Source organism: Perognathus longimembris, chromosome 15 (assembly GCF_023159225.1).
Source record: "Perognathus longimembris pacificus isolate PPM17 chromosome 15, ASM2315922v1, whole genome shotgun sequence".
Classification (NCBI taxonomy): Eukaryota; Metazoa; Chordata; class Mammalia; order Rodentia; family Heteromyidae; genus Perognathus; species Perognathus longimembris.
Genome location: NC_063175.1, coordinates 50,886,968 through 50,958,441, shown reverse-complemented (window position 1 = coordinate 50,958,441; position 71,474 = coordinate 50,886,968). Strand labels below are relative to the sequence as shown.

The following is a 71,474-nucleotide window of genomic DNA, read 5'->3' as shown; positions in this document are numbered from 1 at the left end:
ACCTCACCCAGAGAGCTACACTGCTCTTGCATTATCTCCACTTGGAGGTCAGCTGAGAGCCTTCTGGTTGCAGTGAACATGTGTGAGGTGACAAGAAGCAAGAGGTCACTCGTACTGCTAACCAATATCCATGGACACAGGGCATGAACAAGCATGGAATAGAAACCAAACTCTCCGGATTCACATCATGTAGAAACAGTAAAGGATGAGAGTGATGGTTGAAGAGACAGCCCACCGAAAGCCATGCCCCTGCAACAAGGGCGAATTGTGTCAAAAAGACATTGAGATGTGGAGTGTTTTATCACTGTTTACTTTTTATTAAAAAAAAAAACAATTACAAGCCTACCAACAGTTTAAAGAATAGATTCAGGGAGGGAGAGTCTAGAGTAGAAATTATGGACAGGGAGAAGAGCAGGTGCTCATGGACTTGTAGGCCAGGCCGATTTGATTACATGATTGCTCTAGGGACGTCAGAGAGATGGAAAAAAAAAAGATGCTTAGATATCTCATTGCTCTACATCAGCAGATGAAGATCTCCAAGACTAGACGGCAGCTCAAGAAGCTTCTCTTTGTGGCTGTTTCCAAATGCTGAAAATCTTTCTCCTGATGATGAGGAAAGAGGAGTGTTCAACGTCAACAACTCCTCAGTGCACACCTAACACCTGCCATTCTTGTTTCACACCCGTGACCCAGAACTCCCCCACACAAGATTAGTGCTCTGGGACACAACCTAAAATATTCAGGGCCTGTAAGGACAGGCTCTAAGAGGCAGAAAAGGTACACAAGCACTCTATCAGATGAGAACAGTGTTGGGATGGTTCCTACAATCCCTCTCTATCCAAATACTGAACCTCTGGTTTTCCATAAACCCCTTCCCAATGAATAGTCACTTGCTGCAGAAATAACAAGTGGCATATCCATTCTCCGTCTGATCACTATTGATATTCTTCACTGATGCCTACTCAAAGAAATCAACCCTCCTCCAGTCTCCCCTTGATACGAAGATTAGCAGATGTCTGGACTTTTATAAAAACAGACCCAATTTGAATTATAATATGCCAAACTGCTTTTGTATCATGCCCTGATTTTAAACTTGGGGGGAGAGGGGAGAAGATGAAGATTTCAACAGAGACGCCTAGAAAGCTGTGCGTATGCACCTTCTGGAAACCTTTGGGACCCAGTTAGTGAAGCGGTGACTCTACCAGGCAAAGAAGGCATTCATAGAATGGCCCAGATGTCAACCCCGCTGCTCAGGAAGGGGCGGCCAGGCCCCCTGGGCCCCACTGTCCGGCCTCAGGGTCCCCAGCCATGTCCTGAGGAGGAGGCCAACGCAGGGGACACTCCATTCTGTCACGCGGTGCGAGGCTCTCAACCCCGTGGCAGGCATTTGTACACCCCAGTCTGGATGCCGCCTCTATTTAAATGTCAGTCTCTTAATTAGGAGAAGTAGATTGCCTAGAGCCCTTGCTTAGCCCCTTGCCTCTCCCCCTTTCCCTGAAGAGCCATTAGGCAAAGCCATCATTGTGATGAGAGTGGCTTCAAAAGCCCCCAACGAGGAAAGAGGTGAGGCTGGAAAGCGTCCAAACGACAAACAGCAATATTCCCACTGACAAAAGATGAAGATGAAACAAATGTGAGGAGAGAAAACATGATTTTATTTTGTCATGCGCTCACTGGAAGCGATCATCAAAGTCCTCAAATGAAATGAAAAAGGCATCAGTATAACGGCACGCTGGAGCCCGCTCCGATTTCTAACAACAGAAGTCATCTTTGAAATCATAAAAGCTGACAAAAAGCAAAGCAAAGATATCAACGCAGAAAGCAAAGCACACGGCCCCAAATAGGCTTGTGCTGCGCACTTGTCAGAGAACGTCAGACCTGGGAGCCACTTAGGGATCATCTGAGAAAAACCTTTTCCTCTTTCAAAGCCTGAGAATCTGTACCCCAGGAACTTTACCCAACTTGCCCAAGGTCGTATAGCTAGTTAGTGACTTTGAGTTGTGTTGGCAACTGCCTTCCCCGCCTCCGCGGAGCTGAGCCCTGAGGTTTTCTGTCTGCAACACCACTCCTGCCTGGGAAGCGAGGCAGCCCCGGCAGAGGATGAAGTTCAAGTTCACCAGACGCTGGGTTTAGCCATCGTCCTTCTGGCTCTGACCCACACCGTCCTCGTTGCACGTGCTCGGGGTCTCCTCCTTGCCCCTGTGCAGGCAATGCCCTCTGCGGCTAAGTCTGCCCGACACCGCAGCAAGGAGAGGAGCGCAGACTATGAACTCCAGAAATGTGACAGGCAAAGAGGACGGAAGGCTGATGAAGGCCCAGCAGCACATCCTCAGGACTGGAAACCACTGATGTTAAACATTATAAGAAAGGAGACAGGGAGGACAGAATGGCTCTGAAGGTAAAATACATTTATTTTTCCAATTCTCCATAGTATGAGAGTGTTGGGGATGAGTCAATAGATACGACAGGCTGACCACTTGTGTTTTAGAAAATGGCAAAAGGATTCGGAACTGGGTGGCTTAATCTATCTTCTAGATACAATGACCTTACACCTTTCCAAAGAGTAGCTTGGTGAACTTTAATCAAGAAGTATAATATGAATGGCTCATGTAACTGAACTGCAAATCAAAAAGAAAGAAAGTCAGGAGAAAAAAGCGATTTAGTCCAACGCATAAAATAATAACGCAGGAGGCAGTTGTGAAGTCTAAATTGATACAACTCTTTCAAGATCAATTGGAAAGGCTCACAATGTACTTGAATTTTACCTCAACGCTAATATTTTTAGTAATATTTCTTCAAAAAATAAGCATGTCAGGAAATACTGAGGATATTACTAATTATATATATATATATATATACAAATTTACTCAAAATATCTGAGTAGATACAGTTAATAAGAAATATGTTCAGCCTGGTGCTAGTGTTTCACTCCTGTGTTCCTAGCTATTCAGATCTAGAGAATAGTGGTTCAAAGCCAGCAGAAATCTCAAAGGGACTACATGTCCAAGAAAACCTAAAGCTTAGCTGGAGGTTTGGCTCAAGTGGTAAACTGTACTTTAATTGGTAGAGTGCCAACCAAGAAAGCAAGTAAGTCCAGACATGTGTCGCCTGAGTTCAAAGCACAGCATCACCAAAAAAGAGAACTACAGCTATATCTGCATGCAATGAACCGTGATCACACTGTCACTGATCAATACACCCCAACCATTACTTTTCCTCTCCCCAGACTAATTCATTGCACTTTATTCCTTCATTTCCACACATATACATGAAGTATTTGGGATATCTTCATTCTCTTCCACAATTAATGATGCTAATTAAAAAATGTAGGAAAAAATATACCTGTGTAGCAGAATATGATTCAAAAACAATTGATGAAAGGTAACTGTCTCAAGAAAGGCTTATAGTACGGGTTAAAAGAAATTAAAAGACATTATGATAAATGGCACTGAAATGGTGCTTCTAATTTTCTATTTAAAACAACAGAGTAAGGAACAATGTGTGTCACTATTAGCCGTGATCACTGGCTGGTAGAATTACAGATGACCTAAGTCTTTGTGTAGACACCTTTTATAATTCCTAAATTACTGCCACTGAATCCTTTTTCTGCCTTTCCAAAGGGACATTTATCTTTTTCTTAATTTTTAAAAATTTTTATTTTTTTAAAATTTTAAATTTTTTTGTACAGAGAAGTTGCCACCGTAAATTTTCTCATCAGAAAATGTAATGAGAGAAGTCATTTTGTCAGCCAAGAAAGAGTACGTTTGATCCTTATCTGAACATAAACAATTCACCAGAGGGAACATGGTTCTCAAAAACTATAAAGTGTAGCCAGACTCGGGTAGCTCACGCCTGTAATCCTAGCTACTCGGGAAGCTGAGATCTGAGGATCATGGTTTCAAAGCCAGCCCTTTTATCTTCAACTAACCATCAGAAAACTGGGAGTGGCACTGTGGCTCAAAGGGGTAGAGAGCTAGCCTTGAGCAAGAAGAGTTCACAGACAGGGCCCCGGCCCTGGGTTTAAGCCCCACAATCAAAAAGGAAAACAAAAATGTAGGGTATGAAGGTGTCCTTGCAGCTCTGAGTGCATTTGGGGGGTTGGGGAGGGTAATGGGGTGGCTTATTCTGGAGCTTTGCCTCCCATCTCAGTCATGAAAGTCACTGCTGAGCCCCTGAACGTAGTAAATCAGACACTCAAACAAGGATGCTCTGAAAAATTGTTGCCATGAGAAACTCTGAGTCAGGGGGAGGAAACTCGGGGCCACTGTGCAATGCTTCTGAATGAAGGGACACGGTCTGTCTGTTCTCTTTCTGTACGGTTCCCTCTGGTTTTTGTGTGCACAGGGACCCTGGAACCCGAGTGGTTGAGCTGAGATTTCACAGAGCTGAGACCACCTGAGAATAGAAGAGCAGTGGAGGGCTGGCCGGGAACCACTGGCAAGCCTCCCAACAAGAGACACGGGGGCTTCCGTGAGGGCAAAGGCCATGTGACCTGCACCCCAACCCTCCACAAGCTCACTCTCCTCAGCCCCCATCTTCCCACGTCGGAAGATGAGATGATTTCCCCACGCCACTGGAACCTTCCACAAAGACATCCAACAAGCCACCCCATGGGCGTGAACTTTATTTTGCCATTCAAGACACCTGGAGCCTCTGGCCACGTGGAACGCGAGGAAGGCAAAGAGTAGGCGGAAGGGAACGCCGCGCCCAGGTCTTCAGGGAGAACAGAACCGGCCGCAGAACAAGATGCTGCTGGCTGGGTGACTCCAGATGAAGAAAAGGAACGGGTGGTCGGCACGAAACGTGGGTTCGATTCTGGCGCTGCGGGTGTTCCTGACCACGGCCGTGGCCCCCGCGGCCTCTGTGCCTTCCTCGTTGACCTCCACGAAGCACTTGTGGGCCACCTTGGACAAAGGCACATTCTTCCTGGACGACATCCCAGAAAAGTCAGCCTTGATTTCGTCAAACGCGTCGGTTATCCCTAAACGCTGAAGGAACGACTTCAACTCATAGTTCTCCTCCATCTTTAATCTGGGAAGGAAAACTTGGACTTTACTTTTCGTCAGGTTGTCTGGACTGATCCAGGCCTTGAGCTTTGCGTACGTGAGCGCCTCCTCCACCTGGAACGACGAAGGGTCAGGTGTGAAAATCCAGGATACGGCATGCGCGCCCACCCATGGCTTATCCCTGCTCTTCCACGACAGGGGAGCAGGCGGGGAGTTCTCATCCAGAGCAACCCACAGAGTCTGCTTGTTGGAAGCACACCAAGATCCCCCTCCTCTCCCCCCACCCCCTGCCCAACCCCACTTCTCCTTATCGGATAGATACAAGAATGAAAGAGCCAGCCAATACCCAAGACAAGCAACATGGTGAAATAAACACCGTCTATGCCAAGTTCATTTCATGAGAAACCAATTTTAACAGTTTAAAATGTAGACGGCTCTCCTATCAATATTCATGCCATCCACCTATGAGTTGCAGAGAATGTCTGACAAGGAAAGGTGGCGAGCTCGGATTCCACCAGGGAGGAGGGACAAGCGGGGGGGGGGGGGGGGCTAGGGGGAGGTAGCGCCTGGGCGTGAAGGGAAGAGGCGTAGCTTCGGGAGAGGAGAGCAGAGATGGGAAATTCAATAAGACTACTGCTCCTGGCATCCGAGAGTCAGCTTTAAATCCTTCAAGACGTTCCAGGGCATTCTATTTAGCCACAAGGAAGAAAGAAGGAGGACACAGGCAGGGGCTAGCATTTCTATCTTGCCTTCCTCGCCCTTCACATCAACTGCTGCCCGGCTGAATGCTCCAAGTGAGCAGTTCTGCTTCTAGACTTGCCTGAAGCTCTTCTGAGATAACTATGACAGATCTCATTCTTGACATATGCCAGGTGGTTTCTGACTCTGGAGAGAAGGCTAGGAAATGAGGCAGCCCCACCCTCGAGACGCTGGGCACTGGTGAGCTGGAGTTAGTTCAGATCAACCACTACCCTGGAAGTCTGAAGTCAGCCAAGGTGAGAGTGTGCACAGAGATTGGGAACCCTGAAACTGAGGCCTTCCTCCCCTTCCTGGTTCACAGGCCCACTGCTGATCCTGCAACCTCTCTACCTTACAAGTCTCTTCCTCCTTTCCTTGGGCTTAGTTCTCTTTTCTTTCCTCCACCAGGTAATCCATCCACCAGGATCTTAGACTCTTGCTCTCACGCAAAGCACGCAGCAGCCTGCGCAGGATCTTATTAGAAATGAAAACTCTCATGCCACACTCTGCTGAACCTGCTTAATGTAACAGTATTTGAGAAGCACTGGCCAGATCAGCCTCCAGTCTTCTTCCAGGACTCTTCTGTTCAAGGTGTGTGTGTGTTGTGGGGGAGAGGGGGTATTGTCGTCCCTGATCTTTCTCTTTCCAGTTTGTTGCTCTACCAACTAAGCTACACACCCACATCTGGATATTCAATGGTTAATTAGAGATAAGAGTCTCGTTGACTTTCCTGCCTGGGCTGGCTTCAAACCTCGATTCTCCCATCTCAGCCACTTGAGCAGCTATGAATATAGATGTGACCCACTAGACACATGGTCTGTTCAAGAACTGTTGAACCACAAATTAGCCTCTCCCTTCTACATTAAAAACATGATAAAAAGAAGAATACTCTAATATTTTTTCTAGTTTCATCTCTTCTAGTTTCATCATCAATCCACTTCTATCTATTCACTCAACAAAAATGTTACACGTAGCCACCAAAAGCCAGGCATTGGTGTATACCCAGCACCACGTGCAATCACTTAGAATGGGAACTCCTCTAATTCCATCTCACAGATGACTTGAAGACATGAACTCAGCTGGAATGCACAGACCGCAGACCCAGGACCCAGCACGCACCACAGAGAGGTCAGTGTTTTCATCCGGTAGCAGAATGATCATGCTCAATTCCTCTCCCATGTAGGGAAGCTCCAGGACCTGGGTGTGTAGCTCAGGTATGTCCCCTATTTTAAATTTAGCTTTCTTGAACATCATCTTCACTGTTTTCCTTTCCTAGGATCAAAACGAAATTGAAATAAAATGACTGGAAAAAATGAGCACAATTTACTTAGAATCTAGCTGGTTCCCAGAACTCCTAGATATGTGTAAGATAACTCCTATTTCCATAGATTTATGCTGCCAGATGTAAAACTCTTTGTGAGTACATATTCATGTTATCTAGAACATGTTACTGTTCCTACAGGTCAAGGTGAGATAGAACAGATGATTAAGGCAGATTGACATAAAGCTCTGCTTTCTTTTGGAAGAGGTTTCATTTGCTCTTTGAGAGAGATTCCTAAAGAAGCATTCCCATGAACCTTACAGTTTAAAAAATATTCCTTCAAGTTACAAGGAGCTTTAACTAATAGCCTATGGGCTGAAAGATTTGGTTAGAAGAGACACAGCAACCAAAAGGAATTGTATTTTTACTCTTAAAAATATGCCCAATTGCAGAACTCGTTTTATGCCTTTAGTTTCTTGAGGGGAAGAAACCATGAGAAGATGCAACATATAACTCAATTTCAAAGCTTCCATCAGACATATTTAACTTCCATATCCTTGTGCAATATGCAATTATAACGTTGGTGAAATGAAGATGCACACTAATGACTACTGACCCAGCCATTATCGTGCATAAAGATAACGAGATAAAGAGAATGCATAAAACGGTAAAGTTGTTCTCTACATCTGATGACGCCTTCTTTTTCTTTTTTCAAAATCATTATCACCTTGAATGTTAAGGCACCAAGTGGACATAGCTACCATAGCAAAAACAGTTGTCTAAGTAAATACAGCTGCTTCTATGATTGATACCAACATCCTTCCCAAGGATAGGGAGCCATTTCCACCAACCCAAATCATAGGAACAGAGAAGGAAGATGGCCTATCATCAAGGCAGAAGACCAAAACTACTTTCTCTCATCCTATCTCTAATTAAGAATGTAGAAGAGAAGGCAGCTATATTAATCACTCTGCCACCCATATCTCCGTGGGCTCTGATGCTATAATCCGAGTTCGTGGTCAAGGGAATTGCTGCTCAAAGCCAGCCTGGGCAGAAAAGTTTGTGTCTCTGAAATCAACAACGAAAAGCAGGACTGAAGACTTGACTCAACTGGTAGTGTCCGCTTTGCATGAGCAAAGCCCTGAATTGAAACCCCAGTATTAAAACAAAAATACTAGATGTAGAAGAGACACCAAGAATCAGGACAGTGTGACATAAATAACTCATTTTTTCTGACCACCCTCATCCTCAGCTTATTTAAGATAGTACCTCTTTGGTTTTGAAGAGCATTTCCCTCGTGTGTTTTCTGTCAAACTGCTCATTCCATTTTCCTTTGAAATACACAGCGTTCACAAGGACCATCTTCGTCTGGGAACTGACTGACCCAGGACCCAGCACCTCTGAGATCTTACCTGGGAAGAATATATGAGGAGGATGTGGAGATTTAGGAAATGGAGAGAAAAAACCATTCTTCTATAATCTTCACACACGTAGCTCACATTTGGTTGAGAACCAGGATAGTGTACTCTTATTTTTCAAGAGCAATCTTGTTTCGTTTTTGTTTTGTTTTAAGAAAGGGTCTCAGACACACGTCAGTGGCGTACGCCTGTCACCCCAGCTACTCAGAAGGCTGAGATCTGAGGATCACAGTTCAAAACCAGCCCGGGTGGGAAAGTCTGTGAGACTCTCATCTCCAATTAACCACCAGAAACCAGAAAGGGAGCTGTGGCTGAAAGTGGTAGAGCACTATCCTCGAGTGAAAGAGCTCAGGGACAGCGCCCAGGCCCAGAGTTCAAGCCTCACAGCTAACAAAAAGGGATGGGGGGGGAGGGAGAGGTTCACTCGCCCAATCTGGCTTCAAACTCAAGATCCTCTAGCCTCTGCTTTTCAAGTGCTGAGATTACGACTCGGTGTTGCTCATCAACCAGGGGCAAAGCTGCCCCAGTGCAGAGGAGATGTCCACAAACATCTCCTCTTCCCCCACTAATGACTTTTCTGCCTGGGGAGGTGGTTATCATGGTCAGTGGGGCATCCAGACAGACTGAACAGATGAAATATGAACTGCCATGTTGGCCCATGTTACACTGTGCAAACAGTCAAAGTACTAAGTACTGTGAGGTATGGAATCTCTTCCAATGCACCCAGGCAGCCCAGCCCCGGCCCCATCCCCACACTCAAGGCCAAGAAGCAGCAACAGGAGGGGGTGTATGGAGGAGGTCACACTCAGCAAACCATCCACAGCCAGGGTGGGCGGGAGGAGGAGAGGAGGGCGGGAGCTTCGTGCATTTCCACAGAGAGGGAGGACACTACCATTGGATGCCCCGTCCAAGCTGCGGCTTGGCTGAACGTCTTCTCCTGGGCGTGTGGCCAGAGTCGCCTCCCCACCCCAAAGGAGATCCATCCAGAGGACACTGTACCCCAGACTCTGGGGAGCAGCCTTGTTGGCCAGAAAACCCAGCAAACATATGAGCAGGCCTCTGGCAATAACTGGGTCCCGGTAGTAAAATCACCCAAGTCAAGATCCAGCCCCTCTTGGCATTTCTGTCTACCCTGCTTCCTCATCCTCCCAAAGCAGAAGCTCTTACCTTCCGTCTTTTCTGAAACCCAGGCATTGATGCGCTTCCTGCAGTCTTCACTCTCTTTGACAAAGGACAGCTCTTCCAGCCCGGCCTGGTAGAACTTCTGACAGGATTCCTTAAAGGACTACAATCAAACAAACAAAAAAAAGGGGGTTAGCCTATGCAATTCAGTAAATCTTCCTACAGCTGTGAAATATGTATGCGCCTATGTTTGTGAATGTGTGTGATATACGTGTGTATGTGTGTGTGTGTGTGTGTGTGTGTGTACATTTCATGTGTGTGTATGTTTCAGGGAAGTTACAAGGTAATGGGATCAAATCAAGAAAAGACTGACCCCAACATATTAGAACTCAAATGACTCATCCCACAAAAGCTTATCTTCAGATATAATTTGTCTGGCAATTAGCTCCCCTCTTCTGCCTGTGTCTCACTGTCAAGTACTTTAGGAACCGAGCCACCAAAAGAAGTGGGTGCAAGTTCCTTGTGTCTCCCATATTGGAAGATCACATGGTTTCACCAGAAGATTCCTGGGATCCAGAACCATGGCCAGCAGTCAGAAGCCCAGAGCAGACAACTTCCTGCAGGCAGACCCAACAGCCACCAGAAGAGGGATGTGTCTGAGCCTTGCGAAAGAACCCCAGGAATTCATCTCCAGCAAAATGGCCACGCCTGCTGCCTCCATGACACTAACCTCAACAAACAGCGTCCTCCATTTTATGTGACATAATTGTTTGGACCCACATTTCAGAGTTACGGCAGGCTTTGAATAACTTTAGAAATATATACTGAAGCGTGTACAGACTTCCATTTCAGCTACAAAGAATTCTATCAGTAATGCCGATTTGTGAGAAGTCAAAAGAGCCAGGCGGGAGGATGAAAGACCGCTCCTAGGAGCAATTAACACTCATATAAAGAGACAGTGAGTCAGAACCCAAGCAACACCAGAGATGCTTCAGAAGACAGAGCAAAAGTAAGAGACCTGAAGAGGCCATGTCTGCAGGAACCAGCCCAGTCAGCAGAGGTAGGAAGGGGAGACACACTGTAGAGGTGAGAAGTCTAGGTGAAAGAGAACAGAAAAATTGACATTGCTTTTTTTGGAAGGGGGGGAGGGGGGATCTGTATCAGATGCAATTTCAAAGAGATACGATTCAGACACAATTATAAAATTCAAAATTAGAACTTCAAAAGTGTCTTTCTATGCAGATTTTAGGGGTGAGACTTCACTCTCTTCTTTCACAGACACCTGCTTCAACGCCTCTCCATCGTTACGTGAATACAACTTACAGAAAGGAAATCACATGTTTCTTCTCCAAAGAGTTTGTTGGCCGTTCTCAGCAAGTTCTGATGGTCAGTCTTGTTAACGTCATTGAGCAGTAACTGGAAATTTCCATGAACATCTCCACCCCTGTCAAGGCAAAGTGCCTGGAAATAGAAATGATGTCTGCTTTTATTAACATCCAGCCCCAAAAGAGCTATTGACAAAAAACTGTTTAGACTAGAAAACCACCTGGTGATTTTAAGTCTACTATCAAAGGATTTGTGTTTTATTCATTCATTCATCCTTTCATTCATGTATTTAATACCTCGTGGTTCAGTCTTGACACTGCTAATTGGCCTGAACGTCCTACGAGAATTTGCAGCACTTCCAGATCCTGCCACTAGATGTCAGTAGCACCTGAACCCACTAATAGAGCCGACTACTTCCAGTGCCAGGAGAGGCAGCACAGGAAAAAAAAAAAAAAGTAATTGTGGGTAAATCTATGACCCAGAGGATGAAAGACAACAAAACAAAAACCCCAGAAATAAAACTAAAGTTTTCATCCATCATCTTATAGCTCTCCAAACCAGAATATGACTTACATGCCCACCCAAAGTAAGAACTTGGGTTTTTCCTCTTGCTTCCAATGCCCCTCAAGCAATGCCTCTCTCTTCCAATGTGTCTGATGACCACCCACAGAGGGATTTCAGCATGGATTCTGGACACGAGACAGGCATAGCCCCACACACTCCCAATGCTAGTGGACTCAGGATGTCTGTGTTACTGCCAGGCATTTTCACCACATGGTTGACAAAAAGCCCCGAGGTATTAACCAGAACATGTAGATCGTTGTATATGCATGACCATTTGGGATCAGTCAGGTTGTTCAGTCCTTCTAAATAACTCAGGAGACCTAAATCCATATTTATGTTTTATTTTTCTTCTACTTACATATAACCATACACTAAAAAACAACCCATTTTTACAAAACATCCATTCACACAGCTGCACTGGTATTTAAAACATAATGCAAGCACACTTTTAAAGTATAACAAGATTGAATGATTTTTTTTTGCTTTTGTGTGGCAGAATGATACTTCATATTATTTTTCAAAAAATTTGATTTCCCCAGGAAATTTGATGACTTTATCTAGACTAAGACTGTGTCGCCACTAAACAGAAGTGAAAGCTCATCTTTCACAACTGGCCTTTCTTTTGTTCATGCCCATTCATCCACCAGCCCTGCCGGCTTCCTCGGCACAGAGGGAACAAGTAGCCTTACCTGGGACATCTGGGCTGCTGTGTTTCCTCTTGTCCCCAGGTAGACCATAGACATGGAGGAGAAGATGCTGATGGGGCTGAAGAATATATTTTGTGACTCGTCTTCTTCACCCAACACTTTGAAGAGTTTGATGGCAAAAGAGCCATTTGCTTCACGGATATCATCCATCTGGGAAAATCTGCTCCAAAGATACAACACAAAAGTACATCAACTCACCCCAGCCCTGGCCTCATGGTCAATAGCCCTACTGGCAGACGTGAGGTGTGCTAGGGGAAGAAACTGTCACCTCAGAGTCATCCACACCTCTCCCCTGTGAATATATTTTCTTATATGAAAACAGCAAACGTGACTCCTGGAGGATTTCAGGAGTCCTGCAGGACCCAGGTACTTGCCACGGAATCTCAGGGTTCTTATTTACACTGAGGCAAGAGAGTCAGGATCAGAGAAGGGGAATGGAAGTCAAAGGGATGTGTGGCCACTGACCAAGGCCTGCAGGCAGCTCAAAAACCTGAAAAAGGCAATAGACTGTCCAGAGAGCGGTGCTCTATCATTGTGGATTTATGACTTTCAGAACTGTAAGATAAGAGATGTTATTGTATCCACTAAATTTGTGTGGAGGGAGAACAGCATCAACGGGAAACCAAAGCACACACACACACACACACACACACACACACACACACACACATTGTAAGACATTATACTCCTCTTTGGGTGGTGCTGGGTTTGATTCCAAGCTCTGCTGGCTGGGCTGGTGTCCCGCCATTTAAATCACATCCCAGCCTTGGTCCTCCAAGACTTACTCATTCCTCCCCAGGGCGACGAGGGCCCACGCGGCTACCCAGCCCTACTCCCTGTGCCTCACGTTTGTCATCTTCTTTAGCTCCAACAACAATGTATCTAGGACAGGTAGCCATGACCTTCTCGGGTTAAGGACACTGAGCCAGCAATGGAGCTGGTTCTACATCTCTCATCGAGTCATTGATGACTAGAGCCCACTGTTGAATTTCACAGACCCATTTCTCCAGCGCAATAAATCGTCTGTTGTTGCTAGTTTTCTTCATGTCTCAGACATAATTTTTCAAGACTATTCCAAGAATCATCAACAGCCACAAATGGCAGCCACCTTTCTGCCATCATGTCATTTGAAATGGCTGGATGGGGCGCACAAATTTGGAGGGTGTACTTGAGCTTGTCTAACCTAAATATGGAAGACAGGGAGAATTCCAAAACGATGCAATGCTTTCTGCAAGTGTGGCTGATAACCGGTAGAGAGAGGTGCAGAGTCTACATGAACTATATATAAAATAGAAAATCTGAAACCCAAATCTGAAGTCTCTATATAAACTTATATGTAGAAGGTAAAATATATAAAATATTTTATTAAGTATTCAGCTAAATAAATTTTTATCTACTGCAAATTAATGTATAAATGATTTATTACAAATTATTTTATGAATTAAATATTTAAATAATGATTGAGTAAATATATTAATTAAAATATATAAGAACTACATATAAAAATCTGAAGCCTAAATGTCAATTCATAGATCAGTGTGAATTAAATATACTGGTTTTGACCAGGATGGGGTCAAAGATCCCCACAGTTTACTCAAGTAGATTTTGGTTAAATAAACAAGCTAAACAATCATCCCCCCCCCCTTCTAGGCTCTAACTCCCTCTTTCTTAGAGCAGTTACTTTAGATAACTAGCTCATTTGGTTAAATGTTCCTTTGAAATGTAAATCTTGTTTAAAAAGTTTCCAGCCAGCTTTCTGTTTCTAAAATCCTTCTGGCCATCCCTTTGCAATTTAGCCCTCAAAGTAGGTAGAACCCCAGTGAAGCGGGAAATGAAACTTAAGATACCATTCTCCAAGAAACAGAAACTTAGTATGGGTTATCATGCAGCCATTTTGGTAAATCACTATCTTCCACTAATGACATTTCTTTTTTGTCTTTTTAAATTTGTAGTTTTTAATAAAGCAGTGCAAAGGAGTTTCAATTCCACACAGTAATATGTCACCCCATTCCATTGGTCTACCCCGGCCCTACCTATCTCCCCAAGATATTTGGTTCTAATGAGGTATTTCTATTCAACTGTTTAGACCTGGCACTCCTGTTCATAAAACATTAAAGTTCATCAATTCACTTCATTTTCCCTGCGCCTCTTAGCCCTCACAATGAAGACATTTTGGATAACGGACAAATCGCGGCCTTAAGTTTGTGACCACACAAATTATACATTCTGTTATGCAAGCCTCTTTTTTCTATGAAAATGTATTTTGAACTCAAAATATTAAAAACCCAAAAGTTTAGGGCCAAACAAAAATAGGTCTCAATTTGGAAGATTAACAGAAATTCTAGCTCAGGTGAGAAGCGTCAGGTGTGTGTTCATTTCTAAACACATAGGACCACCTCCTGGCTTCCCACTGAGCAGTAACATGCCTGTGACTGGCTTTGAAATCGGATCTCCTTTTCTTTCTTTTCTTTTTTTTCTTTGTTGGTGTTGGTCCCTCTGAGGCACACAAGAAAAGGGAAGGAATGTAAGTGGAACTGGGCAAAAAGGAAAGATGGATGAGCATCTCTCCACTATTAATAAATATAGAGTTGAGACATCTGAACATGAGTTGGGTAGACTTTAAACAAGTGTTAAGTAGGTTGGAGATTTAGAAGGCTGGGGACTATTTGATGTGGGGATTTGGTAGTCGAGCTCCACCCTGGCTCAGAGATGCGTGGGAAAATACCTGCCCTGGAGAACTGGAAGATGAAGTTGGTAGGCAGAATGCCTGCTCTACGTGGGACTGGAAGGACCATTCTCCAGTTCCCAGCTAAATTCCCACTCCGGGTGTGTCCTGAACTGTGGGAAGGTCCTGTGAGGAGCCCACGGAGGAATGGGGAAGGCAACACATTCCAGTAGAGATGCGTGGAGCACCTCATACAACTGAGCCTGTATAGCAAAGGCAGCCAGAGGAGGTTTGGGGAATGTGGGAGGGCCTGAAAGATGGGCCTGTTTTAGAGAACAGGCTGGGATTCATCGGCATCTTGATCCAGGAGATGCTACAGGAATTGGTGGTAGTACCTTGGATGGATGGATGGATGGGTGGATGGATGGATAAATGGGTGGATGAATCGGTGGATGGATGGATGGATGCATGGGTGGATGGATGCATGGGTGGATGGATGAATCGGTGGATGGATGGATGGATGGATGGATGGATGAGTGGGGATGGGTGAGTGGGTGGATGGGTGGGTGGATGGATGGATGGGTGGTTGGATGGATGCTTGGGTGGATGAATCGGTGGATGGATGGATGGGTGGGTGGATGGATCAGTGGATGGATGGATGGCTTGTTGAATGGACAGTGGATGAAGTTACTGGGAATAGTGAGGCAATGAAAGGAAAAGGGAAAGATCCACCCACTTGTGGGGATTTTACAACGAAGAAACTGCAACCTAGCCATCAGGGATGTGCGGCCCAAAGTGCACAGCTCACAGCAGGAGAGCCGGATGCGGACCGGGAGGAAAGCAGCCCCCGCCCCCCCACCAGCCCCAGGGAGGCCGGCATGGGCGCCCTCTGCCCAGGAGCCCCGCAGGAGTGAGGAGGGGGCCGAGGAGCCAAAGGAACCCCCATGGCTACCACGAGAGCAGCATTTTAGGAAGAGGAGAAGAAGGGGTGCGGGCCAGCAGCAGCACCACCTGCCCCTCCCGGGAACTTGCTTCCGGGGTTCCGGGGAATTCCGGCTAAGCGTCCAGCCCCGCGCCCCGGGTTTCCTTCCGAGCCCGCGGCGCCGCCTCCTCCTCCGCAGTCTCCCAGCGTTGTCGCCCACTGGCCGGCACCAGAGCCCCGGGCGGGCCGTGGCGCCGCTCCGCCCCGCCGGGCGCCTGGCCGTGGACCAGCCGTGGGCCGGGAGGGGAGGTCCGCGATGCGCCCACCGGAGCCCCGCAGCGCGCCCGGGGGTGGGGCGGGCCTCCCGGAGGTGGGGGACGCTGCGGGCCCGGGTCGGTGCGGACCTCCGGGGGGGGCGGGGCGGGCCCGGGGGCGGGGCGGGCCTCCCCGGGGGGCTGCGGGCCCGGGGTCAGGGCGGGCCACCCGGCCCTGGATGCGCCCGGGGCGCGTGGCACAGCGGGGTCGCCGCGCCCTGCCCTGGTTCCCCACCTCCCTCCTCTTCTCGGGCGCCGGATCGCAGCCTCGGCCTTCCCACCCCTTCCTCGCCTGCCTCCCGCGGTCCGCGGGAAGCCACGGAAGCCTCCGTGCCGGGCCCTCCGTGTCCGGATCGCCAGGTCTCCGGGGCCCCCCAGCCTCCCCCGTACCTGGGAAGGGGCCGGCGCGGCCGCGGCGGTGGCTCCAGGTGCGGCTGCTGCAGGTGCCGCCGGTGCTTGACGGATGCGTCCTTCCTTTCCGCCGGGATCCGGGGCCAGGCTTCCGGCGGGGGTGGTGACTCAAAACACCCGGCAGAGGTCGGCGTGCACCGCGTGACTCCACTGGCCCAGAACGAGATGGGGAGGAGCCGCCGCCGGGCCGGGCACCCGCGCGTGCCTTCCAGAGGCCCGTGACCTCGGGGGGTGGGGCTGGGGGTGGGGGGCTTAGTGCAGGTGCCCCTGGCTCCCCAGCTCCCACGCCAGGGGTCGGGTGGGGGAGGAGCCCCCCTTCCCACCCCCCCACCCCCAAATGCAGGTAGAGCAAGCAATGCGATGGAGTATATGTGTGCTTTTGATCTGGAAATACCAGTCATCCGAAGACCGGAGTTTTAAGTTCTGTTGACTTCTAAATTGGCGTAGGTAACCATCCTGTCTCAGGAGATCAGTTCATTAAAATTCAAGAACGATAGATGTGCTTACCACACCACGTGCTCGCTTTACCATTGATGTACCAATTAACCGAAAGGCTTAGGGCTAAACCTAGGTTAAAATACATACATATATATATATATATATATATATATATATATTCCTGAAAACTACTTCTCTTGACAAACCTCTGTTTTTAGTTGAGATCTCTTAAAATTAAGTTTGAAACTTCCCGTTGAGAGAACAGGAAGTACCTCGCCTCTTCGTGGAGGCTAGAAATTTACTTTTGCAAAATTCTAAACGCCTGCGGCTGGAGATTTAACATCTTCCTTAGCAGTGGTTATATAAGCACTGAAAAAGCTCCACGTATTATTCAAAGTGATCGTTCCAGACTTTCATAAAGCCTTGAGATTCTCAATCCTGAGAACGATGCACCTGCAATTGCAAAGCAATCCAGTATATGTTTTCCAAAGGTTTTGTTGGGTGTGCTAACTGAGCAGCACGTATCATCACAGAAAAGGTCAGCACATTTGGAAGATAGCTTAAAAAATAAATAAATAAGAACAGAAAAATCTGCACATGCATAATTAATTCCCTTTATAAAACATTCTTGTTTGTCTCCATGGTTCCCCGCCCCCAAGATATCAATGGGTGTGATGCTGCTTATTACAAAGCAGCATAAGGATTCTGTTACTTAAAAGTGTCTGATTTGTTTGCAAAGCCACAGTGATACCATCCAATAGCGTGCTTCCTGGCTGATACCATCCAATAGCGTGCATCCTGGCTGATACCATCCAATAGCCCGCATCCTGGCTGATGCCGGCCAATAGCGTGCATCCTGGCTGAGGCCGGCCAATAGCGTGCATTCTTCGCAATACCTGGCTGAACGCAAACACGAAACTGCTGCTCTCAACCAGTTTGTTCATTGTGAAAAGGGCTTCTCCAGACTTGAGCAGAGTTGAGAGTGCAAACAACCGTTCACAATCATAGTTACCCCAGATTCCAGAGCCCCGTGAGACTCTTTCCCCCTCCCCCTCCCCCATTAGATACTCAAGCTTATACATCATGAAAACCATTTTGTCAGGGAGAGTTCTACCGGACCCTCCCATGTCGGGGGCTCTTGCCCTGGAGATTCCTAAAAGGATCTCAGCCCTGCATGTGAGTGGGACAGAAGCTTGCAGAGATGAATTCTCGTGGTCTCAGTGCAGGCGGGAAGGCTTTCTTATGAGACCCACACCTCTAAATCTTTACTTCTCTAGGGAAGCATGCCCAGCCATCCCCTCTTCTAGATTTGGCGTATCTTTTTTTTTTTCCTGGCAGAAAACATAACTTTATTCAGCCAGCCTGCTGGCACGGGTGGCAGGCCCTCAATATCTATTTTGAAAGGGGGAAAAAAAAAGCAAACCATTTTCCTTCCAAGACTGACCCCACTAGCTACCTCACTTCTGCATCTTCTTTTCACTTGTTTGGAGACTGCTCTCAAATATGCTCAATATTTAAAATAAATAACCACCCTTCCTTTGTTTTCCATACCTTGGACTACTTGCTCTACTTTTGCATCCTCATCTTCACAATCAAGTTTCTTCAACAGAAAAAAAAAAAAAAACACCCCTGTGGATGTCTACCATTGTCTTTTTTCCACCTCTAGCTCCCTCTTCTCTGACTTCGCCCCAAGTTTGGTGAAAGTCCAGATATAGGTAATCAAACACTCCCTAATGGCCATGGTGAAGTGCTATGGCCCAGGTTGTATTCCACTCTGTTTCTCAGAAAGCTCCTTGTTTGGGCCTTTCCAAGATCTCCAGACCACCATTCTGTCCCACTTTCTTTGCTTTCTCTCTAGATTCCTTCTCTTTCTTCCTAACTCCTCCACCCTTGTTGTGATCAAATTCTCTTCCTTTACAACCTCTGCTACATCCATCAGGTGTGTGTGTGTGTGTGTGTGTGTTTGTATGTTTGTGTGGGCCTGGGAAGGACAAGTCTCTAGCTGAAGGGAACTGGCATTGTCCCCTGCCCTTGCAACTAGGGTCCCTTTAGATATTAGGCAGAGAAAGTACTTTCAATTCAAGTCATTTTCAATCATCCTAAGGTCTTGGGTTTTTTGGGGGGTGGGGGGCTGTTATATGTAGTTCTCTAGTATGTATTTGAGGGGTGTAGGGTATGCTAACTTGTCTTTTACAATTCATCCTGAATAATATCTCTGCCCTTCCTAAATTTTGCTTAATGCTTCTGCTTTTAAAGCCCCCCCCCCACCAGTCCGCTCCCCAAGCCAGTGAAATCAGGATCGCTTGGGGCAGTGGGGGGTGGGGGGGGCGGCGGCCCAGGCTGCAGTGTTTTCTAAAGCTCACCAGGCCATGACATTGCGGCCCTCTGCAGGTCAGGAAGCAGCCTGCAATAGAAACCAAGCGTGAACCTTGAACTTGACCTTCCCAGGCTCCACAAGGGCTGTAAAGGACCATGGACACCCCGAGTGAATCATCACAGGACAGAGTCTTTATTAGGAAGTGTGCCTTTCTTCTGCCAGTACCTTGGGGTGCCTCTCTCGCTCCCCCTGCTGGCAAAGGCTAACACTGCAGCAGCTGTTCAACCATTTGCAGGCTCCAGATGAGGCCCCCAGAGGACAGTGTGTGTGTGTTTGTTTCCCTGTTCCATATCCCTTCCATAAGGACAATGGGGAAGGAACTCCATGGTAGAACCAAAGTAGTTGGTCACAAGCAGGTCGAGAAGGCCACTTTATTTTAGGCTCGACTCCAGCATCCACGGAAGGGCATTACATGCTCTTTTCCTTGACAGTCTCGTGGTATAGCCAAAGGTTGTGCATGGTCCAGGCTGTCGGGCTGGAATGTAGCTCAGTGGCACAAACAGAAAACACCAAAAAAATAGTTTAAAAAAAATCCCAGAGTCAGTTTATATGTTAATCCCTGAAGACCAGAAGTTCCCACCTCTTCCCAATTTCCCACCACTTCTGTTCTGCAGAACTGAGTAGGAGAGGGGAAAACAAAACAAACAAACAAACAAAAAAAACCCATGTGCCAGTTTGGCTTAACACAAATAAAACGTGGGAATGGTTTACTATGCCCTTCATTTCCTTTTATCCTAAGGATTGAGAAGTGTTGGGATCCTTTTGTCTGCAGTGATTTTAATGAAAGGAAAATGATCACAAGATCTGTAAAGTCCTTCCTGGTTGTCTTGGAAGGAACACCAGCGTGTTGAGAAATCTGCCCACTCGGGGGCAGGTTCGAACCCCTTTTTGGGGGAAAGGCCGTGGAGAAACGTCGATTCCCCTGCAAGACGTCTGCTGTGCTGCTCCTTACAGGCCCATCTGCAGAGTTGCAGGTCTTACATTGCCTCCCTCCACTTCAGCCCAGGCACCAAGGAACCACCATGCCTGTGTCCTAGAGGCCTTGACCTTCGGCCCCTTGCCCCCCCCCTCCAGGAATACTTAGGGATGAGAGTGCAAACGCGTCCTTGCTCTGAGCCCAGTGGGATGCCCATGCCACTCCACCCTAACTCCAGCTGTGCACCCAGAATCCCAGCTAGACGCTCCAGGGGTTCACCATACCCTTTTCCATACCACAGTCTTCAAGGGTGAAGACAGGGGGCCCCCAGGAGGTGGAGTCGCAGGAAGCACTTCCTCTCATCCCAAGGAACCTGAGTTGATGACCCATACCCAAAGTGGAGGTTCTAAAGCCAGGTGCACACCGCGAGTTCTAGCTCCGGGCTGCAGAGATGGGGCCTCTGAGGGAGCAGCTGACGTCCGTGGACAGTGAAGGCAGAATCCCAGGAGCAGGGTGGTGGGGGTCCTGAAAGCAGAGCTGTTCCATGCCAGCACCCTGTTTTCCTGCTGTGTTAAGGATGTTCCTTCCAGCAGGAGAGACGGCCCTCATCTGGGGCAGTTCTCACCTGGCAAAGGAGTCCCTTCTCGATCACCCCCACCTCTACCATCTCCAGCTGTGGGGCTTGCCTGTGGATCAGGGCCGCCCGTGGCTATGTTGGGAAGAGTAGATTCGGTTGGCAGATTCTTGTCCTCGAGTAAATCCACTCTCTCTAGCCTTCCCATTGAGAAGCCTGGCACCAGGCATATTGGGAGAGCTTCAGGTGTTATGCACTCCTCTGCTTCTAGAATTTTCTCCTCTTCCTTCGCCTTTGGAAGGTTGACTGCACTTGGTTGGGGAGGAGTGGTTTGGGGGTGAAGTCTGTGTGGTGATTTGTGATCATCTCACATGCTGTCCATTGGACCTGAAGTGTCTGCGTAGGCCCTCGTCCCAATTTGGCCCCGTGGAGAATTGGTAGAAACTTCCAGAATCAGGGCCTTGGAAGAGGTTAGTGGACTTTTAATCATTTTTCTTCCGAGCCAGGAGGAGAGTGGTTTTCTCCCTGTGTTCAGCCGTGGTTTCTCGCCACAGGCCTGAAACAACCGATCGTAGAATAAAAATACCTAAAACTGTGAGCCGAAATAAACTTTTTCACTGCATAAGTTTATCATCTCAGGTATTGGTTATAGCAATGGGAAGCTGGTACGTGTATTTTCTTGAAGTTTGGAAAGTTTCTGTTGTCATTTCACTGAATAGACTTTCTATCTTTTTCCTTTTCAACTTTTTTTGTCATTTTGAAGTCCTTCATATACTTCAATTATTTTTGCTGTTATAGTGCCACAACTGTGCCTCATGTTTTCTTCACTGTATCCTCCTTTCTCTTCGTTGGGTATTTTTAGTTCACCTGCCTTCCAATTTACTCAGTCTCTGATCAGTCTGCTGTCATCTTCTCTGCCACCTTCTGTGCTCCTCACTTTACTTGCTCAAGTTTAGGTTTGGCATTTTACATGGTTTAAACCTCTGTTCTTTTTCTCGGATCAATTCTGGCATGGCTTCCCTGTGTTCTCTTTTCCTGTGCTGTTTCTCTCTATCTTATGGGCATCCATCAGAGGCCTCTTGCTTGTACCCTGTGGTGAAGTCAGAGTTTCCTTTTTGCTCTTGTTTATTTTATTTTATTTTATTGGAGATTTTTTTCCCCTTGTAGTGCTGGAGCTGGAACCCAAGGACTTATCCTGAATCTTCACTGAGTTCACCTGTCAAGTGCTCTCCACTGAACTACATTGAGAGCCCCAGCTGTTAGTTCTTAGAGATGTGTGCCTATGACTTTGTCTTGAGGAGTTTGGTATTTATCCAAGCCTTCAAAGGCTAGCTTGGTCTCTGTCTGTGTGTGTGTCTCTCTCTATCTCTCTCTGTCTCTCTGTGTCTGTGTCTCTGTCTGCGTCTCTGTTTCTGTATCTATGTGTCTGTCTGTCTCTGTCTTTGTCTCTGTCTGTCTCTGTCTGTCTCTGTCTCTCTCTGTCTCTCTGTCTGTCTCTGTCCCTCTCTCTGTCTCTCTCTCTTTCTCTCTTTCTCTCTGTATGTGTGTGTAGTACTAGAGCATGAACTCAGACCTGGGCACTGTCTCTGAGCTTTTTCACTCAAGGCTGGTACTTTACCACTTGTGCCACAACTCCACTTCCAGCTTTTAGGTGGTTACTTAGAAATAAGAGTCTCTGGACTTTCTTACCCAGGCTGGCTTTGAACAGTGCTCCTCAGGTCTCAGCCTCCTGAGTAGCTAGGATGAAGACAGGTGTGAACTACTTTCTAAGGTGTCTGGTCCCCTAACTCAGAGTCAGTACCCCCTTTTGGGCACAAGATGGAGCTCTAAGTCTAGGTTTGCAGTCTCACAGATTTTTTTTTTTTTTAAATTTTTATTTTTTGTATTTGGCCAACTAGTTCTGATAAATGGGCCTGAAGGGGACCCCCAACAGGTGCACCCCACTGCATGGAATGCAGGTTCCCTTCTGGGGACCCAGCGGGGTTGCTTCTTGCAGCACCGTTGGTGTGAGGGTGCGCTCGTATTTGTTCCGTCCGAGTTGGACAGAGAGCGCGTGGTCACTAGGACTATCTCATGTTTGTGTTCAGGAGTTTCAGCTCTGTAATCAGGCTCCGCCCTGGCCACACTTCCCCATAAGGTGAGGCGGGAGCCCAGGGCGGCGGTGGGGAGCATACCCCCTTGCCCTCCTCACAGCCCTGCTTCCAGTCTAGCCAGGCCTCCGTCAGGAGGGGTTCAGGCTCACTATCAGAGGGGTACGTCCCATCTGCCCTCAGCCCCAGGCCTTCCGCTCGTGACCCTCGGAATGCTTCGGCCATTGCTGTGGTTCTGGGATGGCCTGGTGTAATGCTGTCAGTCCGTGGTTGCAATTGTTATACTGTGGCAAAGAGTAAGACACGGTTTTTCTCACCCCACCCTCCTGGTGGCATCCTCCTTACTCTCTGCCATGCTGTTTGTATCTCCACAAACATATGGTTCCCAATAGGTAAGACTGTTCTAGATATGTCAGGGTATGGAAGTCAAACAAGGCAGAGTGATAGAACACAAGGAGTGAGAGTTCTCTGCCAAACTCCTGTATAGCCATTAAGCTAGGTTTTGTGTATTGATTGAAAAGGACAATGCACACAAGCACCTGCGAACACACATGAATGACTCCCAAAACAGTGCAATTTGTCGGCAGTCATTCTGTGCACTGACCCCCATTTCAAGTCTGTTTCTCAACCTATGTGTGAGTACCAGCTCTGCGACGCTGGAAAGCAGGAAGCAGGACCTGTGTTTCTTCTAAAAGGGCTCAGTCAACACTTTTTAAGTTACCGACTGCCTGGATGGATTTACTAATCTGAATTTTTTTTTTTCCTTTATGCCAGTCCTGGGCCTTGGACTCGGGGCCTGAGCACTGTCCCTGGCTTCTTTTTTGCTCAAGGCTAGCACTCTGCCGCTTGAGCCACAGTGCCACTTCTGGCCATTTTCTGTATATGTGGTGCTGGGGAATCGAACCCAGGGCTTCATGTATACGAGGCAAGCAGTCTTGCCACGAGGCCATGTTCCCAGTCCCTAATCTGAATTTTCTGGGATCCTTTTCCTGTTTTATTTTTTTTAAGATAGTGTGCTTCTTATTTTCTGATTGTCAGTCCCTCAGATAGTGTTATGATAGCCTCAATTGTACACACTCAAGATTACTTCTTAATTTTGAATTCACAATGCTGAAGAACTTTTACTTCGCATAAACTATCATTTCTTAAGACTTCAAATTTATTCCTTTATCCTGTAGTACAGAACTACAATTTTATCTAGAAAAGATTTTTCTCATTTTAATCTATATGCTATTTATGTCATATCTAACATTTCATTTTATTAGATGAGTACCTATAGCCTAGAATAGAAAAAAACTTGGACTGAAATTAGAATGACAGCTAGTGAAACTACCAGAAGTCAGTTTAAAGACATCATAGGTTTCAAAAAAAATTATAAAAGCACAATCAGTTTCCTGGAGATTTTGGTATTATTAAAATAAGATCTTACAACTAATAGAATAATACGTATTTATACAAGTGAGAAATTTATTCTTTAGCTCACAGCAATTTTCAAAGTAGGGATGTGAATGCTAAAAATGTTACACATAATAACTATTTTTAAATGAAACTTATTTGGTGATCATCTTAGACTCACAGAATAATTACAAATATAAAACACAATTCTCATGTATACCTAACATAGGTTTTCCTAGTGCTAAGGCCCAAGATTTAGGTGCTGATGTTTAAAAGCAAAAAGGGATCTCGATATTGAACATAATTGTGTGCCCGCTCTGCTTTTCCATGTGCTAGCGTGCTTCTCCTCCCGTGAGATGGTCTGCTTCGCTGAGAGACACAGGGGTTGAGGGGTCTAGGGGGAGGAGAACCTTCCATAGAAGATGAAGCTCTTGCTTTTGTTGTGCCTGATGAGGAAGATGAACGGGTGATCCGCATTGTACTCAATAGAGGGGAGTTTCATTCGGAATTTCACCTCGCTCCCAGTGCCAGCCGCAGCCTCTGTGCCTTCTTCGTTGATTTCTACAAAAGCTTTGTGGAACACATTGGACAGACAAAGGTTTCTCTCTGAAGACATCCCTGAGAAATCCGCTTTCCCCTGGCTGAAGACGTCACTCATCCCCAGGCTGCTCAGGGCAGACTTGAGGTCGTAGCTCTGCTCTAGCCTGAACTTGGGCAGGTGCAGCTGCACTTCATACAGCTCCATCATGTCTTCGCTGGTCCACTCATTCAGCTTCTCATAGGTGATGGCCTCTTCCAGCTGTGGAGTCAGAACCAGGGAAGTCAGTCATTCCAAAGTGGAGAGAGACACAGGTGGAGACAGACCCCAAGCGATCCTACTCCCTTCACCCCCACTTACAACACACACACACATGCTGGAAATTCCTTTGGTTGTATCCTGAAAACCTTCCTGCTGGTGACCTGAAGAAATCTTTGCTGTGCAGTTTTGTGGCTTCCAGGTTGGAAAAGAAATAGACTTTGTCTCAAATGGGAAGTACTTCTGCCATGGTAGGCAAGACATCAACTAGTTACTCAAATACACCAAATAGACACAAACTTCTAGATGTGCACACTCTAGTAGAGATTGCACATCACAGCATGTAATGCTTCATCTTGAGAAGTGCCTAGAAAAACAAGCACACCTCTGGGTATCTCTGAAGATATTTCAAGTACCATTAGACTTCATGGATGGTTCAATTTACTTATGTCTGATTAGGAGATGGTGACTGTGGGCATAGGACCTAGTTGAAGGATGTGGGCCAATGGGGGACACAACCCCGAGGCGTATGTCTTGCCCTGGACCTTCCCAGTTACTGATCCACTCCCTCCTTGTCCGTCATGAAGTGATCAGCTCTACTCTGCCCCTCCCATCTGCCGTGATGGACTGAAACCTCTGAAACCATGAACAAGTAAATCTTTCTTCCCTATGTCATTTCTGTCAGGTATTTATCACCATGATGGCAAGGAAAACATAGGACACAACTGTTAGTCTTCTCGACATAGGAGACAATTAATTGAAAAAATAGTTTTAGGCAATTTTCTTAAATTGCATAATTTTTTCACTCTGTAGTCATAATACTATAAATCATGACACTCCCCCACCCACCCAAAAGGAAACAGAAAGAAAGCCTTCAAACCTTAGGAGTAAGGTTTTGTAAAATGTATAAGTATGCTTGTACTCCTCTTAATGTTTTTATGTCATAATAAATACATAACTATATATATACACATAGGCATATACATGCATTTATATACCTATATACATATAGGTATGTATTGTGACATATAGATGAGTGCATACTTATATGGGTATATGAATTATACTTTTTAAAAAATTATACCTTTGTTTCCAAGCAGAGAGTTTGGCCACTTTGAAAACATTTTCGTTTTTAGATGACTTGTACTTCTGTAGATGACACATTTCTTTCTTTTTTTTCCCAGTGCTGGGGCTTGAACTCTGGGTCCGGGCACTGTCCCTGAGCATTTTTGCTCAAGGCGAGTGCTCTACCACTTGAGCTACAGTGCCGCTTCCAGCTTTTTTGAATAGGTTATTGGAGATATGTATCTCATGGACTTTTTTGCCCAGGTTGGCTTTGAATCACAATCCTCAGATCTCAGCCTCCTGAGTAGCTAGGATTGAAGGCATGAGCCACTGGCGCCTGGCTTGATGATACACTTTCAAACGTCCTACATTAACACTGTGCCATGATCTCTAGCTCAGGACTCCAAACTCCTAGGAAGGAGCCTTCACTCAAGTTATGACTATAACGGCACGTTGTCCATGGGTGTCTTAATATTTCATGCAACCACTAAGCAGTCTTTTCAGCCTACCTATCAATAGGCTCATGGAAACTTGAAAAGGTGTTAATGGTCTGGCATACATGAAGATTTGGGCACTGAGAAAAGTGAGAGGTTACCCTCTACATAGAAGACTAATGTTCCTCTGATCCTTGCATTGCTCAGAACCATGATCTGACGGAGTATTAGACTTTAAAGTCTGGCTGCTAAGCAGCTCAAACAATTTAGAAAGTTGCTATTGGTACAGGCTCTTTCTCTTGAAGTTTGTTTACTTGATAAAAACGTGGAAAAGAGTTACAGAACATGCAATATATAAACTTAAGTGAGTATATAAATCAATACAGGATAGGATAGGGTACATAGCTCAGTGGTAGAGCATCTGTTTGGCATATGCAAGTCCTTAGGTTTGATGCCCATTACCACCGAAAATTTAACTTCAAATTGCATAGATTCTACTGGCATGAGGAGACTTGGGCCTACTGAAAGCTTCTAGTAATCAGTCTACAGAGCAGTGTAATTGACCAAAAGAACAGCTGTCTGTGTTGTACATGCAACTGTGTATATGACCACCCCCTACTAGAAATGTCTATAGATCACTTCATATTCTGAAGAATAATAGCACCAATTTAACAGAACCAGGGTATGTTAGCCAACTGTCTCCTCTACGGGAGTTAAGAAGCAGGAGGAACCTATCCTTATGTTGGTCCTTTAAAACACAGTGGCGAACACAAGATCCACAGCCACAGAGTTACCTGTCCCAGTCCCTCAACATCTTCAGGCAGGAGTACGAGCAGGCTTAGGTCACGGCTGGCATAGTGGAGTTGAAGGCCTGTGGCTCGCGGCTGCTCAATGTGAAAGACTGGAAGTTTCTCCTTCAGAAACATCATTTGCACTGGTTTGCTTGTAGTCTATTAGAAAAAAATTTAACAAAGATATTGGAAAGATATTCCAAAAAAACTCTTACCTGTGACCCTTTCTATTTGTTTATTTTCATAGCAATGTTGAATTTAAGCTTTTATGCTTACTAGGCAGGCACTTTCTTGAGCAACATCCTCAGCCCTTTTTTTTTGCTTTCATTATTTTTATTTATTGATTTATTTATTTTTGGTCAGCCATTGGGCTTGAACTCAGGGCCGCAGCACTATCCCTGAGCTCTTTTGTTCAAGACTTGTGCTCTACCACTTTCAGCCACAGCTCCATTCCAGTTTTCTGGTTGTTAATTGCAGATAAAAGGCTCAGAGACTTTTCTGCCCAGGCTGGCTTTGAGTCGTGATCTTCAGATCTCAGCCTGGAGACTCTGCTCACCTCTAGGCCCCCCAGTTCCTCCCAGTTACCTAGTGCTAGCTCCTGTTATGGTTGTGCTAGTCCAGAATTCTTTCCCATCACTTGAAAGAGGAAATTCCTGGTGAATAAATTCACTTTAGTCCTTATCCAGCAACTTTTTCACTGGCCTGTGTTTGGTCCCTTCCCCGTCTGTGTCCCACGGCTAATAGATGCCTATTGCGCATGTCCACACAGGTATACGAGAAGATTCTCAGCACCAATGCTGGTGTTTCTCTTCCTAGGAATTTAGAATAGGATAGGAGCATGGTCTCTAGAAGATAGGAAGGGTTGTGAGTAGCCATTTTTGGCCACTCTGTGTATTAGAAGCACAGGAAAGTTAGGATTTAGCCTGAGAGAATGATTTGAGAAACATACTTGAAAAGACTGAGAAGAACATGATTATCCCAGCACTTGAGAGGCTAAGTCAGGAAGACCTTGAGTTCAAAGCCAGGCAGGGATGCAGACGGAGAACCTGTTTCAAATAAGCAATTTCTTTGAAAAGACTGACTTTTAAAGAATCCCTGACAACATCCAAGCCCTTATATATAATTAGAACCCAAGACCTAGTCATATTCTAGCCTGTTATACTTTGGAAGTTGTATATCACCTTGTAAGCTGTGTATTGAAAGCTCAATTGCCTATCTGATAGTGCTTTGGGGAAATGGTGGAATCTGTATTAGGCGGAACTTAGAGGGAGGAAGTTAGGACATTAGAACTATGTCCTTGAAGGGAATATGGAATTCTGGTCCGCCCTTCCCTCTCTCCCTGCCTCTCCTTCTCCTCATCCTTTTCCCCTTCTCTCTTTTCCTCCCGTGTCTCCTCTCTACCTCCTCCTCTTCTTTTCTTTCTCTTCTCTGTCTCTGTCTGTCTCTTCCCCCCCTTCTCCCCTCCTTCCTGGATACCGTGTTCTGTTCCACAAACATGCTGCCACCAAAATAAACCACCTGTTCCACCTCGAAATGGGTGCAAATAGACAGGGCCAAGCAACCACGGGCTGACCTCCTGTACCATGAACCAAAAGAAATCTTCCCATATTTAAAGATTCTTATTTCGTGAGGCTGACACGCAGCCTTTGGAATCCATGAAATAAATCTTTAATTTATATTAGTCTCCTTTCTTCCCACTCTATTACTTATTTTAGGGACAAGTGTGCTATGTCCTAACACAGACAGAAACCTTAACAAATGAGGTGAGAATAAACATTTATACTGTCTTTTCCTTAAGGAAAGGTAAGGATTGGGGTAGACCGTAGAATTGGTTTAGAAGATTAAGAACAGAATTTGTAGTGTGGAGCTTGTGGCTGTGGATCTCTTCCAACAAATCCGCCTCCCACTCACTGGGCTGCTGTGTGTTCCTCAACTGGGAAAGGCGTACGACACCGGTCCTCCCAGCTCACATGATCATCGACGAAGCAGACAATATGTGAGCAGGCAGAAAGCAGAGACAAACAGTGAACGGGGAAATTCCAGGGGGAGCTGATTTCGGAGCTCAATCACTGTTTCCCTGTGAACAGCCATAGTTTACAGGAATATAAAACCAGAAAGCAGGGTGACTACGAAATGGTGTCGTGGGAAACTGCAAAATGATCTTTAACTAGGTCCTACCTTGTTTACCCTGAAAGGCTTTGCTGTGGTGTTCTGTGCTGAGAACGGCTGTTCCCAGGTTCCTTTGAAGTACAGGGCGTTCACCAGGACCATCCGGGTCAGGGCATCCACAGAGCCATCAGGCAGAAGATCCAGAATTTTACCTATGGGGGCACCAAGGCAGGTTTCAAAGGGCTAGCGAGAAGACGTGCATTTTAATTATATACAAATAGAATGTATCATTTCTGTATGCTGAATTTTTTTTCTACAAAGTTTCCAGTTTTCAAGTCTAAGGGGTTGAATTGATGGCAGACACTTGACTATCATAGCTATGGTGCTAGGTTTGGTCCTCACACAGCAAAGAAAGAAAGAGAAGGGAGTGAGGGAGGTAGAGAGGGAATGAGGGAGGATAAAATGAAATATATATATACACATACAAACATGTGCTTGTGCATGTGTGTGCACACACACTTGCACACACACATCTACACATGCATTACCTATATGTGGATAAGCACAGAATATACATTTAAGAGACTACTAAGGATGAGATGGAGGAAGGGGAAGGAAAAAGAATAATGGAGAGTGAACTACTTCGAAATTTATTACAACTGTATCCATCATCTCTCAAAATGTATTTCAAACTGACTGTTTGCAACTATAAAAATGTAACAAGGAAATATGTTGAAATTGTTTTAAGAAGGAGGTAGGGGGTGGAGATTGATTAGAACATTGTAAACATTTGTGGCAATGCAAAACTTAAATCCTCCTCTGCATAACAAATGTAAGCTGCTTTTAACAAATCACATCAGCATGAAAGCTTTGTTGTGAAGCCAACATGTTTGATAATGAATGTAGGAAGAAAGAGGTTGAGCGACAACTTCCAGAAAACTCCATTTCTTTCTAACAGAGACTCCACAAAAAATGATAGGTTAGTATTTCAAACTGTCAAAAGAAAGCTATGCACAAGATTTAAAAATAGAAGATAGCATGTAACACTTGGATTTAAAAGCTGATATGTATGAATCTCCAAGGACATATTAATAGAAACGCGACACTACGTAGGAAACTGAGGGAGAGAAACCCTAACTTCAAAACGTTCAAGTCATTAACTACGTCCCAAAACCAGATACCGCTCAGCCATCGAGACAAGTGAATCCTAATGTTTCAAGGCATAAAATACAAAGTCCTCTCATTACTTATTATCAAGCAAGCATATTCCCCAAAGTAAAACATTACAAAAGACACCCCAAGTTACCACCTATCAGCCAATGCCACAAATCCAAATTAGATTTAGCAAATAAATCTCATTCATATTATGTAAAGAATGAAAGAAACATAAGTCGGGCAATCTATTAATAGAATGTATTGCGGGTAAGATCTAAATATTTGTGCACCTTCAAAACTTTAGTCTGATAGTGTTAAGAGGTTGTGCTGTGTGCAGGTGGCTCACGCCTGCAATTCTCATCAGGCTGAGATTTGAGGACCCGGGTTCGAAGCCAGATGAGGCAGATCATAGTCTCTTGTCAAGATGCATTATATACATAAACAGCTTTGTTAAATAGCAAAAGGGTCAACTCATATCCTAAAAAATTAAGAGAAGTGAGGGAAGGAAAGAGTAAGGATGCTGAAAAAGACAACATTGATCAGGACACACTATTCATACACTTTGTTGAACGGCAACTCCTTTGTACGACGACTCTAATATGATAAAAATGTAATAAATAAATAAATGGAGCCACTGCTTTACCTATATTTGCATTTGTACTTTTCTTCTTCTTACTCCTAAATTTCTTGAGAAGATTAGATTATGAACTATGATCACTTCCTCTTGGGGTGAAGTGGTAGCTTCATTTCAATATTTTAGACAAGACTTATCAGAAAAGTGGAGGATCTAAACCTTCTTGGTGTGAATAGACCTAACAGTTCAGATTATGTAGAATGTATCTGCAACTCATAGTCACACAGCACAGATCCGGATAAACAGACGGAGCTTGGAGAACACATCTCACCCTCGGTTTGATTCTCAACCCAAGAGTTGATCTCCTTTATGATTTGGCCAGGAGCTTCCATGAAATTAACAGACTGTGGCTCTGCACCAAAATACGTTTTCATGTCTTCAAAGTATTTCTGAAAGACACAGGTTAAAAAAAATCTCTTTTTATGCACAGTGGAGAAATCAAACCTATTGAGACTGTTTTGTAAAAATCTAGGAAGATGGAAAAAGCACCAACTCCCAACTCCTCCTTCTCCTCACTCTTTGTTCGCCCATGGTTTTGACCTAAGTCTAAACAACGCCCTCTTCGACTAGTTATCCAGAATGGCAGATGTGGAAGGAACATATTCTGGGTCCCATCTCCTCTTATCTATTTTGTTCATATGTAGAAATGAGAGTAGAATGGAAAGGAATGGCAAGAAAGCACAGAAACCATGCCAATGGTCAAAGGGTCTCGGGAGTTTATTGAGCTTTCACGGGCAGGGGTGGAAGCAGGAGACCTGGGGGGCTATCGACTGCCTTCTGTGGACCCCTAAGGCAAGAACGAGTCCATGAGCTCATCATCAGTGATAACTAGCTACAAGGTTCCATTGGCCTGCTTTTCTTTTGTAGAGGACCAGAGCCCTTCTCTCCTTACTTCCTGCCAAAGGATGCCACGTGAGAGTCTCAAAGAAGCCAAGGGCTGACTGTGCTGCCCTGGTGGGGGTTGAACCAGAACAGAAGGCCGAGGTGGGCTTCACACATGAGGGAAGGAGAGCGTTGGGATCATTCTCGGTCCCATGTTCCAGACTCCTGACAGGAACACTGCGCCCTAATTTGTTCCCAAGGCCAGACGGCCACACAATTCCTCAGCACCGCCACGCACTCTCCCTTCCCACTTACCCCTCTTAAGCTCATCTATTTAGTTTTGTGCTTTGTTGGGTTTGGGCGCGTGTGTGAGAGAGACAAGGGTTGAGCCAGGGACACATTTCTATCTGTGTACATGGGTCAGACCTGAAGTTTCCTTTATTCTTTATATATAAAGTTCTAATAACTTCATCTGGTTTGAAAACCCTTCTCCCCCTTGTTTTTCTGGTTTCCTTCACAGCTGGTCTAAATCAGGAAGTACTGACCACACTGAGATTTACCCCTGGGACCCCTGTTCTCCCTTTTTAAAGCATGACAAGATTCTCCCCCCCTCCAGCCCCCCATGAACTTAAGGATTTGCACTCACACTGAGAAATGGGTATGTCTTCTCTCCATAGACCCTATTGGCTGTTTTAAGTATGTAGGAGTTGCCAGGCTTGAGGATTTCTGCAATAAGCGACTGGAAGTCAGAGTGTATGCCGTCCACCTTGCCTGAGTTGAATTCCTTGAAAAGAAAAGAGACTGACTTGCTCCCCCCGAGTAACAGTGAGTAAACCCACATGTATGTGATCAACTTCTAGCTAAATAAAATGATTTGATGACATACAAATGAAACCTGAAAACAACTCTAAGACAGATGAAATATTTGCCTTAATGGCATTAATGAAAGGAGGCAGACATTGTTTTCTCTAATGCCAGTCAAGAACATAGCTAAAAATACTGACGTTTTGAGAGGTATCAAGAAGGTAAAAATCAGGGAAAATAGGACTCTTTTTAAAAGATAGTAGATACCTCACACTTTGTACAGCATTGCCATCATTTTATATGTCTCTAAGAAGGGCTACTCAGGATGGGTTATTATAGGTTGAATGAATTTTGGGGTTTTTTTTTTGTTTTCTTTCTTTCTTTTTTTTTTTTTTTTGGCCAGTCCTAGGCCTTGGACTCAGGGCCTGAGCACTGTCCCTGGCTTCTTTTTGCTCAAGGCTAGCACTCTGCCACTTGAGCCACAGTCCCACTTCTGGTCGTTTTCTGTATATGTGGTGCTGGGGAATTGAACCCAGGGTTTCATGTATGCGAGGCAAGCACTCTTGCCACTAGGCCATACCCCCAGCCCCTAGGTTGAATGATTTAACCACTAAAATCAATAATGGTTAAAACTGTTTCCTGAATTATCAAATGGCAACCCAAAGGTAATAAATACCATTTTCCTTTTCTTCTCACTTTCAGGACCAGATTTGAGATCTCTGCCTCTGTTAAACTGAAGCACCTATAAGTTTAAAAAAGACACATGAGTACACCTAGAGAAGTATTCACAGGGAGTAAGTAACACATCTGAAAGTACAAGTCAGACATCCTTACCTTCAGAACAGAGAAATGAACAATGAAACCCTTGGTTTGACTTAAATGATGTGGCAAAGTAGTAGAATAAGCCAATAGCTGCTTTGAAAGTACACATTTAAGAAGTCTAATTTAAGTAACTAGTGTCTTCATTTGAATACTTTTGCTAGGGAATTTAGGATGAGCTGGAGAATAGCGTGAGGTAAAAACTCTCCTGGTTCCCATAATTCACTTTTATCTGCAGTTGTTTTGAAAATACACCCAGGTTGAGATGTCTGGGGACCAGCTGAGGTGTAAACTGCCACTAGAGGAAAGGCCTTCACCGACTTTACATCCAATCACCTCACACCTGTACAATAAGGTCTCCATAAAACAATAGCAAGACTCCCCCCCCCCCCCCGCCCAATAGAGTGCAGAGAACTTCGAACCACTGAACACGAGGAGGGTCCTGGAGGTGGCACACTGGAAAGGACAAGGAATCTGCGGCACATCCCTCCCTTATACCTCACCTACACACCCGGATGGACAACCAAGATAGGGTCCCCGTAGACAGTAGACTATTATTTAGCAATGAAAAAGAAGAGAGTCCTGCTGTTTTCAGTAACGTGGATAGAGCTGGAGGTCACTATGCTAAGTGAAGTAAAGCCAGGCCCTCACATTCATAATGAAAGTATTTAGGGAACTGAGTTCATGGCAAGAAGGAGGCAGTAGAGGTGACTGTGCCCCGAAATGGTCTTTGATGCCATCTATTCTCCTGGAGTCGCTATGGAATGGAATCACAGAACACTCAGCAGGTATTGGTTGATTGGTGAGTGAGTAAGGACCCGCACACCTCTGGTACAGAAGTGTTAGGAGAACAGGGTCGAGCAGATTGGTTAGAGTTTGCTTTGTCTCTGAATCCTCAGTACAACAATGGCTAACACAGTGGGGGGTTGAAGAGGGTTTGGATTGGACATCTGTCACCAAATACAGTCCAATAAGAAAAGTAAGTACTGGTTCACAACAATTTAAGACACAGTTAACACAGAACTAGAAAACAAAAAATCAAAGAAATGGTGTTTAAGGAGAGAAACAAATAAATTGCCTTGCTTTGATCATTGCACATTGCACACATGCATTATGACACTAACATAAATGTGTGCAATGATTATGTAGCCACTGAAACACTCATAGGAGAAAAATAGGAAAAGGGTTCATTTGAAGTCATTGTTTAGACCACTTCAACAAGACAATCATCCACCTTAACTCTGGTGAAAAGTTTAGGGATGTTAGTTAATTTGTTTTTCGAGTTAAGTCCTTTGGTTCTCGCTGCTTAGCACAAATTGACACCCACAGACATAGTGCTGGTGTTCACACGCAAACTTAATTTGGATGTTCTGGGAAGGATGTGACTTTCCTGTTTCCGGCAGCAGAAGAGCAGGTGGCGATAGGTACTTCAGGATATGCCCTCATCCGGGACCCTACTTGCACTCAGGACTGCAACACACACACACACACACACACACACACACACACACACACACACACACACACACAGAGACACATACACACACGGTAACCGATGAAGGACTGCTGGTTGCAGGAAATGAGGTGCGTGGCCATCTCAGCGCATCCTTTTGGCAAGCAAAGCTACGAAAATTTAACACAGGTGGGCACCCACAAAACAGACCTACTTCAGGCGAATGATTAAGCCTTTCTAACTAATCAACCCATCATCACACAGCTGGAAACTGGGAATATTCTGTTCCTGTTGTGGATTCTGATGCTTTCAGTCCTCACCTAATAATATTTTGTGAACTACTGGAGTTAGGATGATATCTTAGGGTCAAGTTCACAGCACATATAACAACCTCCTTTACCCACCATAACTGGTTTTGCCTGTTTCTAAACTTGCCACAGAGGGTCACCATCATGGGTATAAATTCTGACATCTTGTTGCAAGAGTTGGGAGTTAAATTTGTTCTTCATTTTTACTTCTATTTTAAAAAACATGAAGTTTTTATGAGGGTAGGTATACATGTATACATGTTCACAGATATGCATGACTACGTACTATATGTTTGTGTGTGTTTTATTATTTACATATTTGGACACACAATGCTTTGAGGATGCTTATGATAGCAACATTTTCTAACAATGGCATGGTTCCTACATTATAATTCTCTTACTGTTCTCTTTAGGTTCAGCCAGACAACCAAAGATTCAATGAACAGCCAAGTAAGGCACAATTATTTCATGTTCACATATATGTGCCCATCTGTCTTCAAGAAAATCCTTCTGGGAAATCATATTCTTTAACAGTTGACTTACTATTTCTCGAGGCATGTTAATATCAAAATAAGTTTGATTTAGAGTTAGATAAAGGATGTCAGCCTTTATCCATTCCCTGATTATTATGTTATGGTGTGTGTTAAGGATTTTCCAAGTTGATTTCTACTATTTTTTAACCTATCTTTTGATTTGGAAGACATTGTTATAAAATGTCTGGGTTTCTGGGTTTTCAGGAGCAAGCTGCAATGAAAATCAAGGAGCACATTGCTCTGGAAGACTTCTCCTTACCTGTGCCATCTGGGCTGAGGTGGCTCCTTTGGTACCTGAATATACCATCGCCAAGGAAGTCGAGATGCCCCAAGGAGAAAAGAAAATGTTTTTCCCTTCAGCAGATTCAGCTAACTTTTTGCTAAACTCCAGGGCAAATCGGTTTATTGATGTTGCTAGGGAGTCCATTGGGAAAAACCTAAGAGCAGTAAAACAAAAGATGCAGCATATGTTAACAAAATACTTTCCATTTATTTTATTTTTGGAAAAGTATACATCATACATAGCTACCTGCCTCTATGCACATAAATAGATAGGTGCTCAGAGGACTTTCGTGGCATTCGAGCCCAACATTATTGTTTTGCATATTACCACCCGGAATTATGGAGAATGTAAGATTATGAATGCATCCATGTTGAACAGCAATGAACATCAAAGAGGGGTCTGTTAACAATAGAGTTCATCCCGAGCAAGTCTTATCCACACCACTCCTCTTCATGTTTACAACAAGTCTTTGCAAACTCATCAGACATAAAATTTTCTTCATGTACTGCTTTGTACCAACAGCACTAGTTTTTAGACTTAGTATAAAGAAATATTGCTCATCCTTGTTTATTCCATGTTTACAGTGTTCATTGGTTGATCTCCAGCCTACCATTTTTAATTTATTTGAACTTGAAAGCATGCCCACTGTATAGGAAATACCTACAGAAAAGTTGAGAGTGAGTTCTCTTTTTGCTTATTCACTAGTCTCCAACAAGAGGATCCAAGCTTTCTCCCTGTTTGGGTATCACATTGGACTTGCAAATTTCACTTCCAATTACCCTGAGAATTTAATTGGACTGTCACTTAAAACCAAGTCCCTATGAAACACATAGTTAGTTCAAACTACTGTCATTCTATGGTCAAATAATTTTCAACTCGATTAAGCAACTGACACAAATCAAATTTCCGTATTTAGGACCTCCATCAGTGACTGAGTTGTGTGGTTTGGACTTGAACTGATAGTATCTGCCCTCTGGAAAGCTAGAGCTAGGGCGTTGGAGAAGTCAGTTCTCTGTGACCAATATGAGAATCGGGGAGAGGCATGTGTAGAGTGCTTTGGTTTCAGCCTGGTTTGGAGTTAGCACAATACTATTGAAATTCCTCCTACCAATACCCTCACACTTACCCAAACAGCTTCTGACCTTCAGCTCACACCCGGGGTGTGGCTTCTGCCAGCTACAAAAGCTCATAGCAGTCCCAGGCTAATGTTATTGTTATTTGGCATGAAAAGAAACAGAAACCTTTCCGGTTCTGTAAGATTCTATACCCTTAGTAACGTATTGGCAACCTGACTGCATTTTTCTTAACAAATAAAAAGTCCTATGTCAGAAACAACTTCTCTGATCCGTTAAGATCATAAGGGAGGAAGTGGCTCTGGTCCAGAAGCCCTGGACACCAGGGGAGTTGAAATGATAAGCCCTGGTACATCAATGTGCAGGATTTTGTGTTAGCATATTCATCCATTCAAATGACATTTTGATCACTGCCTTCTTGTGAAGCTTTATCTTCATGATATATAAACTCATATATATATATATATATATATATATATAAACTCATGATATATACTCATTTGGAAAATATTTTTCTTCCTGATCAAACCACTTTCAGCATGAAGAAGGTGGAAAGCAACATCTTAAGATCATGGAATTTCATCCTTCTACCTAAAATGTATGTTATTTCAGAACCTGTCCCTTTGTAATAAATTCCTGAATAAAAGAACTATAACAGAACTACTTGTGAAAAGTTGATATCAAATTATCTTCAGCCTCATTAAAATTCGCATTAATATTATTGTTAATGTATGAGATGCCACCTATAAGACTTTTTAAAATCCTCAACTTTTCCCCCTTGTGGGTATAGAGGTTTGAACTCAAGTCCCTGTGCTTGCTCAACTGGTGCTCTACCACTTGAGCCATGCCTCCAGTCCAGAATTTTGATGATTCTTTTTTTTTTTGTCAGTCATAGGGCTTGAACCCTGGGCCTGGGCACTGTCCCAGAGCTCTTTAGCTCAAGGCTAGCGCTCTGCCACTTGAGCCACAGCCCTACTTCTGGTTTTCTGGTGGTTAATTGGAGATAAGAGTCGTATGGACTCTCCTGCCCTGGCTGGCTTTGAACTGTGATCCTCAGATCTCAGCCTTCTGAGTAGCTGGGATTACAGGCTTGAGACACTGGCACTCGGCTTTGCTGATTGTTTCGGAGATAGAGTCTCATGGCCTTTTCTGCACAGACTGACTTCAAACTTCAGCCCTTCAGATCTTAGCCCCATGAGTAGCTAGGACCTGATCTTTTTTGAAGAAAGAACTATAAGGAAGTCCTAAGCCATTCATATAATCCAATGGTGCTAAGTGCTTTCTGAAAGATGCTCAATTTGTGGATGAGGTTTTACAGGAAATAATTTATTCAAACAAATGTTGGGCAAATCAGAAGTCTCCCATGGAATTCTCCAAGAAAAATGTTCTGTTTGCAGTTTTCAAGAGCTATAATACCAATCTATCATCTATTTATCTATAAACTATCATGTATCTGTCCTGAAGAGGACTAAGAAATTAAGAAAAAGTAGAGTGCCATTGATTAAACTGTCTCACCATACACAGTTTGCTTCTTACATATAACAGTGGAAAAGAAATTGGGAGTCTCCTTCATGTAAAATTCCACTTATCTGCTAAGTAGCTCAAGATCAGATCGAATAAGCTGACTGAGAATACATAGCTAACTAACAACACAGACTTAAAACTCCATTTTCCTGAAATTCAATGCAATTGTTTTTGTCAGAGTAGCTCACTGTCTCTGAAATTTTGACAGAGAAAAGGGATGATGGAGAATGAGTTCTAACAGGAAGAGAGACAATTAGAAGAGTCATGGTAAGTAGTCCAGTCTCTCATACCTTGAGAGAAGACCCAAGATGTGTGGCCCTGCTGGTGACAATGTCACCTACTACAACCACATCAGAAGATAACATTCTCCTTTGCTCCCCTAACATCTCGATTCCCAGAAAGCCCTTTTCCTAGGCAGGATTTAAGGAGCACCTAGGGTTCGGCAGGTAACTCACACACACACGAGCAGGAAGCTGGCACAGGAATGGTTTAAGGAGCACCTAGGGTACGGCAGGTCCACTTGTGGTTTCACAATTCCTGGTTTTAAAAAATCAAACAATTTCTGTGATGCCATTGCAATGAATGTCCTCTCTCCCTTCAACTTCAGTACCAACTTTCACCCAGATCAAAGTCAAATCTCTCTGACTTGCAGAAAAAAAACAAACACTCCAGAGGTAGAGAATTATCTATACAATCTTGAGTTGCAGAGGGTGAGCTTGATTATTTGCTATTTAGCTAGGTACTACTACAAAGAAAATCATTTTAAAAAATTAGCCAGAGGGATGTTTACAATACCTTGTTCCTCTCTGCTGGAGCAGAATTGGCAATTAGGTCCTTTAGTAAGAAATTGTGGCTGAAGAGTTAGGTAATTTTAACTGAAGAAAAGAACAGCCCCTCCCTCTTTCCAGCCCCACCCTTTACTTGGCTCTTACAAGTCAGTATACTCTTCCTTTCTGGCTTTCCTGAGCCAGATATTCAAATGAAAAGAGAGATAGATAGTTGAGGTCTTGCCTGAACTATTTAATTACCCAAATTTTCCACTCAGGTCTGCATGTAGAGACCTGAATTCTGACAAATTCTGAGTCAAACCATCAGAGCTTAATTCCTTGTGGGATCTGCCAACTAACCACAATTAGTATCGTTTCTCCTGGTGAAGTTTTTTTTAATCAGTAGAATAATAAAGAACACTGCATTGAGAGCTGTTGGTTGGGGCGTTCTTTACTGTTAACCTGCTGAAGCTGCTCTTGGAGTATTACACTGGGGAGGATATTTTCTGTTCCCATTTGCAGTGTTGGTGCAGACCTGGCCCTAGGCTTAGCTGAAGGCTTCCTGTGGAGGCTCCAGGTAGGACTGCTCTCCTTGACAGACAGGAGTTCAGCCCTGATTCGGGATGCTTCGCTGCTCAGCAAGAAGACATGTGCTACTTCCTTATACTGCATCAAACACATCTATGTAGACATGAGGATAACACAAGCAGTCATTTCATCTCCTTAAAGTCACACAGATGAAGTTGTGCTCATTTTCACCCAAGGCTTGTTCTTTTCCCACTCAATCACCTGTCCATTAGAACCCTATTTACTCATATACTGCCTATACCAAGAGGACTGGCTGGCACATTGTCAGGTTGCCAAATGGAAGCAGAAAACAGAAAGAGGTAATCATATCCTATATTAAGACACAGGTCTGATCAGCACCATTCCATTTGCTTGTTTGCTATTGCTATTTATGGCCTTCTTTAACTCTGTATGTAATCATGTGTAGGAAGGGTTACAGGCATAGAAATTAACTAAACATGAATTCAGAACAGGAAGGAGAATTATCCTCTCGTCTTTTATGGCACTAGACATTGTGAGTTTGTTAGGGATTCAAGATATTTTCAGAAATAGAGAAATGCTCTTCAGGTACAGCCACTGTGTTCTAATCAGTATCCAGAAGAAGGAAACAGATGGAATAGCACAAGGAAAACTGGGTAGATAGCACCTGTCTTTGTCCATTTCGATTATGATCATTGATTACCACAGACAGAGTAGCCTAAACATGCCCCAGTGATTCTCTTAATTCCTGAGCCTGGAGGTTGGAGAGCAGAGTGTGAGCTGGCGGAACTCTGGGGAGGGGCCTCCTCTGGCTCTCATTTAAACTTCACCTAGCAGAGAAAGAAAGCTCTATTCTCTTCCTCTTCTTCATGGGTACTCCCTCCTCCATCATGGCAGTCTGCCCTCATTCCCTAATCCATCCTTTGACCTCCCAAAGCCCCCATTGACTTGTGGCGATATCATTTCAGCATACCTGCTGTTTGAGGAAGATACAAATTCTGAGTCCCAGTGGTGTCTGAGCATTTCCCAGAACTGGGGCAAAGTGTGGATCTACAGACGCACAACTCTGCTGAGGTGATCGGGACAATTTATGAAACAAAAATTACCAACTGAAAACAATGACCTCAATGTGATGAAATACACAAAAAAGGAATAAAAAAGGAAATCATTGAACTCACAACGAGCAAGAATTATGACATAAACTTCGCCATGCACTTTGAATGCCCAAAGGTTATAGAATTATGTCCCCAGATGTTGGAAAGTGCTTTGAACCTAGAATTACCCCAATAATGAGAGCAAAAGATGGGCCTTTTAGAACTCACTCAAAACTATCCATAAAGTCACTGCTCAACCATTTTGCTGATAAGAAAGTGGTACACATTTTAAAAAATAGATAAAAGAAAGCAATAAACAAAAAGTCTCGGGGCTGGGGATATAGCCTAGTGGCAAGAGTGCCTGCCTCGGATACACGAGGCCCTAGGTTCGATTCCCCAGCACCACATATACAGAAAACGGCCAGAAGCAGCGCTGTGGCTCAAGTGGCAGAGTGCTAGCCTTGAGCGGGAAGAAGCCAGGGACAGTGCTCAGGCCCTGAGTCCAAGGCCCAGGACTGGCCAAAAAAAAAAAAAAAAAAAAAACCAGAAAAAAAAAAAGTCTCTAAATTTCAAGAATACATGAATTGAGCTTTAAAAAATTAATGGAGTAACATCCTTCTGAGATTCTGTTATGCTGGACAACTTATATATTTAAGATAATAAGGATTATAGAAAATGAGAACTTATGAATATTATCTGTACCAAGCATTTTTGGAAAAACATAATATGCCTGGACTCATTCACACATGAGTTCATATCAATCTTAAGGACAAAAGGCTCACACTGGAAGATCTGAAGAAGACAGAGGAGTCGCACGTGGCACCTGTTCAGACTCTTTGTAGGCATTTGAGCTGGGATTTGAATACTCAAGGGCACGAGGGCACTTCTTTAGCCACCCTTTCTCAGTGGACCAACCAGCATCTCAGATTTTCATTCCAGGCAGTGGCACTGGAGATGCAATTCCAGACCCAGTGTTGACTTACATGCTGCTCTGCTCGCACATCCTCAAAAGCATTCACCATTACTTGAGCCACTTAAAAGCATCCATCTTGTGTTCCCTTCTGCTCTTGCCCTCACCCCATCTCCTCAGCTCTGGACTTTCTGCTCCAAGTCATGACCTTGCTATTGAGCCTGAGTGTGGTGATTATTCATGGTGTCCTTCTGGGTACACAGTGGTCCCCAAAGCACTAGGGCATAAACGGTTGGGAATTGCTTACACCTTTGGCTGCTATGAGAAAGCAGCTCCAGTCCATTTCTTCTTCTTTCCTTTTCATACAAAGCCACCCTACATACACTCAAAATTGCATCTTTTGGTGTGACTGTAATTATGCCCCTTGGCTCATTCATCCTGTTCATGTTTTCTGGGTTCCCACAAGTGGGCCATGCCATCCACTTCCCAAAACTCGAGGTGCTGTAGTTAAGATCTGACATTTCCCCTGAAGGGCTGGGCATTAAAGGCTTGGCCTTCAGTTTGGTGCTTTCAGAGGATGGTGGAAACATTTAAGAGGAGAAGGTTCAACCCCTTGAGCATACGCCCTTGGAGGGAATTATGGGTCATGCTCTCTTTATCTCTTCTGCTTCCTGGCCAGGATGTGTGCATCTTTTCTCTATTATGAATTTCCCATGATGCCTCACCATTGGCTCAAAAGCTACAACCACCCATAGACTAAAACCTCTAAATCTTTGCTTTAGTTTGCACTAAAGCAAACCGCATTTTAAGGTGATTCATCTCAGGTATTTTGTTATAGGAAAGGAGAGCTGACAAAAAACAAAGAATAATAAGCCTTAACCACACACTCTAAGCCAACAATGGAAAACAAATAGTTGAGGGTAAACATGTCTGTTTATTAGATATCTTGAATTACATATGAGTTGTAGACACATCTGTGTGACACATAATGCTACAATTTCCCCTAACAAATGGACACTTATTATGGAAGATTATGAGAGAACACTTAATCATAATTCATTATAAACATAAATAAATAGACTTCTATTTTTTTGTGTTCTAGTACTGGGGTTGTCCCTTAGCTTTTTTGCTCAAGTTTGGCACTCTACCATTTGAGCCACAGTTTCACTTCTGGCTTTTTGCTGGTTACTTGGAGATAAGAGTCTCAATGAACTTCCTTGGCCAATCTGGCTTCAAACTGAAATGCTCAGATCTCAGCCTCCTGAATAGCTAGGATTACAGGAATGAACCAGTGGTACCTGGCAGCACACGTAAATATATTTATTTAGATGGAAACTTATCGCTTGCTCCTATAATTTAGTCAGTCATTTTAAACAGTGAATAATAAGTAAAACAAAACACGACTATATAAAATAATAAATAACACAATAAATGTTCATGCTATAAAATAAAGTTCTGCAAGGATAAACTGAGTGTCATCTTCTTTTAGCAGACCAAATGACTAATAAGAGCTGTTGTGTTATGACTGAAAGCTATGTAGTTATTGCTGACTTTGTAGCTAGCATAGAGAAGTTGTGCAGAAGAACAGAAATAAGCTGAAAGTATCTCTACATGTTTGGCTCTTGAGATAGCAATGCTGAGACTTAATAGTTCATGCCACAAAACCTGTGCAGAAATGGACTTTCTCTTTTAGGGTGAGGAGAGTTTGCCAAGAAATGAAATAGTCATAGTTGGTTTATCACAGATAAGGAAGAGAAAGGGATGGTCTGCCACAAACTGTGGGCCCCCATGCCCGGTTCTCCCCGTCAAAACAGCCCCGCTGCCACCAGCTGCTACGGTGCCCTCCTCATTCACATCCACCAAGGCTTGATGGAACACATCCGAAACAAAGAGATCGTTCTGCTCTGACATTCCCGAGAAGTCGGCCTGGCCTTTGCTGAAGGCATCCTCTATGCCCATGCTTTGCAAAATGGGTTTGAGCTCATAACGCTCTTCTAGTTTGAACTGAGGTAGGTACACTTCCACGTCATCTTCAGCAATGATGTCAGTGCTGATCCACTTGCTGAGATTCTCATAATTTATCTCACTTTCCACCTGCAAATTAAAAGGACGAAACAAAAGATCCAATGAGTTTGGAGAAGGAAAGAAAACAATCCCAAATTTAATGTCACGGCTCCACTGAGCTCTGAGAAATTGCCAATAATTTCCTAATGCATTAGGTATTCATCTCATGAAAAGTTGATGGAAGTCTAGAAGTTTAAAACTATTGGTTTTGGGATGGGGATATGGCCTAGTGGCAAGAGTGCTCGCCTCATATACATGAAGCCCTGGGTTCAATTCCCCAGCACCACATATACAGAAAATGGTCAGAAGTGGCACTGTGGCTCAAGTGGCAGAGTGCTAGCCTTGAGCAAAAAGAAGCCAGGAACGGTGCTCAGACCCTGAGTTCAAGCCTCAGGACTGGCCAAAAAATAAAAAAATAAAAAATAAATAAAACTATTGATTTTGATGCCTTACCAACTCTATACTAGAGGATGCATCAGGAAGGAACACAAACATGCTGACATCTCCAGAGTATGGGATTTCTAGAACTTGAGTACGGATACCCTCTATGTATCCAATGTTGAGATTCTCCCGCAAATACATCATCTGCACAGATACTGTTTGAGTCTAAAGGTATAGAGAAGGCAAAAACAAAAACTAATTTTAAGAGATTTGTAAGATGTAAGTGAGAATGAATTGTCCTTCAGTCTTGAAATGTGTTCTCCTAGAGTCAACAGATTAATCAAAATATTTGCATTTCTTTAGGGTGAGTATACAAAGTTTGTTTTTTTTCCTCAATTATATTCATTATCTAATAAGATGAATCATCATGTTATGAGTACCACTGAAATTTTTGCTCTGTACCTACTATGGGATAGAAACTCTGGTAAATCTCACTGAATACATAACAACAACCTTTCAAATTGGATATTAATTATGGTATCCTAGCACTTCAGAGGGAACACAGGAGATGGGGAAGATCACACCTTGTCAGTGGTAGAGCCAATATTGAATCTAGACACGTGTAATGATAAAGTCTCTGGTCTTCACCTCTACACATATCACCTCTTAGGGCATTACTGGGTAATAGTCAATAGCTTGAAAGAGTCAGTACCCAACATGCATAAGTTATAACTAGCAAGTCAGGTAGGAGAATCTGGTGGATGTCTCTTATTTTCTGCCTTGTCTAAGGCCTTAGATACATATTGGAAAAATGATTCTCTTAGTTTTTCATACCGAGCTCACATGGAAAGGATAAAGTCCATTTAGTTTCTTCTCAAATGGCGTTTTCCACCTTCCTTTGAAGTAGATAGCATTCACCAGAACCATTTTGGTCTGTTCATCTACAGAACCTTTAGGCAACAGGTCTGGAATTTTGCCTACAGAAAACACAATGTATGTTTAGGCCTTGTAATCAAGAAGGTATGCTTTTTTGATTCAAGGAATCATCAAACTCAGAATCTACATTTGCCAAATTACAGAGAATAGCCTTCCAGTTCCATTTTTCCCCCTTTGGATTTGCATACAACATCTGTAAAATTAGAACAGGTTTCACAGAAGGTTTGTCAAATTCTAGATAAAATGAAAAAAAAAAATAATTACAGTTAAAAAAGTAAAATGACTGTCGCATCTGAAAAAGAGATTTGTCACTTCCATGAGACAAATTTGCTCAGAGTTTTTAAGTTCCCTGAATAATATTGAGTTCAGAAGAAAGTGAGACGGTTTCTTCATAGACATGGCAAATGCATTCTCTGTGTGTTACTTGGTCCTTCTACAATCTGGTTTACATGGCTTATGGATCCGAAAAATGAATGATGTTTTCTCAAAACATTTATAAGTTTGCATGAACATAAACTAGGAAGAGTACAGGTACAATAGACAAGAGAGGAAGAATTATCCTGGATTGTGCTTAGAGTGCAGAAGGAGACCTTCAAAATCGGTGGTGAAACAATGTACAAAGTACCATGACAACACAGGAAAGAGAGTAAAGGAGAGAGTCAGCCATGGTTCTCAGAAACAATGACCTGTGAGCATCGTCATTTTAAAACATGGTTTAGGAGAAAGGTTACTTTTAATGAGCCTCTGATCTTCAGTATTGTAACCTCTAAGTGCATTATTTTATGAATCCTCAGCACTTCTGAACTGCACTACAAAGTCTCTGATAGCAGCACTTGACATTTTTATCTCCCGTTCTGCGCACAATGGCTGCCACTGACTGGAAACGAGGCAGAGTAATTTATGACATAAATATACCTCAGAGTTTTAGAAAAATCGTACTGCAAAGAACTGTACCCAATTCCCTAAAGTTGAACCATGTTTTGGTGAAAATAAATGGCTATTAATAGTAGTAATGATGGTGATAATTAATATCACCACATACTATGGGCTATTTGTTGACTGAATGAATGAACTCAATAGTAGTGAGTAAATAATATATTTAATTTGAGTTCATGTAAAAAAGATAAAGGGGAACAGATATCTATGAAAGATTCCAAAAGAACTTGGCTACAGCATAGCTCTGAGCGGTAAAGGAAAAGATTTTAAATAACTCCATTAATTTTCCCTCCATTGCCAATATTCTTGTAGTTCACATCAAATACTCAACTCAAAGCCAAACCTCTTTTCTCTTTGCTTGTATCCACACAGAGTTACAATTATCTCCATACTGCTACTTCCTGTGTTTGATAGTTTCTGCCTCTTTTTTTAAAAAATATTTTGTACTATAATAATATCTAAGAATAAGAATAGTTAAGTACTGAAAGTCAGTCTTCTAACAATGGCCTCATCTATTTTTCTACAAAAAAAAAAATAAGAAAAATGTGGAAAAAGTGGGTGGGGAGGGATGGAGAAGAAGGTTGAAAGGGGCCAAGTTGATCAAGATGCATTGTATTCATTCATAAGCTGCTTTGTTAAGTGGCAACTCCTTTGTACAACTATGCAAATGTGTCTTTAAAAAAAAAGACACATTGCACTCACAATATGACTTGTGGAATTGAGACCCTTTGTGCAACTACCTTAAAAAGAAGAAAATAATTTTTAAAATCCTAAACAAATGATTCTGTTAAATGAGAATACGGATCTGTCAACCAGATAACTCTTTCTAAAGGTATGAGAGCTAATTTCAAGGATGGCTAACGATGCATCAGAGTTCTGTAAGTAAAGAGAGGAAAGTAAATCCATTCCTTGATTTTTACCATCAGTTTGAGTATTGACCCAGGAATTAATCCTTTGTCTCGCTTCTTCTGGACATTCTTGGAAGTCTACCGCCTGCGGTTCACTGGAATAATATTTCTTACAGTCTTCCTTGTATTCCTTTAAAGTAAGAAAATGTCAAATGTTACACACACTATAGAGCCAACAAGACAAGGGATTTGTAGCTTACAGCTTCCAGTCATGGCGAGGAGGCAGGAGGTAGCGGTTGGATGGGAGGTGTCTATGTAGGGGCTGAGGGGGAACGATGGCAGATTCCCAGTTCTCAGTTATCTCCCTTCCTACCATGTTTGCCCCATCTCCAACTGCCTCTTGCATTCTTTGCTGTCTAGATGCAGAGTAACAATGCAAATACGTTTGCCATGGGGAAGGGAGGCTGTGGAAAGCACCCGACTTAGTACTCTGTAGTGTGACACCTGTGACAGCTACAGAAGAAACTAACAGGGACCATGGCCGTAGGAGGCCAACTTCAGGGAGCCCGAGCCTAAGTTTGACTCTCCTTGGATGAATTCTTCTTGTGAAGGTGATCTCATTGGTAGTTTGCACACCGTCCCCCACCCTGACCCCCAATTCAGTCACAGGCTTCCCTTACTTTCGTGAGTCTTGATGACTTGTCTTCAAACAGCTTACTAGCACTGTCCAATATATAACCTTCTTTGCACGCGTTGATGGCGGAGATGAGCGCATGGAAAGATGAGTGGACTTTGTCTCTTGCTTGTGCCTGAATCAGGAAGAGAGAATTCCCTTTTTATAACAAAAGACCACTAAACAAGACATCCCTTAAGCAACGAGCCCTTCCCTACAACACGACAGTAAAATGTCCTTACCCATCTCTCTACATACCTAGCTGTGCCAGATATACTAAACTAATGGTGAAACTCATTTCGTAATCTACAAGTATCTTAAATCATGATATGGTACACCTTGGAAATATAGTTTCATTTGTCAGTGATGAAACTCTCATTAAGCTAGGGGAAATATTACCTAACCAAGTTCATGTACCTGCTGTAAGACCCTAGGTTACAAAGTAGCCTATGCTGTGTGAAATCCAGGCTTTAGAGAATGGGAACCCGATGCTCAGCCAGGCAGCCGCAAGCTCTGTGAGAGACAGGCCCATCACGGCTGCAGTGGGCTGGAGCAGAGGACAAAGCCCTCCAGGCTCCCAGGACACTTGGCACAACGTCCACTTCCTCCGTCATGCGATTCACCGGTCAATATGTGGCTGGAGAATTGCTGTGCCCAGGAAGGAAATTAAGGGCCACATCTCCACACAATCTAATCACAAGCATGACTATGAAAGCTAGTTATGAATAGAAATACATCCGGACCGTAACCCAGTTCTTACGATGTAGATGTGTGGCTGATATTAAGGAAATATGTGTTTGAGATAGATGATGATACCAGATAGACAGACAGATAGACAGACTGATTGACTGATTGGAGACCCAGTGACTTCTCATGCAGTCATGAGGTCTGACCTTCAACCTCAGTTACTCCCCATCCTCCTTCCTCTTGATGTTGTCATTCACACACGTGAATTCTAATATCCTCTGCTACCGTACAGAACAATTTAACAACACATTCCACGTATTTCTAATGACAGAGAGATGATAGAATTTATTTAAAAAAAAAAGACTGGGCTCAGAACTCGTCAAGTCTGGACTCTACCTGGCTCTGCCTTTGCTATTGGCTGACCTTAGGATTACTTCGCAGCCCCAATCTTACTTGTCTTCCCTTTTCTGTGGAGAAATTCTTCTAATGGAGGGAATTGTACTAGGTACCTTCCCTGTCTCACACTATGGTTTTTTGAAACAACAGATTCTAGAAAAGCAAATGTAAGAACAAATGAGCCGGGTACCTGTAAAATAGCATTGGGATAAGTTCCCTTCTGTATCTGTTGCATGAAGTCACAGCCAGTGGAGTTTTCGGGGGTTTTGGGGGTGACATCATAGCCAGCAACTTTGTCAAAGTGAAGCACCTAGAATCACAATCAGAGAATGGTGACCCTGAACTAGAGGTACTTGTGGACAGTCCTGTGTCGTGCTCCCTGCCTTGTGTGCATGAAGAACGACACAAGTTCCTCTTCCTATAGGATATGGAATCATCAACAACATAGAGATTTTTCTTATAGGAATCCACATGAGATATACATTGCATTCTCTGCAGATTTACACCATCTGCTTCTTTCTATTTCTTTGTATTTCTGTTATCTTCTATTGTACAAAGGAATTGCCATTTAACAAAGCAGTGTGTGAATACAGTGCATCTTGCAACATTCTTACCCATTCCTCCTTCTCCTTCTCTCTGTCTCTCTCTCTTTCTTTCTTTCTTTCTTTCTTCCTTATTCTTCCCTCTTTCTTCTTCTTCCTCCTTCTCCCTCCCTCCCTTCTTTCTTTCTTTAAATAGAACTGTACCACCTTTTCCATCTGTACCAACTCCCCCCAAGATGGTCCATTCAACTCCTAGTTTTCTAAACAGCAAAATAAGTTTGTCGTTCACAGAATAAACCTCAGAGGATATTGTATTATGTGATTAAATCTGAGATGTTTTTATTTAAAAGCACCATGTCACTGGTATTTACTATAATTATAGCTAATGCTACTGAGTATTTTAAATAATAATTCCAGTCTTTAAACTTGTCTTTCAAGTTTTTCATCTTCATTTCCATTTTACACACAGAAAAACAGAGTTAGCAGGGCTCAGTGTCTCATACATTGGAGAAGTAGCAAAGTCATGGCTCAGACACTGACAGGTTTTTCTTTGAAGGCAAGAAACATCTCTTTCCTTTTGTTTTGGGAAGCAAAATAGTCATTTAATTTTAAAATCTGCTTATGCCACAGAGTTATAAGAATATGCAAAATCCTTACAAAATCTCAAGTTCTCTGAGTACTTTTCAGATGCAGAAGAGCTGCCTTCTGCCAGGAATGACCAATGGGTTGAATTTTTTTTCCTTTAGTATCAAAATCAAGTCTTTAAACAATCCAGAACGCCCCCATTGAGCATTTACCCTCAACTATATTGTCTCTGATTATTTACATTTAAAAACATTAAATTTTGGTGTTTTCTAAGGTCATCAATGCAGCTAGCCGCCTTGGTTCTTTCAAGGGAGACAACGTAAAGGGAAGGAATGTTTCAAAACACTGCTGCTATCGGAGTTGAGCAACTGAGTTTGTTGTAAGCCTGGATGTTTAAACAGCCACCAGTACAGAGGGTGATCTGTCCATCCCTTGTCCTTCTGCAGGGAGATTGGCCAATGTCCTCCCTGTGAAACTTCATACTTCAAGGGAGGCCCACCTCAAGTGGGTCACTGTGTTCTGGACAAGGTTGTATTTATACTCAGCTAGAATTCTCATGGGAAACCAGAAACCAGCCACTGGCATTTTGGTGTGACCAAAATCACAGTGCATTTACTCTTAATGTTGTATGCTTGGGGCTGCAAAGGAATCTTAATTATATGCTGTCCACATGGGAATGTTAAATGTGCTCAGTGAATCTCCTGGGTACACGGCATTGCACAACGGAAGCAGTTCAGCAGTCTGAGCAAGGATCCACTCAGCCAGGAAGACGGCAGAGGCCTTGGCACAGACATCTCGGACGATGCTTTTCCACACCCTGTCCACCTTGGTCTTGAAGACTGGCCATAGAGAATGCAAAGCCCCATTGTGTGGACATGACTGGCCGCACAGTCAGGGTAGTGACTCCCAGGGCATTTCTGGGAGTGGACTGGACACACAGCCATAGTATATTTGTTCTCTTCAAATTAGGAGGAAGCCTTCCTAGGCTTGAGGAACAAACAAAACACAGTGGCAGGTAGATAGGAGGAACCAATGAAGGCCTTCAGATAGGTGTTTAAATCACACTGCCAATATTCACATCTGTTCAGATTTTTTTTTTTTGTAAAACCAAGTGGCATAAAGTGTGGAAACTACTCAGCGTAAGAAGTACGAGCCCTGGCCAGGTATGATGACTCATGCCTGTAATGTAGCTCTTTGGAAGGGTGAGATTGGGAGAATTTATTCAAGGCCAGTTTGGGGGGAAAATGTCCATGAGACCTATTTCAATGAATAAAAACTGTCATGGTAATACACATCTATCATCCCAGCTCTTCAGGAAGCATAAATAGGAGAATTACAGCCAGCCAGGGGAAAACAACAGAGCACATTTAAATAAATAATAACCCAAAAAGGTTCAGGGCATGACTCAAATGTCTCCCTAGCAAGCAAAAGGCCAACAATTCAAGCCACAGTGCCATCCTTACCCCACAAACAAAAGTATGAACATGACATTATTATCGTATATTCAGGAGTGGGGTTTTTTGTGGTTGTTGTTTCTTGAGACAAAGTCTCTCTATGTGGCCTGGACTGACCTCAAAGTTGCAATCTTCCTGCCTCAGCCCCCTGAACTGATGCATCGCTATTTTCAGGCTAGTAGGCTAATCCACTCAGCTATGCCTTCTACTGTCTACAGCTGAGATGTCCATTGGTTTGGTTGGTTTAGAGATTTCAGTCTAAGGAATTGATGTTGTAAGGGCTGGTACACTGTCAGCACTCTGTGATAGCTGGTTCTTTAGAGTCAGGATGAACTGAGTATAAATCACACAAGCGCAGTTCCCTAACAGGAATCTCCCAGTCCTCGCAGAGCTTTGGTAACGCAAGCTTACCCGGGCTATCTGTTCCTCAGTGTTGCCCCTAGCACCTAGGCAGAGCATGGCCATGGTGGACGAAATGCTCAGTGGCGAGAAGATGATATTCTCGGTGGGGCTCGTATTCAGCAGATGCTTGAAGAAATTGAGGGCAAAGATGGTGTTTGCTACGTAAAGATCTTCCATTGTCTCAATCTAGAAGAAAAAAGGAGGAAGGGGAAAAAAACAGTTCTGAATGATGGGATTGCATTTTGGATAAGATCCATAGAATAATATTGGCATCTTCCGCTCTAACAAGAATGTTTCTAAACACTTTCTTGTACTAATCATCCTCACTGAAATGCTGTTAGGGAAGAGCTGCTGTGCATATTGACCAAGGAACAAACTGTTACTCCAGAGAGTGACCCCTGTCACTCCACAGCAAGGGGCAGGAGTGGGAATCTAGTAAGCCACCTCTAGCCCAAACTTTTGCCTCTTTGCTACACCACTTGCACACACATACTCTCTCTCTCTCTCTCCTTCCTTCTCCTCTCTCCCTCTCCCTCCACCTCTTCTCTCTCTCTTACTCTCTCACACACACATTCGAACGTATATTAAATGTACACATGTTCTTCTGGGCTCCTGTTGAGGCAATCAATCTGCTTTCAAGTTTCCTGCTTCTAGAACTGCTTGGACTTAGGTTCAAGGGTCAGCTCTTTTACTAAGCTACTGTGCACGCCATACTTACCATAGTCTTGCTACAGAAAAAGAACTTCCTACATTGGGGAGTTTGTTACAGGGGCCCTATGTGTTACCCCGACTCACAAGTGGGAAGTCAGAGCCAGGACAGCCTGCAGGGACAACAACAGGTAGATGAGAAAGGACACCTTACCACTCACTGGAAAATAAATGACAGCTACACCTTCCGTGACCTAAGGCTGTGTGACTGGATGATGTTTGGTCAAACCCAAGCGTGTGTGTGTGTGTGTGTGTGTGTGTGTGTGTGTGTGTGTGTGTGTGAAAGAGAGCACCTGTGACTGGCAAATTATCCTATTTTTAATTGCATGTATTCCCTTTATCACAGTTTAAAACATACCTTACAATTAGAAAAATGCATAAATATACCCAATGACACGATGGGCATCATCTCTGTAGATGTAACAATGGCTTCGAAGAGCAGCCCAGGAGGAGCCCCGTGGGCAGAGGCACGCCCGCAGCTGTGGGGCTCACTGCCTCCTACCACGGTCCTACCTCGCTGGGGGAGAGAGCTCCCCCACCAAAGAGCATCCTGCAGGAACCCTGGATTGATTACTAAGCCCTCCCTTTTCATGAAAGTGATCAGCATTCGCACCAAAATTTGTTATTGGAAATACGATCCAGATAGCATTGTGTCAAGATAACAGTAGTCGATAGGTCCCTGAACTTCTACCCCTTTCCACATGTCTGTTCATTTCATCTTCGTGGTCTCCACAAGAAGTGAGGTGTGGTTATTGGTTTGGTAGATTACATCCCCAAGCTCCTCAAAGCTAAGGAGCCTGAATAGAGTCACGGTGCTCATCTACAATTAGGCAGGGAGTCAGAGCCAGGCCTGCGGCGGGAAACCCCCTCTCTCCTGTGTCACTTTTGATGCCTAACTTCACTGTGATGTGCAAGACTCTTTATGCAAGGGACAGCTTGAGAAACGCTAGAAAGAGGAAACAAAATGAGGAAAAAGCGGGCCCCACTGCTCCTAGAAAGTTAACTAAGTTAAAACAAAACACATTTCCTCTTGTTTCATCAGAGTAGAATAATGTGGGAAGTTCCACAGAAAATCTTTTATTTTTCTACTGACTGAAAGTTCTTTATGATTAATCAGACTTGTTAAATACACTTTTTGAATACATTAGCTTAGCACCTTCTGGAGACAGACTGAGCATTAAATGTATAAACAAAGTATTTTTATTTTCACGTGAAAATCAAACTGGACATCAGAGCTAGGAAAGTGCAGCTACCTTTTCTAGATCATTTATCACAAGCTGCCTGGTCAGTCAGTAACTGACTTGAACACAAACCCTAAAAAAGGACTCTGAACACTAAGTTAGGATTTAAGGATGCTTGATGAAAAACAAAAAGATAATAAAATCAGAGGACAATTGTTCCAGAAGCATTTCTTTCTTTTAAAAAAAAAAAAAAAGATAACTATGGCTGGAAAGACAGCTCTCTGAAAGAGACCTTGCCTAGCTTGTGCAAGGCCCTGAGTTCAGATCCTTAGCACTGAAAAACACAACCACAACAAAATACAAAACCTCAATTCTACATTTTTAAATGAATGAAATCAATGGCATTGAACACAAATGGTATTTGACATCTGTAATGCAGTTGCCTAAGTACTTCTGGCTACCTTCTGGTTTAATTTGCATAATGACTTGCCCAGTAAAGTTCAGGAATTCCTGTTACATTAGCGCCAGGACAGAGTTGGAGATTGTGCAGGTACTGCCTTTCTGAGCCCAGGCAGATCCCAGCTTTCTGATTCCAGCTCTAGTGCTTTTCCGACAGGCTTTTCAAATCATGTCTAGAAGTTCATAGCATTCAGATTTCAGGACGTAATATACACATAGGTAATGTACAATACATATGATTTCCTGATGCTCAGGCAAGACTACAACTTTTATTTGCATGGGAGTCTTCCGAGACAATGCAAAATTGAAGTCATGGAGTGATGTCAGGACTTCAGCCTCCCAGAGCAGGCTTGTGGTTGAGTTTCCTAATAGTATAATAAGCCATGCAACCCCATTTGCGTCCAAATATTATGTCTCTTTTGTTGTTTAGTATTATCACTGGGTTGAATGAATGGAAATCATATATAGGACAGGGCTGGGCTCTAGATGGTTCTGTTTCTTCCTACAAGGCAAATTGGCAACTGGACCACTGAAACTTGGCAGCGGGAATGAATTTGGGAGGTGCCATGGGATACATTCCACACAGGCTCCTCTCATTGGACAGGGACATTAGCTCTGGACTCTTGGTAGCATTCAAAACAAGGTTTGGGGGGAAATTACTGTCACTCGATTATTTTTAAATTGACCAGACAAATCAATAAGAACTAAAATCAAACAATAATTATAAGGAGCCCCCCTCCCATCAGTTATTACATTTTCCTTCCCAAATTTGATTGATTTTCATAATAAATTGCTATCTACTTCTGAGGTAGTAAGATATGTACTTAGTTGACCTGTCAATAAGTTAGCTGATTTTTCTGTTTCAAAAATTAGACCATTATTGAACTAGATTCAGTAAATGTATTCTCATACTGGATTGACTTAACTCCAATTTTTACTTAAGTTATATACTTCATGACTCTTAATTTTAGATTAAAAACCGAATCCTCTTTATTATTCCTCTTTATTTAATTTCTATATAAAGCCTAATTTCAGTTGCCTTCAGGAAAACATTGCATCTAGTTATTTCTGTAAATTTCAGTGTCTAAAGCAATTGTTGCTCTCCAATGTACTTACTTGAGTCTGTTCAATCACAGTGCCATCACAACTTGAATGAATATACACTTTGGTTTGGTTTGCTAGCTAGGACTCAAAAATTCAAAACTTATTATACACTTACTTCAAAAATAAAACTAAAATAGTTCAAGTCAAACAACCAAAGAATAAAACAGCACTGTAACTTCCACTCAACCTCTACAAACATCCCACATCTGGATTTTTAATATGTTAATCACATCTGTACTAAGAAAGACCAGAAAAGAAACCATGTATCCCACAGAGATGTCCATGAAAATTGCTGAAATACCTTTCGAGTCTCTGAGCTGTGTCTGACAGGAAATGCTCCTTGTAGAGTTGTCGCAGCGCAGACGTCCTAATGACTGGGTTTATAAGGCACTGCCCCTCCCACACAGCTTTTTTTTTTTCCTTTTTCTTTGTATACTTTGGGTGATTCAACTTTTTACTCAGAAAGATATCATTAGAAAAGAGACACTTGTTTGTAAGAGGCACCGTTGAAGAAACTTGAGAGGATGACATCATTGAGAATTTTAAGAATTTAGAAATACCCGAAGGGAGCCTGTCAGAATTAGCTAAGAGTAATAGCAGGGTGGTCAACATAATCAAAGTATATTCTATGCCTGTATGGAAAGATCATGATAACCCTACACATACACGTGGTATGATTAATATAAGCTAATAAAAAATGTGGAAAAGTAAGCAGAACAAAATCTATCTCCTCACCACCAGCCTTCAAGTCTTTTTCTTCTCTACTTGGGCTCAATGATAATATCAAATTCTTCTAACATTGAACATGCACAGTTCATTGAATCTTAAATACCCAGACATGATATGATTCTTTTTCTTTTGAGTCTAGCCAGAACCAGTGGACTTTTAGATATGATTTTCTTTCCCCAAAATTCTCTATTCTAAACTATTGTGTGTTCTCAAGATATAATACCCTACATCATTCTGAGTTCCACCCTCCTGAGCCCCACCCGAAAGACTTTTCCTTGCCCTTGATTGCACCATAAAGCGTGTCCTACTTTACATAGTATAACCTGCAATGCAAGTTGACTTATAATGGAGATTGTAAGCTAGGAATTATTTTTTAAACCTGACTGATATAAAAGCACCATCTTTTAGATACAGCAAATAAAAACAGAAAAAGACACAATTTATGCATGACTAAATATAAAGATGAATCTTAAAAGGTTCATAGAGTAAGAGCCCATAGAAAAGAGTTTGGACCCAGCTTCCCAGCTTCTTTTCTCTTGACTTTCATGTGTAGGAGATTTCCCGTGGACAGGAATGAGGGGAAAGAAAGGTACCGTGATTCTCCATAGGTACCGTCAGCTCCCTGTGACCGGGGACGTCAGATGTCAATTGAAAGTGACAGACGAAAACCAAAGCAGGTTTTTGTTGTTTGTTTTTGTTTCAGAGACATGGTCCAATTATGTAGGTGGGATATCCCCGAACTGGAGGTCTTTCAGCCTTAGTCTCTGGACTGCTGGGATTGTAGGTGTGTACTACCACACTCGGCTTCCAAACTGGGTTTGAACTTCTCCACAGAGCTATGGTCCAGAGCAGAAGGCTTCACCCTTACCTTGTCTTGCTTATCATGTCTCTGATTACAAACCAATATGGTGTCTTAAACTCTCACTTTACTATTAGAGGAATGAGGGGCCCTCATGTTCTTGAGAATCTGTCAGGCAGTCACAAACCAAGGTTACTTTGTTTAACTGCTGAAAAATAAATTCACATCAATAAAAAGGATTAAAAACCAACATCAAGTCCTTAGACTATTCCACCACAGAAAAGGAAACGGTGTGGGCAGCCACCAACCCTTGTCCCCATTTTGTAATATCTTGTTTCTCAGTTCTCTCCAGTGCTCAGTGGGTGTTCTTGCTTTGTTGGCTTTTTCCTTTCCAATCACTGTCCGTGCACAACCGCCTCTGACATGTCCATGCGACCCCTCTGGAAGTTTGCATGACCATCCTTTAGCCACGCTTTCAGAGTGCAACATTTTGCTGTCAATGTGACCTGGGCCTAGAACGTGAGGCAAACTTTGCTTCAGTCACTTTTCACACTGCTTGCTTCCACTCAAGCTATTCTTCTCTTGGGAGACAGTGAGATGGTACCCTTTTGCCCCTTGGTTCACATCTGGAAGGTTTTATTTACATCTCAGCTTCTGGAGGCCCACTCTGCCTTCTATAACCCTCAGTTCCTGCTTTGTCACAGTTAGGCTCCTATGCAGTGGGATACTACAAAGGTCTAGAGAAGCCCTCTGGGCTGACAACCAAGCATGAGAGTTCTGAAGGATTTGCAGGGGTCTAGTGTTGACCCACGTTTGGACTCTTGATTCCTCATCTAATCTTGCAGGTATTTCTCTGCCTCTATTAGCTTTAATTGGATAATAACACTACTTAGCTGGCATTGTGGATTACTGTCATAAAAACCACGTCCTGCAACACATCTTCCTTGTTTTGTTCAAGTGGCATCCCGTGACCCCGTGACTCCTGGATCGAGGGGGCAAGGGGGGAAGTAGATAGATTACCAGATCTGGGCAGTGAATTGTGGGAATGTTTAATTGTGGAATGTTTGAGGCATATTTCCCTTCCTGGTCAGAACAGAGCATGGGAGGAAGACCTCGCACTTTACACCATCCTCTTCTACTTCTTGTTGAGCCAAGCACACTGTATAAAACCATGATACCAGAAGATTCTATAGACCCGTGGAGGAAGGCTGAAAGCTTTGCAGCTGTCAAATCAGAGCCAGATCATGGGAGAGCTCCCAAGCTGATGCCCAAAGATACCCACCTAATTTTTGTTTGCTTGCCTTTGTCGTTTATATATGAGATAACAGTGTAGTGAGTCTACACTGTGAAGCATTGTCAGGCACTTTGGGTCCTCTGAAATTGACAGCCAAAAGAATTCCTGAACAACCCGAGGTTTCATGAAGATGAACTGATGTCTGTCCAGCCCTTGCTCTGTGCTTTCTGTGCTAAGTGTTCCACAGAGAGGGTCTCCCTGGCCATTTTTGAGAGATGGCAACAGTCTCATATACATCAGAGACTAGGGAAAAAAGGAAGGCCCCACACAAGGCCCATGATCACCACACCTAACGTTCTAAGTTCCCCCCAAGAACCTGAAACCCCCACATTGCACAGTGCAGAGCACATCACTTCTATGCAAGCAGAGAACCACGAGCCAGGGAGTCTCCGATCCTTTCTTCCCTTTTAAAATAATCAAAAGGGGGGAGAAGATATGAAATTACACATGCGGGAGGACTCCACCTACGCAAATAAAATAGGTGCGGAAGAGTGACTTGAGGGAAATACATCAAAATGTTAGTGTTTCTCCCTGGGTGGTGGCTCTGCATATCTGTAATTTGTTTCCATGTTGTAATTCATGTCTCCATGCTTCCTAGAGAGAAGCATTTTTGTTTTCAAAATCAGCAATAACTATCAAAGAATCTATTTTGAGTGTTTTCATTCTCTCCTGCTCACACTACAATGAAATAAGCCTGAAGAAGATTAAAAACAATTGTATGATCGAAGTCCTAATATTTTGATTTGGAAAGCTTCATGGCCCTGCACTCCATCTTGGAAATATGGATGCAGTGGTAGTTGAGTGGGGGATTCGAGCGTCTCCCGACTCCGAAATGGTGATGGCCCTGAGGTCCTTGGTCATGTTGGCATTCTCCAGGAACCACTGTAGGCCCGTGGCTCCTAGGAGGTGCTCATGAAGCGTGGGTTGCTAAATACTGGGCTCCTGTCTGCTATACAGCAAAGTGTTCATGGTCTCCCCATTGGCACTGCCATAATTGACATTTCACACGATTTGCTGACCCATGGGTAATGTGTAATTAGGAAAATGCATCATGTCTAGATAGGCTGAAATGCCACTGAAATTATCCAACACATATTATCACAAAGAAATCACACACAATTCCATATAATAACCTTATCTTACTGATGACTTGCAATTAGACATACCAAAGCATTGTTGATTTATGAAAAAAAAAGATGATGTATAGTAATTAGTCATAGGATTTAGATAGCACAGTTTAGAAATTTAAACAGTTGTTGTTCTGAGTAGCAGCAAGTAAGGTAGTAATCTCCATGGTATGAATTTAGGGGTCATCTCAGGAAAACCATCCTCCAAGAGCCATTGAAAAATATATTATCAGATCAAATCATTCACTCTTAACAGAAATAAAACAGCATGTCAGTTGCTCAAAGGGAAACATGAGATATAGCTAAAGCAGAGAGGTTTTAGTGGGAGGAGAGATGGTTAGGTAATGAGTTTCAGGGTGTATGAAGAGAATAAAGCAAAAGAACAAGAAAGCTTTAAATGACAGTGAGCCTGAGCCACAGATAGAAAGGCCCCAAAATCCAAGGTAACAGGAAACAAACCTTGGGTATTTTAAGACACAGCCCTAGGCCAGCCATGAGTATGAGAAAGTTTGCACAAGAAAGGAGATTTGTTGGGGGAGTGTACTACCTTTGGCAGAAAAGTATTTATCTTGTTACTAAGTGATAAACCCAATACAGAAGCTTTGGCTAGTCAACTGTGAGAACAGATCCCTTCTTCTATGATTCAGCTCTTTGAGAAAGCCATTAAGGATCCTTAAGGCCCGTCATGCCACAACCAGGCACGGCAAGAACGTGTGCTGAGCAGCCTCCCAATATATGGTGACTCACTCCTCATGCCCACCAGGTGAAACTCAACACTCACAGCCAAGTATTTCCTTCTGAAGGATCTAATCATATACTGGTTGGCTCATAAAGCCTTACCTACCTTCGTCACATAATCCTTGTGAATTATTATTAATAAGTGGATAATTTAACTTTTATTTGTTTTGATTTAGTGGCACTGGGTCTCATGCTTGCCAGGCAGACATTTGACCCCTTTAATCACACCTCTAGGCCTGTTGGCTTTGAGTAGTTCTGAGACAGTTCCTCCTCCTCCTCCTCCCCCTCCTCCTCCCCCTCCTCCTCCCCCTCCTCCTCCTCCTCCTCCCCCTCCTCCTCCCCCTCCTCCTCCCCCTCCCCCTCCTCCTCCCCCTCCTCCTCCTCCTCCTCCTTTCTCTGTTTGCTAAAAATTGGCCTGGGCCTCTGTCCTAGTTAGGCTTCCTGTAGCTTGGATGACAACCATGAAAGGGAGATTTTTCTGATAGGATGAGGTCTTATGAACTTGCTGCCCAAGATGACCGCTCACCACCATACTCCCCATCTCTGCCTTGTAAGTCATTAGCATCCCAGATGTGAGGCAGCCCATCTACACCTCTAAAACAGTTTCTGATCTACCTAGCCAGATGCGAGTCTGTCTGGCTTATGCTGTATGCTTAGGAAAAGCACGTATGCTTCATAAATCATACTTAGGAAATAAATGCACAACCAAATAATCATAGACTGTATTCTAACATCATTGTCAATTACTTTCATTCAATCCTTTCTTTTCTTATACCAATAACATAATAGTTTGTCAGTCAACAATATTACAAATATTTAAAAATTACTTAATATATTTTACCAAATTATAATTTGTTAATTAACTATATAATTAACCATATTTATAAATGGTTCTTTCATATGTAAATTAACATTTTCAGTTGATTTCATTTCATATTCCTAACGAGATGTTAAAGCTTTAAAAAAAAGTTTCTGAATAAAGAGAGAACCCATCCTTTCAATGATTTTGAGATCTTTTCTCCTTAAAGTTGGATACAGGAGAAGATTGGTCAGCATTTCCAAAAATACAATGACTTATAGGGTATCTGAGATGACAAAAAAAATTAATGACTTGCACAGATATCAGATTAGTCCTCTATATAATCACCAGGGGAAAACACCTGTGTTTGTCTGAAGCAAGGAAATACCAATGAAAAATTGACAGATTGTAAGGTGGTTACACATTTTACCTCCGGGCTGGACAAGACAATTTACATCACTTTCCAACGGTGACAGCCTTATTTAGACTTCTGTGCAGATGAGGAGGAGTAAGAAGAAGATGCTGGCTCAGTCCCTCCTGTGGATTAGTCATCACGCTTTGTTGCACAGGCAGGAAGAACAGAATGCATATGGATGTACATGGTGGGTGGGAGAGGAAAAGAAAGGCAGAACAAAGACTCCATAGCGCTCTTCGGTCTTGACCTCTCCCTTCATCTTGGGGCTTTCTACCCCAACCTCCTCCTGAACTGATCTGTCTTTGACTGTCCTATGATCATTCCAGATTCAGTCATCTCTTCCCATGATGAACATGCCACGCCTCCATCATTTTCCCAGGCCTGTTTCTTATCTACTCCCACCTAACAGTCACCAAATACAATACCCTTTGTTCTTTAACACGCTTCCTTGTTTGCCATTTATTGCTTATGTTCCACTAATTTTGCTTTCATACATTTTGAGTCCCTGTATTCCACTTTCTTTTTCCTCTCTAAAATTATTTCCTGGGCTCTAGTCACCACCTTTGACATGCCTTCCATGTATCAGTGTCTTCTGCCTCAATCTATGAATTTGATCCATAGGATAAATCTGATCCAGACGTGATTGTTCTTAAAATCCATCAACGTGTTCCTATTAAACACGGAAGAAAGTCTTAACTGGATTCATGAATACAGCTCATCTATGAGGTAATCCCGGTCCTATCATATTCACCCAAATGCAATTGATTAAATCTTTATAACATCTGGCATAGACGCTATGATAAGTTGTGACTCATTTGGATAATAAAATTAGCAAATGATGTCCTTCATTAGTTTTCTTAGACTGTATCCAAATTCTGATTTTTACCTATTCCCTCTCCCCGTACAGTTTCTGATAGCAGAAGACGTGAGTTTTATTTTTATACACATAAATGTATAACTCCTTGGCCAATTGGACATCGCCACTTACTGTGTTTTGAACTAAGCTAAAAACCTAAGTTTCTATCTCAAATTTGACCCTCCTAGCACCTCAGAGATTCTCCCCACTTTTTTTCCTTGTAATAAGGAAAGAAAAACATTTGCAGGACAGCAAGCAATCAGTATATTCCAGGACTTGATTGGGAAGCTAATCTTGGGAGCAAGGCTAGTTTCTTCTGGAGTTTTAGATACAGATGCTAGGTGGGCCTTCAACAGCAAAGCAACAGAAAAGGAGCTTGGCTGGATTCCATAGACGCTGACACCTCAGTCAACAGCAGAGGAAGTATGTTTTCAGGTAAGGCCCCACTGGAGCTGAAACCCCAATAGTTCTAAGAAGTGAGCAAGTACTGAGGCAGAGAGACAGCAGTGAAATGAAAGGCTGCAAGAGAGTGAATCACCAAGGATAAAAGCCATTCCATTTGCCTTAAGCTTTCCTTCTTTTTTTAAAAAACTAAGCACGTCTATAAACAGAAGAAAATAAGGCTTTTGATGGGGTATTTCTTGGAATATCACATTTCAGATAATAGATTTTCTCTGGCGTAAGTGTTAGCCTCTGAGAAAGAAACGAATTAAATGATTCAGGGCACTAGGCTGGCATTCAAGTGAGTAGGCTAATGAGATCCTACAAAGATCAGAGCATCTCAGATTTTCCATCAGGTCAGGACTAGTAATGCCTTACTTTTTTTCCTCTGCCATTTAGTTGTACACACTTAAGCTTGCCCTCCATAGCTCTTGTTTACCTACAATCTGAGTCAAAAGAATGAAACCAATTAGCTTTCAATGATTTTTGTTCATATCACCCTTCCAACATGATTTCAACCCTATTTCTTGGTGATCTCAATATTCACACCCATATGCTTATTGCTTTCACGTGAAAATGCTACTTTCATTTATCACACTCAGGCCAGGTATGGTGCTTGCCTGATAATTTAGTTTTTCTATAGTTGTGCATTCTTTGCGTTCCATTTCTTGTTGATGCCTCAGAACTGGCTATGCTTTCAATCATCTAGTTCCTCAACAAGCTATGCTAGGAACCCCAAATATTTACAGAGGTATGGAAAAAAAGATATTCAAGATAGACTGGACTTTCTCTGGTCTTCAAGCCTGTGTATCTGTGTGACCATTTAAGCTATAAATGCCTAACCTTCTACAACAAATTCCTGTTTCACTGGCCAGAAGTGCATAAAGCCCATTTCTTATAATATTTGGAAGACTTCAGTATCAATGGAAAAAAAACTTTCGTCATCACATTTTTGTCTAAAGAAGGATTATGACCTTTACTCCTCTGTGACTCATATGTAAATGACATTACATGATTTTCTAATATAGCCTCAAAATGTTGAAAATGAGTTCCTCTTCCTTTTTATGACATTGATGTAGCAAGAGTAGTATATATAAAACTGCCCAAACTTCAGATGTGGTTCTTAAAAATACAATAATGCTGATGAGTTCTAACAGTTCTACATAAAAGAAAGAAGCACTACAGATTTGAAAAAGACCTACACAATATAATATACATAGAACAATATGGATCTATGTAAAATAGATCCATAATGTAAGTGTAAAGTGTAAGAAAGAAGATATAACCAGAATGAGCAATTACTATTATTACTTATTATTGTAATAGTACTGCTGGTAAGTATCTCCCCTGAGTACTACGTTGAAATCTAGCATTAGCTGTGCAGAACTTCTGCAGGCTGTAAGGTCCTCCCTGGGAAGACTCCATGCAGACCCCCCCCTACCCCCCACCCCATTTAAGTTTATGCACATTGTCATATTTGCTCCTTTCAATCAATTGAATAAGTAAGGTAAATGTTTCTTTTACAGATGAGAAAAACAGAGTCAATGGATTCAACTCATTGGTAATGAATAGTGACAGATTAAATTAATCCAAAAATGGTTTCGATTAAGTCTCTTTTTCACTGGCCAAGCTTCTCATGCTCTTAACTTTAGAACTGTGTGTTTCAGGTTCTGTGATTTCTTATAGAGTTTTCAGAAGCTCAATGATAGAAATAGTCATCTTCCAACCCCAGCCCCTACCTTAGTGTCTAGCAGTGGAACTAACCAGTGTTGAATCTTCCTGGTCACTGTCCCTGAGCATTTTTGCTCAGGGCTGGCACGCTTCCACTTGAGAGCCATAGCTGTACTTCAAGTTTTTTTTTGGTGGTGAATAGGAGATAAAAATCTCACAGACTTTCCAACCTGGGCTGGCTTTGAACTTGGATCCTCAGATCTCAGCCCCCTAAGTGGCTAGGATTATAGGCTTGAGACACCTTTGCCTTGCAATATGACCATATTTTGTGGGTTAACTTGTTGGTTGGGGTGTGTGGCTGGATTGGGAGTGGATGGTCATATTTAATGAATCAGATCTTATTTTTAGTGACATTTACCTAATTTTTGAAATTTAAATTCAATCTATAAATGTTTTTTTACTTTTCCTCTCATATTTTCCATTCCTCAAAGCCAAATATACATATATACGTATACTTTTCTAGCTACTTTTCATATCTCTAAAAACTGCTTACATTGCTCCTGCTGAAATGGATTTATACAGTGACTACCATTGCTCCCATGAACATTTCCAATATCATAACATCTAAGTTATTGTTAGGCCAATATATGTTGTTGACATTATGAAGACTATGAAACTGGAATTCATAGGTGGGTCATATTCTATAATGGTAGCTGCCACATAATTTCTTTCCCTAGAATTATAAAATATCCCAATTGTTTTCATATGCTTAACTTTGTGTATACTAATCACCAACTCAACCACAAAATCTCTCCTAGCTTGACAAATCTGTTCATTTTAATACATTTAAGTCCTTGAGATTTGAAATGAATTTGGTTTTAAATAATCATCAGACTCAGGATCCAAACTGAAGGAGATGTCACCTAGTCTCTCAAAGGTCTCCAGCCCCGAGGGCTCCCTTTGCCCCTCTTTTTGAGCTTCTGAAACCTTTGCCATGCTCTTCCTGGTTCATTGCCTCATTTTAGGGGAGCACACACTACAGAAATGACTTGAGAAAAGAGGCTGAGATTAAGCTTTTTAAGGTCTTGGATATCTGGAAATACTTCTCTCCTTTCTCCTAAGCCAATAACTTCGTAATATTTAATGTTATAGGCTAAAAAATATTCTCCCAATGGGCACTATGTTGAAAATGAACTATATAACTTGTGGGTAAGGATGGGGAGGGAAAAACTGAGAGAGAGGGAAGGAAGGGGTGACATCATCTGAAAGGAAATGCACTCTTCACCTGACTTACACAACTGTAACCCCTCTGTACATCACCTTTATAATAACAATAAAATTTTCTAGAAAAATTTTTCATATACAATGAAGGGGTTATTCCCACAGATGATTAGATCTAGTCTTGCTGTTAAAAAGTTCAATGCCATTTTGATTTCTGGTGTTTGGTATATGACTTAATTTTGGTCTCCAGAAGTCTATAGTTTCTGTTTACAATGTCCTGAACTTTCACAAGCATTTGCCTTGGAGTGCTTATAGTTTTTTGGTTTCAATGGCATTTAGTAGGTCCTTTTATCCTGAAAGCTCTTGCCAATCAGTTCTGAAGCTTTATATAAATTGTTTTGGAAAAAATCCTTTTTTGTCCTTTTTCAGTGGGTGTTTTCCTAATATCCTATATAATGCGTGGGAGGGAATATTATCATTAATTTCCATTTACTGTGGGTTCGGCCTCATCTCAGTTTCTCTCTTCCTTTCCCTCCCTCAAGAAAACACAACTCTATATTGATATGCTTCGGTACCTAGTTTTGTTTTTATATCTTTATCATGGGAAACTCCATCCAGATAGTGTATTATGAGATTTGGCTTTGTGTGAGCTTTATAGAAATCTGGCATTATCTGTTGTGTATCTAGAACACAGGTCATCGAACTTGTTTGGTAAAGAACCAAATAGTGGGGCTGGGACTATGGCCTGGTGGTAGAGTGCTTGCCTCATATACATGAAGCCCTGGGTTCAATTCCTCAGCACCACATATATAGAAAAAGCCATAAGTGGTGCTGCAGCTCAAGTGGCAGAGTGCTAGCCTTGAGCAAAAAGAAGCCAGGGGCAGTGCTCAGGCCCTGAGTTCAAGCCCCAGGGCTGTCAAAAAAAAAAAAAAAAAGAACCAAATAAGTATGTCAATCTACAGAGGCCATGCAATCTCTAGCATTCAACTCGGTCTGTGGTAAGCAGGCAGATACTAACAGGTGAATATAGCTACATCTCCATACAATTTACTTACAAAAACAGATGATAGGCTAGATGCTACAGCTACTAATTTCTGCTTCGGGAATGCTCTAAATATATGCACAAAAAATGTAGAACTTTATCTAGCATAGATCCAAAGCTGGACGAATGGTTTACCAAAAAGGTTTACTTATATATAGTTTTATATATAGTGTTCTGGATCTTGATTGTCCCATTTAATCTTATGTTTCTAAAATTCAGCCTGTTTATTTCCTATAAGTATAGCTTCTTTTTTCACTCCTCTAAACAAATTAAATCACCACAATTTTCTTATCCATGCCCTTTTCAATATGTATTTATTTCTGTTTTTTCTATGGTTTTCACATATATATTATATAGATATACATATATGCTCACCAAAAATATGCAAACATAACTCAAAAACACTTTGCCAATACTCACTACTGTAAAAAAAACTCTTGATTTTTAGCAACCTAGTATGCATACAACTAGGTCACAATTTGCATTTCCATGACTGCTGAAGAAAGTAAATGCTCCTATGACATAATAATGACGTGGGTTTCATTTTCTGTACGATGCTTATTGGAAGGCCTAGCCATGTCCCCTCCCTGATACTGGACAGCTTGAGGAAGCTCTTGTGGAAACAGGGCACAGTGTTACAGAACTTCAGAAAGGAAAAAGAGTATGTTTGCAGGTTCATTCAAGTTTCTCACTGGTCAGGATTGGGACAAATTCTGTAGGAAATGAACTTTCCCATGCTCTCTCTGGGCTGTGGCCCCTAACCTCTCAGTGAAGTGGCCAGGAGAAACATCTCTAACATGAAAGAAAAGTTGGTCTCACTTTTTCGACATTAGACTCATGGCTTCAATGTCTGTGGACACTTTCCAGTCTGGCTCGTATTTTACACCAGGGCCTCATGAGCCTCCTGGAATCTCCTCTGGGAATGTGGTGAACCCTGTTTACTTAGCAAGGCTGTCTTTTTGGTACTTCCCCAATATACTTCTCCATGGGTCCCTAGAAGAACTTCCCAATCTTCTCTGCAGAATAATGGCTATGATATTTCAAGCAGCCTGGGAGGCCTATATAATTCAGAATGTAAACTTTCACTCATTTTCTCTTTTATCATAGCATTCCTGATCTTATCTTTCTACCTGTCACAGCAAACCTACTTTTCTAATTCTAAGAAGTTACTGTTAGAATCTCTTCAATTGCCTTTCCCTTTCTGAGTGAATGCTTTAAAACAAGGGTAGCACAATAAGACCACTTCCTGTTTTTCTTCTACAATTTGAGGAGGTCTGAGCCATAACATGTTTAATCTGCACTCTTTAATCAGGTATTTCCCAAATTCCTCATAGCCATTTTCCCAAGACAATGATACTCTCAAGAGTCGATTGACCACATTGTGACTAAGAGCAGGAACTTTCAAACTTGTGGAAGAGACATTTTTTTGTACTGTTGGGGACCTAGTGTTGGCCAACACCGCTGCCCTCGATGTTTCTGCACACAGATGAGCTGTGTACATGATGTTCATGTGAGTCAAAGGCCTTACCTGTGACTTTTCATGATGCTTCCCAGCTTAAATCCTGGGTCAGCATTCAACGTGACCCTAGTCTCTATTTGGCTCTTTCCTGTGCCAACATCTAATCTTACTTCCATGGCCTCATGCTCTAGTCTCCCTATTCTACTTATCACCTGCCCCCCTGCTAAAGATGAACTAATGGAGACTGAAGAGTCTGGGACCCCAGGAGCTGAAAAGGCAGAGCTCCCTGTTTTCTGCTAGGCAGATCTTCATTTTTCTCTTGGTTTTATCATAGGAAGCCCCTACTCGTGAGCTGATGATAGAGATGTGAAAGTCCATTTCACTGGTTCTAATGTAGCGCAAAATCTGGTGTCTGTTACCCGTAGAGATCTCTGAAGATTAGTGTGGTCTGGGACTGCACTGGAAATCCCGGCCTGTTTGGGCTTCTCCTTCCCTATTCTGCTTTTCTTCTCACCTCTACTTTCCTTGTGTGCATTCTGAGTCTCCTGAGGACATCTCCTTCATGAATCCTATGTGTCCTAAGCCGAGGATCTGCTCTTATGAGAATGTAATCTAAAACAAGCAGGATCTTAATCCCAGTGGAACGCAAGAAAAGGAGTACAGCAGACAACATCTATACCAAGAGACTGTGTGCTGGTGCCTGCAAACACCCAGATTACTGCCTGACAGCACATTAAGTGCTGCATCAAATTTGACCCAATGGCTGATTAGATAACCTAATCCAATCTCTTGGTGGCCTAACCTGATTTCTGGATCATGGGGCTCAGGCAGAGCCTGAACTTTCACCATACCCAACTACCAGCTTGTCCAGTAGAACCACCACCACAAGCCTGTTCTTAGACTTCCAGGTGGTAGGGAAGCTGAAGCAGCAACTATCGCAGGGCCCCATGTGAACCATAGGATCTGTGCTGCAGGCCTGACTCACTCAAGTCCCCCACCCCAACTTCCTTCAGCCTGCTCCCCCCCACCCTGCTCCAGGAAGAAGCAGCAGGATTTCTAGTCAAGGCCATGTCAGCACTGAGCTGTCCACCGGACACTGCTCTCTAACGCTGATTTTCTCATCATGAGGAAAGGCAGGAAGAGCAGTTCACATGCAAACCCCACTTCCTGCCCTGTAGTGCATGCCAACAACCCCGTGCACGCATTCTTGCGCAGGCCCAGGAATGGAGCGTGTGGTATGAAATGCCATCATTCCACAGTGAGGAGCATAGGAATTACATATTGTGGTCTGTGTGGACAAAATATGAAATGATAGGATTCTGTCTAGGCAAGTGATACTGGAAACACTTAAATAGAAAATACGGAACATGGCTTAGCAGTATTTACCTAGCATGCACAAAGCCCTGGGTTCGATTCCTCAGCACCACATAATCATAAAAAGCCAGAAATGGCGCTGTGACTCAAGAGGTAGAGTGCTAGCCTTGAGCAAAAAGAAGCTCAGGGATAGTGCTTGGGCCCTGAGTCCAAGCCCCAAGATTGGCAGAAAGAAAGAAAGAAAGAAAGAAAGAAAGAAAGAAAGAAAGAAAGAAAGAAAGAAAGAAAGGAAGGAAGGAAGGAAGGAAGGAAGGAAGGAAGGAAGGAAGGAAGGAAGGAAGGAAGGAAGGAAGGAAGGAAGGAAGGAAGGAAGGAAGGAAGGAAGAAAGAAAGGAAGGAAGAAAGAAAGAAAGGAAGGAAGGAAAAGATTAAAACAAAAGATTTGCTAAAGCCGTAGTTTTCATCTCTAAAGAAAAGTACATTTTATTTAGGTTTTCAGAGTGAAATTAATGAAAGGATGCTTGCTTGCCTAGTGCGCTTCCTTACAGATAGCTTCTCTCTTTTGTTTCACACTTGTTTTCCATTGTAATTTGCATTGGGCCCCTCTTCACCCAGTTTTCTCTTGCTTTCTATTTTATTGTGCCATGGACCCATTCAAATTGCTTTGTGTGTATCGCTTTTTTGCCCTCATAATACTAAGTTATGAATTTTGTTAGGGTAGAAATGAAAACTAACACTCTTTCTTTGTTTTTAATGTAATTATGCAATTCATGTACAAGGAGAAAAATTTCTCTTTAGATCATTAATAATATGATCATTGAAAGGGTCTATAGTCCCTAGTAATAAACCCTGGACTCACAAGTAGAAACTATTACTTTTTTATTTCTTTCTTTTGAATGTCTTAAACTATGTCATGACCCTTGTGAATTTGACAATAGTTTCATAAAGTTGTTATTTTTCTGTTACAAAAGTAAATTTGGGAAATCTTGGCCCAAGATTTACTTCCTTCTTTTCTAAATGTTTCTGCCTCTGGCTCTTTCTTTGGTATATCCACTTAGGACTTACCTTATAAAAGCTACACACATTCTACTGTCTGCTGCATCTTGGAAAATTTACCAACTAAGATATAACAAAAAACAGTTTAAGTACTCACTTTTATCTTTTAGAGGAAAATTAAATGTTTTCCAAATGAGAACCAATAATAATAATACCATCTCTAAATCCTTTCTAAACATTCACCTCTCTGAAGACCAATCCTGTCCTTACCTCTCGATATGTTTTTGAACTCTGGAAATTCTGATACAGCTAAATGTCTCACTCTATAATTCTGTCTGAACTTCCCCTTTCCTGCTCTCCATCATCAGCTTTTTTGTTGTTGTTGTTGTTTTTTACTATCTCCCATCAGGTTATCTCTGGTTTTTTTCGAGTTTTCTTTTTGCCATCAGTGCTTCCAAGATTTTCCCGTCTGGAAACAAGTCCATGAAGCAAGAATTCTGTCCCAGGAAAGAAGCAATGGGTACAGACGGAAGCAAAGGGTGCAGACAAGTAAAGTGTGGAGCAGACTGGGAACACTCGTTTCTGAGTCATTCATTAATTTAATTTATTCATTTAACTCCACAAAAATGATGAATAATTTTCTGTTGAAAATGAAGACGTAGGTTATGTCCAGCACGAAAAGTGTGGAGTCACTGCCCAAAACCTACCCCAGAGCACAAATAGCTATGCAAAACAGCGGCTGCTCCCTCATCATTTACCACACCCACTTACCGGCAGCTCGGTTCACCACCGTGAGCTCTCACTGATTCCTAGTTTCTGGGTTCCCAGCCCAGTTTTAGTAGCTGCCTTTTAGCCTCTTGTAAGTTGGACAATTTCCACATTTCTCTTTGCATAGGTTTTTGTTTCACTAGGGTTGGATTTGGAGCAGGGAGATAGAGATGTTCTGATCTAGCTTTTCATCCTTTTTAGCCTTACTTGGGATAGTGCTGCTTCCCAGGATAAAATGTCCCTCATCCTTTATCAGGCACATCTGACGTCTTTACATCAGATTCA

The 71,474-nt window shown here is 42.9% G+C and overlaps 3 protein-coding genes across 3 annotated transcripts; all 3 read right to left on the bottom strand.

The window, feature by feature from the left end:
- Window positions 1–4,375: 4,375 nt before the first annotated feature.
- Window positions 4,376–16,519, bottom strand: LOC125364076 (serpin B8-like). The gene is made up of 7 exons (XM_048363504.1): window positions 16,434–16,519; window positions 12,125–12,302; window positions 10,869–11,006; window positions 9,591–9,708; window positions 8,275–8,417; window positions 6,864–7,016; window positions 4,376–5,120 (listed from the first exon to the last, which is right to left on the bottom strand). Exons 2-7 carry the CDS (start codon window positions 12,290–12,292, stop codon window positions 4,716–4,718), a joined length of 1,125 nt encoding a protein of 374 aa, XP_048219461.1. The 5' UTR covers window positions 12,293–12,302; window positions 16,434–16,519; the 3' UTR covers window positions 4,376–4,715.
- An 8,089-nt stretch (window positions 16,520–24,608) lies between these two features.
- Serpinb10 (serpin family B member 10) lies at window positions 24,609–39,672 on the bottom strand. Its single transcript, XM_048363441.1, has 8 exons — window positions 39,643–39,672; window positions 36,227–36,404; window positions 33,531–33,596; window positions 32,697–32,834; window positions 31,500–31,617; window positions 29,509–29,651; window positions 27,334–27,489; window positions 24,609–25,043 (listed from the first exon to the last, which is right to left on the bottom strand). The coding sequence occupies exons 2-8, from the start codon at window positions 36,392–36,394 to the stop codon at window positions 24,639–24,641; spliced, it is 1,194 nt and encodes a 397-aa protein (XP_048219398.1). The 5' UTR covers window positions 36,395–36,404; window positions 39,643–39,672; the 3' UTR covers window positions 24,609–24,638.
- A 4,181-nt stretch (window positions 39,673–43,853) lies between these two features.
- On the bottom strand, window positions 43,854–52,245 carry Serpinb2 (serpin family B member 2). Its single transcript, XM_048363518.1, has 7 exons — window positions 52,078–52,245; window positions 49,276–49,395; window positions 48,010–48,138; window positions 47,402–47,519; window positions 45,444–45,586; window positions 44,682–44,834; window positions 43,854–44,258 (listed from the first exon to the last, which is right to left on the bottom strand). The coding sequence occupies exons 1-7, from the start codon at window positions 52,243–52,245 to the stop codon at window positions 43,854–43,856; spliced, it is 1,236 nt and encodes a 411-aa protein (XP_048219475.1).
- Window positions 52,246–71,474: the final 19,229 nt, after the last annotated feature.

Excerpts from the sequence above, each read along its gene's own strand:
- LOC125364076 (XM_048363504.1), bottom strand. The coding sequence starts at position 12,292 with ATGGATGATATCCGTGAAGCAAATGGCTCTTTTGCCATCAAACTCTTC. Across the intron at positions 9,709-10,868 it reads AAACATGTGATTTCCTTTCT|TCCTTTAAGGAATCCTGTCA; the intron begins GTAAGTTGTATT and ends GTTTGATTGTAG. Across the intron at positions 7,017-8,274 it reads TGCTCTTCAAAACCAAAGAG|GAAAGGAAAACAGTGAAGAT; the intron begins GTACTATCTTAA and ends TTTTGATCCTAG.
- Serpinb10 (XM_048363441.1), bottom strand. The coding sequence starts at position 36,394 with ATGGACTCCCTAGCAACATCAATAAACCGATTTGCCCTGGAGTTTAGC. Across the intron at positions 31,618-32,696 it reads AGACATACCCATTTCTCAGT|AAATACTTTGAAGACATGAA; the intron begins GTGAGTGCAAAT and ends TGTGTCTTTCAG. Across the intron at positions 29,652-31,499 it reads GGTTGAGAATCAAACCGAGG|GTAAAATTCTGGATCTTCTG; the intron begins GTGAGATGTGTT and ends GTGCCCCCATAG.
- Serpinb2 (XM_048363518.1), bottom strand. The coding sequence starts at position 52,245 with ATGGAAGATCTTTACGTAGCAAACACCATCTTTGCCCTCAATTTCTTC. Across the intron at positions 48,139-49,275 it reads ATCCCAATGCTATTTTACAG|GCACAAGCAAGAGACAAAGT; the intron begins GTACCCGGCTCA and ends TTCCTGATTCAG. Across the intron at positions 44,835-45,443 it reads ATCCTTTCCATGTGAGCTCG|ACTCAAACAGTATCTGTGCA; the intron begins GTATGAAAAACT and ends CTATACCTTTAG.